Genomic DNA, 72,089 nt, shown 5'->3' with positions numbered 1-72,089 from the left:
ATTTGGCCCAATGTTTGAGTTAATTTCGAATCCAAAACCTAGCCCAATAACCCCAAGCCCAAACCATACAACCCTTTAATGAACCTGGTCATGACCCGTGTAAACGACCTGCCCCGTTTCCCTTTGATCCTTGCCGTTGATCTCAAATGATCAATGGCCCGTAATAAATCTCCACCTTTCCTTATATCCCCTCACCCAAACCCCAATCCCATCTCCCAACTGCAGCCGCCTCTAAATCCTCTCTATTTCATTGATCTCTGAGAAACCCTAGCCGCCACACCCTTCAATCCTCTCCGATTCTGACCTTAATATGGAATTCCTCCATGACTTTCCTTCCTTATGTATTTTGTCTCTGTGTTACTTACACGATTATGGTATCACTTAGTACTTGTCTATTTTTGGCAAGTACTGGGCCTTGAATCATGTGAAATCTTATTCAATCTCCAAGATCTAGATGGTATTTCATCTTTATACATTCATAGAAAGGTGATATGGAACCGATTCACCAAGATCTATGGTCGATTTTTTATTTCTATCGAACTAGGGTTTGTTTGGTTTCTCTTTTAATCTGATTCAAAATTGATTTTTGCATGACAGTCTTTCCTTTAATATGTTTATTGACTGTTTTCCTTGTTCGTTCGTTTGAATTTTACTACTATATAAACCCCTCCCCTAATTCCGCAAGGGAGGGCTTAATCATTGAAATTACTACTATTCTCTTATTCTCACTTGTCTTGTACTACTCTGAGGCTTAATCTCTTAGCCGGCGGAAAGCCAAGGCCACCGAAATTCTATTATCGGACCATTCACAGTGTGAGCACTAACCGGGGTTCATTCGAAACCCTAGGGAACTTTGACGCACTGAGATTCCTGGGTTCTACTGTTTGTTTTGCTATTGACATTGGGGTATTATTGAAATTATTCCTCTTGTTTACTTGTTTATTAATCTATAACTGGTAAGTACCTATGACCCTTGCAATTTCATTCTCCTTTCGTTTGAGTTCCTTCTCTGCATGTCTATGTCTCTGAGATTTTTTTTCTATCTCCCAGCATGTTATTATAGGCTCTGAAGCTATTCTTGAGGCTCTATACCTTCTAGTAATCGAACTTGCCAATTTGTTGCCTTGATTCTGTTTTCTTAAGCTTGTTTGCCTTAATGTATGTGTTTGAATGCTTACCACTGTTGCTTATTCTGAGTTTAGACTTTTCCTTGTTCTGTATTCTTGTGATAAGTCGAGTCATGCCCAAAACATGTTCTAATGCTTGTTGAGTCATTCATGTGCAACTTAATCCTTTTCTAGAGTTAACTCTTGATCGTGTTATTAGCCCGAACATGCTTTTCCTGCTACTTGAAAACTAATACGTTTTCCCTGCCTTGTTTAACCTGGTGTTCTCTAATACTGCCTAAGAATTCTAGGATGAAATTCAATATCTCGCTTCTTCTTCTATATGTGATTAAGCCTAGTGCAGGCAGGTCCTGTTAACCTATATTTGACATATTCTTGTCCATTATGAGTCCTGGTGCTATTTAAACCTTCGTGTATGATTGATAATGTTAAAATTCCTCATGCCCAGTTGAGTTGATTGTTACAGACCATGTTCATCGGCCTGTTTGTTATGTTAATACTTGCACTAGACCCTCATGCTAGAAATTTCCATATGAAAACCGCTATTTTACTTGCTTCTGTCAGTAATTCTGCAAGATTCCTTTGTTGCGATTGTACTTAGGTTGATCTTAGATCATATTTTATCCTGAAACTCTACTTGGGATTGTCTGTTAGTTTATGATGTTCCATCCTGTCTTTAGAACTTCTTGCATCTTATGTATATAACTCTGTGTGATCTCGACTATCTGCTCTGGTTTAAACTATTGTTAGTTACAATCCTAAGAACTAAGTGTGTGGACTTCAAGTGGTCTGATCAATTTATGTACAATTTGTTACTCATATGGTTAAGATTGGCATTGCTGGGTAAGTTAGCTCCCCCTTTAAACTTGGTGTGGGTCTGTGTTCGAGTCATGCAGCCGATACACTCTAATGTCCTGGGGTTTACCTAGACCTGGGTTTGCTTCTTGATTGTGTGTGTTATGGTATATTTAGGGTTTTTAAAGGTCCCGAATTGTAGTAGGTTATTTTCGAGTTGTTGGTTGTATTATGTCCCGCCCCAACCTCGGGAAGTGCGACCGGCGCTCAACCGAGTGGACCCGGTCGAGCAAGCCAGCTAGACACTATCTACCTGACTCACATATGATCGAGAGAAGGCGTGCTCTCATTAGTTAGGCAGTAGAAAGTTCATACATATATACATTACTAAGTTGTTTCATTTTGTTACATCATTGTTAAGTTTCAAAATACATACATCCTTATGACTTAGTGAAACAAGAGCCCAAAATACAACATGATCCGTTGACCTTTCTAACACCCACATACAACCCACATAGTGTCTATGGAATACAAAAGAGAGTAAAGATGGTGTCGGCAACAAGGCCCCGACTATACCTCAAAAAGTGACCACAATATAAATAAAAGGTACAATACATGACCTCGAAATAAAATGGGGCTCACCGAGTCTGCTGAGAAGCGGATGCAGCACTATCTGTGATCAACAGTGTCTGCTATGGAACCACCTGCATCCATTTAAAGATGCAGCGCCAACAGCAAAAGGGACGTTAGTACTGTCGCATAGTACTAATATGTAAAACTAATTACTATCTCAATAGAATGAACAATAATATAGGGGGAAACAGTCAAGAATGCAATGTGAGCTTTAAATAACACTAAAACATCAAGTTAAGGATCACATAGATTTTTTAGTCAATTCCTGCATTATTAGGTTGGATTGTTTTTAGTGCCAATATGCCACAATTCACAATACCATTGTGTTCTTAGACGGAGTCCAATCTCGGCCCAATCGGTTAGGCCATCTCATCTGAGACATCAACCATATTTACAATTTCATCCATAATACCACTGTGTTCTTACATAGAGTCTGATCTCGGCCCGATCGGCTAAGCCATCTCATTCGAGACATCACCCCTTCTCAATCATTCATCTCACTTCATATTTCTTTCCCATCTTTTCAATACAATGGCACGAGTGGCCCCAATTATAAAGTTATTCTTGGCGCTTGGCCGTATTTCATGATTAAGGTTCTTTTCCATATTCCAACATTTTTATTATCATCAACAACAACACGGTTTTTCATTCAAGACTTTTTTGATTTCACATGTGAGTAATTTAGAATCTAAGGCACATAGAGGCTTTTCACACAATTTGGCATAATAGTCTTTAGTCGAATTTGACTTGAAGGCTAGGCATATTTCAAAACAAGCACATTCGGGATAGCGATTTCTAGGACGTTCATTTTGGGACTTGTATCGATTTCATGAATACAATGGGATTCAATTCTAGAAAGAGGGGGGTTAGTCTACATACCTCAATTGAGCTTCTTAAAACTCTAAGATGTTACGGAATATTAGCAACTTCAATCTATTTTAGCAATATAGCAAATATTGAACCAAAAATTAGGAAAAAAATCATGATTCTAGCTCACTTGAGCATTTTATCAAACACTATATGTGTATTAAGGTTTCATGGCCCTTTTATGAAAGACTTCACCATCCCACACCCCATTTTTTTCTACCTTTAACTCACAACCTCCCCACGTACCTTTAGAATACATGCATGCAAGGTAAGCACCCCCATCCCCATGAACTACCTTACTAATTGTCCATTCTAGTTATATTTCGAATTTAAGAGCTTGGTGATAGAATCTTACCTCTTAGGATGAAGACCTAGGGTGCTTCTCTTGATAATCTTCAAAGGTTTAAGCAAATATTGAAGAGAAATATTTGATGAGGATCACTTTCTCCCTCTAGGACTCTCTCTCTCTCTCTCTCTCTCTTACTCCAAAGATATCACAAATAATCTCAAAATGGTCTATGGGATGTGTTTTAACGGAATAAGGTCGTGTTTAAAAACCCCAAAAATGAAGCTCAGGAACAGGTTCTGCGGTCGCATATGCGACCGTATAATGATTATGTGGTCCGCAAAATGACCGCGAAAGGTGGCTCTGGGAACTGGGCTGGCCTGCTTCACTCTGCAGCCATTATGCGGCCCGCAGACCTCTTATGCACTCGCATAATGCGCTACAGAACCTCCCTCCGCAGAAGTCTAAGGATGACTATGCGACCAAAGTGGGGCCCGCAAAATGGTTATGTGGTCGCATAATTGCCCGTGAAATAGACATAAAAAAATGCCCTAGAAAACTACCTCACTCTGCGACCATTCTGCGGTCCGCAGAGTGGTTTTGTGGCCGCCGAACGGGCCGCAGTAATGCCTACTTCTGCCCAACATTTTCCTTCAACTCCCAGGCACTATTCAGTCTAAAGAGTCTGAACTGCCACGAGCTCTACACCTACTTTGGCATCACAGAATTTGGGTTTTTAGGAAAAATTTTACGGGGCCATACATATTGTGTTGTTGTCTCGCCTATAGTAGGCTTGAGGGAGCAGTACAATCAGGGGAAATGATGCCCGTTTTATTTTAGAACTGAGTTATCGTTTGAGATACGTGATATACTAGCGCCATCTAAGTTGTACATGTATTTCTTTGTTATAGTGTTGGCGCGCTAGTTGTCGTAAGCTTTCGTTGAGTTGCATTGATGACTTGATGTATGTTAAGGCTATCCCTTATTTTCTTTTGGCATGATCCATATGATACAACTAAACAAGCAAACACGCAACTTTCACAAGTGACTCTATTCTTAGAAGTACTAGGGTTGCATATGTTCTTGATTCCCCATGAGTCCTATTATTATATCATCTATTCATGGGTCTCAGAAAATACGAATGTTGGTAAAGTTTATTTCATGATATTAATCGAAGGCATAATGATCTTATGACATTCCGAGATATCTTATTGACTTACTTCATTATGCATTGCATTCATTTATACATGTACATTGACCCATGACCAGATGGCCTTATATACGCATATATTATATGTATATGGGGTACGAGGAAAGGTTATGGTGTTATATATGCACCACCACCTTATCAGCTGGTATACGTTGATGATTTCACCCACAGCAGCTGAGATGATATGATGGGATGCCCTCAGAGGCTTGATGATGTTATGTACGCATATACCTATGCATGGTATGGCATTTATACACATATGCATGACATTATAAATGTCTCATGATTCTCAAAGCTATAAAGAATTACAGTTTGAGTCTTTTACTCCATGTTTCTTTTATGTCTATTATATACTGCTTTTGATGCCTTACATACTCGGTACTTTATTTGTACTGACGTCCCTTTTACCTGGGGATGCTGCGTTTCATGCCCGCAGGTCCCGATAGATAGGTTGAGAGTCCTCCTAGTAGGCTATCAGCTCAGCAGAAGGAACGTACACTCCACTTGCTCCGGAGTTACTTATTTGGTCAGTATGCTTTGGACATGTATTTATTGGTATGGCGGGGCCCTGTCCCGGCCTTTATGACGTTTATGTACTCTTAGAGGCTTGTAGACAGATATCCTGTACATGAAAGATTGTATGGCCATGTCGGCGTATGTTCATGTATGAGTGATCATTTTGGTCTTACAGACCCGTATGTCATATGTATAAGTTTGTATTACATGTTGGGTCATCCTATGTCGAGTATTCCCTTTTGTTTTATTCTGGTTATCTCATGACGCCCCTTCTGGCCCATTTACCCATAATGGTATGATAAGAAAGATATGTTACGTTGGTACTCGGTTGAGTAAGGCATCTGATGCCCATCACGGCCCTGCGGATTGGGTCGTGATAGAATATATAGAAATTTGCGAGCAAATCCGCTTTTGTGGCCACTATGTCGCATCTGCGACTGCCACTTCTGTGGTACAAGTCTTGCACCTGCGAGAAAACATCAACTCAGCACCTATCGCTTCTGCGACACCAAATTTTGCCTGTGCAAACATGCTTCTGCGTTCAGGGTACCGCTCTTGCGAACACGCAGATGCGCCCAAGACCCCGCATCTACGACCTTCTCGCCCACTAGTCCATATTTGCTTATGCGATAAATTGTCCACAGCTGCGAACACTGATCCGAAGCCACTCTTCCGTTTCTGCGCCCCCCTGTGCCATTTTTGTGGCTCCGCACCTGCGCCCATAGTTTTGCAGGTGCGATCACACCAGGTATTCAATATCTCGGCAATGCCAACATGATCCGAAATGGTCTGAATCAATCTTAAACACACCCGGGCCCCTCGCGACCAACAATTCCAAAAACATAATGCTTACCTACTTGAGGCCTAAACTTACATACAACATCAAAACCATAAATCACACCTCAAATAAAACTTAATGAACATTTGAATTTCCAACTTCCAAAACTCATGCCGAAACATACCAAATCAACTTGGAATGACTTCAAATTATTCACATAAGTTACAAATTACATAACAAGTCTATTCCAACTCCCATGACAATAATCTAAATCTGATATCATCAAAGTCAACTCCTGGTAAAACCTATGAACTTTCCAAACCTTTAAATTGCCAACTTTTGCCAGTTAGCGCCAAAACCTTGTAGAAACATCCAAATGCTAATCGGGGCATATGCCCAAGTCCAAAATCACCATTCGGACATAACAAAACCATCAAAACTCCGATCCGAGATCAAATATATAAAAGTCAAACTTGGTCAACTCTTTCAATTTTAATATTCTAAAATGAGAATCATTCTTCCAAATCAATCTCGAATCACCCGAAAACCAAAAGCGTCGATTCATGCAAGTCATAAAATATCATACAAAATTACTCAGGACCTCGAACCACCAAACAGAATGCAAATTCTCAAAGAAATCGGTCGGGTCGTTACACAAGGCAGACTAGTAATGAGGACATGAGGCCATGTTTAGGCCGCAACTTGGGCTTAGCAGATTCAGTTGTGTGAGTAGGTGATTTCAAGTTCTTATGCCTTGTAGTTTCCCTAGGGGTGGGACTGATGGCTTAGTGAGTGGCAAGATAGCCATGGGATGAGTAGTATGGGATTGAGGGATATACTTGGATGGTTTGGATGTTATGAGAAGGATTCCATTGGGTTTGAAGGGCTATGGATGCTTGATTATCATCTCGATGTGTTTTATAGTCTTAAGACGTGGACGTGTTGGTAGATCTTTCAGTTATTCATTTGCGGAATGAAGTGAAATCTTATATCTTGCTTATGAGTGTAGGTTTGGGAAGATTAATTGATTGCTTCATGGTTGTGACCCTGGTAGGGTCATAGGAAAATTTCAATTTGAGTCTAAGAAGGTGGGTTATCTCCTGTGAGAAGGCCTAAGGTTGTACGATTCTTATAAGGTTTCTATGAAGAGTTTCCCTTCTATTTTGTGGAATGCATGTGCTACCTTTCAAGTTCGGATCGCTTGAGAAGGTTGGCAAGACCGACACAAGGATGAATGAACATTGGCAGATGATTTAGAATGTGTGTGATTGGGTTTTGTATGAGATTAAGAGAAATTAAGCTAAATAACAATGCGAGACCATGGCAGTTACAAAGGAGGAGTACAATGGGTCATCGAATGATGTGTTCTGTGGCTTCGATCCAGGTGGGGGAGTCTACTATCAACAATTTCACAACATGATCATGTGTTATATTATTTCCTGGACTAAGGGACACTTGTGAATTAGTTATGACTCGAAGATGAGGACTTTGTGGATGATTCGAGCCAGAGATTTGCTTGATACATGATGTAATATGTTTTATTGGTATATGAAGGTTGTGGAATCACATAGGTTTGATATTCGTTGTAGAGTGGGTGTGAAAGGAGAAAAGATTTGCTTGGTTCTTAAGGATGAGGTTGATTCTTAAAGTATTTCTATGCCAATGGAGCACAAGTCGCTCGACGCGTGTTGTCTATGCATTGATATTAGAGTATAGTGGAAGACTCTTGAGTGGGTTTAAGATTCATATGTGGTATCTAAGGATTCATATTTGTGTGTGGCTAAGATCTAAGATTTGCATTGGATGGTGTGGCGACTCGTAGTATTTCTATATCATTATTGATTCAACATTGCAATATTAGAGAGATGAAAGTAGCAGCTTCAGATTAATTGAAGCTCTCTTTAGGCGAGCATTTCGGCTTGAGTTACTTAGGGTTTGCACGGCCTGCAAGACTTGGTTAATTTAGAGTGATTCAGTTCTGATGACTTGGTTATGTGAGAATGGGTTTCGAAGAGTTCATGATGGTTTTGACCATCACTCAAGGCTGATGTTTCCTATGGGTATGAGCAGTTTGTTGTGTATTGTGATTCTCTCATGAATTGATTTATGTGGAATATTTTTGGTTGATAGAGTGATTATGTGGAAGACTATTCTACTTGGGGTTCAGAGTCGACAACATGGTTCTCATATTTTCATATCATTCATGGCATAATCGATGCAGTGAGTCGTGATGCATTAGGATTGAATGGACAAGGTTGTGTTTCAGTTTCGAAAGGAAGGGCAAAAGTTTTGGTCAGCATGAGAGATTTCAGATATTTAAGAGAATGTTGGCATTATCTTCTATTGCCTGAGAAGGGTGTGTGCTACAGAAGACACATTGTATATTGACTTGCGAATATATGAGTGGTAATATATAGATCGTGGGGGTGGTAACCGTTGATGTTTAGGTTTTTCTACTTGATGTAGACTATTTATGGGAGTATTTCTGATGAGGTAATTGTGTATGAGTGACCTATTTGTCATTTAAGTGGGTGAGTAAGAGATCATGTATGGAGTTTCCTGTATCCTCGAGGTTTAGAGATTGGATGTTCTCAAAGGCAGACTATTCTTTTGGTTGCAGATTGTAAAGGTTTGTTGGGGACTGGACAACTGATTGTAGGTGTTATGGGTAGGTCAATGTGGACCTTTGGAAAGATATTTACCTTTTTCGGAATGGTTTAAAAGGGTTTGGAGGCCTCTTGGCAAAAATAATATGAATGTGTAATCTACACCTGATTGGATTTGCTTACTCATGCGCATCATTTACTGTGGGTGTGTCATCGGGCAGAATAGATGTTATTCATGACCCATTACAGTTCATGAGTTTCTCTGGTATGCCATGATAGGTTGTAAGGTTACTTGATTATAAACATACATGTTGTGGTCCTATTTAGGCCTTGTTGTGATATATGAGTGTCATGGTTCATGAGATGTTGATTTTCTTATCGCACCTAGTTATGCTTGCCTTTTTTGTAGTGCATCATGCTATCCGTATTCACATGGTTAAGTGCATGCACTTTGCGTGCTTGAGGTTGATACACGTGTGTTTGCTGAGTATGAGAATTATGTCTCAATGAGTATTCCCATGTGGATAGATATATTGGATTGGGTTGCACGCTGCAATGGTATGATGCAAGATCGAGTTGCATGCTTCAAAAGTGGTATGTTCGATACGACTCCATGTTCTTAGCTCATGTGTTTTGTTTCTCCCTTTTTGGATGGTTTCATAGCGTTATGCTTTTGTGGTTGTATATGCTGAACTTGTTGGATAGTTCTCTTATCTGGTTCTCTTTCCACCTTTGGTTACATTCGAGATGTTGCTTGTTTGGCACACGGATCACATCATATGAGGTTCTAGATGGTATTTAATATGCCTGTCAGTCGAGCATCTTGTAGTGGGCGAGATAAGCTTATTGGAACTGGAATTTGTGCAATGGTATTGGGATAAGGTATTTTTTTAATAAAGGATGTCATTAGTTAGCTTATAATTTGGCAATGGTCCTTGTCAGACGAGAGAACACCACGACTTATTGATTTGATGGTTTGTAATGGATTTCTACATGTTTTTTCATCATTAGCAGTGTTGTGAAGGTTTGGATTAGTTTTTATTTGATATGAGGTATATTATCCATAGCGGGGTTTTGTGATGAGCAGTTGTGAAGTACATTCATGTATTATGCAGGTTGTGGGAATCGATACAGTATATATCTACAAGTACCAGATCTTGGAGTATGTTCCAAATAGTGAAGTTTGGTCCAAGGACTTATGGCCAAGGATGAAGGAAGAATCTGCAATCAAGATTGTGTTAATAGGCTTATTTTTATTAAGGTGACATGAGATCAGCCACGGGTATATATAAGATGAGCTTGTACAAATATTTGATGACTTTGGAACAACTCATGACACATTTGATTAAGTGGGGGAGAATATAGCGACCTGGCCAGTCGTTTTGAGCTCTGGAATTTTGTTATGAGATTCAATTCTTTGAGTAGCTTCATATGATGTATTATGACTTGCGTGATGGTTGGTTTTGATTTTTGAGAGGTTCATGGTTGATTAGGAAGAGTAAATTCTCAATTTAAAAGCTTAAAGTTGGAAGCGTTGACCAATGTTTGACTTATGAGTAAGCGACCTTGGAATCGGAATTTGATAGTTTCAATAGATTGGTATTGTAATTTATGACTTGTGCGTATGTTCAAATTTTGATTTGGAGGTTCCTAGAATGTTTGGGTTATATTTGTCGAAAGATGGCAGTTTAAAGAATTGGACTATTCATTGGTTTTACCGCGGCTAACTTCTGTGTTATCAGACTCTTATGGAGGTTTTATGAACATGGATAGGTCAATTTGGTTGATTGTAACTTGTGTGCAAAGTTTGGTTGTGATCCGGAATGTCCAAGTGTGGTTTGGATGCGTTCGACGAAGTTGGAATATTTGAACGTTAAGAGAATAACTCGATCTTCGATTCTTGGTTTTGATATTATTTGTGATGTTTTGAGTCTTTGGATAAATTCGGTTAATATTTTTACACTTGCTTGTATGATTGGATGGGGTCCCGAGGGTCTCGGGTGTGTTTGGGGTCATAGGTTGAGAGAGTAGTTAAGTTACAGATTTGGAATTTTGCCACTATCAATATTGGATCAAGACGACCTCTTTTCGGTGTTTTGAGTGCGCGAACAAATTTGTGATGCATTGTTTGATTGAAATGCATATATGTTTTGTGTCCAGGAGGTTTAGGATGAGTTTCAGGTGCTAAAACTAAGATTTGCAATTGTTGAATTTTCTGGTGCGACAATTCCTAAAATACCGGTTAATTCCCTACGTTCGTCCATAAATTTCAGACTGCCGTTAAAACTTCAAAACACCATACCTCTCTAATTTTAAAGCATAATCGGGTGATTCAAAAGACTATCTTGGGTGAATGGCACAAGAATTCTATTGGGTTTGTTGGTGAGTTTTGCGATCATTTAGCATCTGATTTGGGATGAGACAATTGTTGTATTTCTTTTTTTTTTTTGGATTTACACACTTTTTCTCGGGAAGAAGTAATTTTTGAGGAAGGTTTCATCGGTATTTTTTGGGTAAGTGATTTGTACACATTTTTTGTATTATTTCAAGAATCTACGTGAATTATTAATACCTAAAATGTGAAATTTTTAGATGAAATTGGGGTTTTTAACCACACTTTAAGAGAGTGTATTTTGGTAATTTAAGGATCGATTTGGACTCGGTTTTGAAATCTAATCAGATATTTGAAGTCGATAGGCTATGGATCATAGAGATTTGGTATTGGTTCTGTATTTCGAGCAAGCGGGTCCAGGTTTACTTTGGTTAACTTTTTGGAGATTCTTCAAAGGTAGAAGCTTTATTGATTAGGATTGCTTCCTATGGTACTGTTTGACCTCCTTAGATGATATTTGGTTAGATTCGATCCGGTTGTCGGTGATTTCTCAAGGAAAAGTGATTTTGGAGCTTAGGACTAGCCCGGATGAGGAAAGTGTCTGCCTAGCTTTGGTTGAGTGGACTTTTTCTAATAATGTATATTGTTTTATACACGTGGGGATGATGTATATATGAGGTTACAAACGTATATACATGTGCCATGGGTATTCGTGATTGGAGAAGATTCTAGACTACTTTATGCATTGTTTGGTTGTGTGTTCTACTTGTTTTATATTTTACTCAATTAATTGACTACGTGAGCACAATAACCCATGATAGAGTTAATGTTGAGGCTAATGGTAGCTTATTTTGAGCACGATAAACTATTCTTGAGAACATTGTTACACTTTTTTCAGACATAGTCACACGTATATTATGAGCAATGTTGATATTCAATTTTGCCCTCATATTTTATAAAGTATTTCGTACACTTTCAAAATATTAGTTTTCACTATTACCTAATTTATAGGAGTCATATAAGTGATTTCTATAGTTTTTAAAGCTTTTAAAATTTGATTTCTTGCATTTTTAATTATTTAAATATTTACTAATTATTCCTTCAAATTATTTTGACTGATTTGAATTAATTATTTATACCCACATGCATATTTATAATATTTTACTGTATTTTATATAATTATATTTTAATTTTTTATACTATTTACCAATTATTTGTAATAGTAGCCTATACTCTACAAATAATTGCATTTACTGTGTTATTTAGGTCAAAATAGCATTTTTATATTTTTACAACCCTAAGCCACTATTTTAAAGTATTAACTTTCATAAATAGCATTTATATATATTTATTAGCTATTTTGTTAATTGTTTGTCTTAATTTTTGCATGTTTTAATTTCAGCCCAAAACTAGGCAAATTTTCAGACCAAACAGGCCCAAAAACACCAGGCCTAGTTGCCAAACGCTTAGCCGAACAACCCTTGGTCCAAATAAAACAACCCCTTAACATAACCCGGTCAACACCCGCTAACTAACCCGCCCCATCTCACTTTTTTAAATCACAGTCGTTGTTCTCTCAAGATCAAGAGCTCACGATAATGCCCCCTTTCTCCTTATATCCCCATAACCCAAACCGTAACCCCATTTCCACCCGTTTGCTGCCCCCTAATCCTCTCGAACCTCCCCCTTTCTCTGTTGAGAAACCTTAGTCGCCTCACTCCAAATCCTAGTCTCCGTCTGAGATTACATGGAAATCTTCCATATTTGCTTTCCTTTTCTTCACACACAACAATTCTTCCCAATTTCTCAACACTATATGTTTGGCTCTGAGTTATTTATGGAAGCTAAGAAATGGATATATAGTTTCAACGCCGATTCGGTATACTCACTTGTTACACCCCATATTTTCGTACGTGAAAGTACGTCATAAGTAAATTGATAGAAGCTCGAAAATGAGATATTACATTCGGCATTTTCGTGTGTTAAAGTTTCGTCGTAAGTTAATTGACGTAAGTTTGGGGATGATATTTTCTTGAGATTATAAGCATTATGTTATTTCAAACACATGGTGAGTAAATTTGTGAAGGAGAGAAGGTAAGCAAATAAAAAAGAATGAGTTTCATTAAAGGTTGTCGATTTGGGATAAAATACGGGCCGAGCGATAATACCTAATATTTATGGACTAGTATCATACAAGGTACCATATGGATATGATAGTAAGGTGTATAAAGTGTATTAAAAGTAAGTAGTATTGTATGTATTTTGAGATAATTGTTAATTATGTGGATAATCGGGTAATTATTAATTTTAGTGGGAGATTAATAATTAGTGAATACTTAATTAGGATCTTAGATTGGATAAGCCTAAGAGGCAAAAATGTGATAGCAAGTAAGGATTAAATAATGACTAAGCAAGTCTTGAAAGCTATTGGATAAGATTATTAAGCCAAGAATGTGGCAGTAAGGAGTTAAGTCATTGTGACTCATTGGTCTTGACAAATAGGTGGACGTGGATGCTTGACAACATAATTGATCTAAAGTATAACACGTGTCAACAAGAGTTACACGTAATCATGGCACTTGGAAACAAGTAAAACTATCTCATTCTCTATACTACTACCAGAATATTAGTATAATTCATTCAATTATCAATAACCTTACATCATACAAAGCAAAAGAACATTAACCGCCTTTGAAAACGTTCTAGCACTATGCTCTAAAGCCTCTAAATAACTTCTGTTACAACGCTTTAACAAAATAGCAGGCATGCTATGTGATTATGATTGAGGCGTGGAAGAGATTGTTCATGGATATAAGTAGAACGTTGGCCTTAAAGGTATGTTAAGTCTGTCCCTTCTTTCTTTTTGGCATGACCCAAATGATACTGAAAGAAACGAGCAAAAATACAGTTTCCATAAACGACTCTATTCATAGAAATATAAGGGGTGTCTATATTCTTGCTTCCCTATCTGAATTATTATTATATTTTCTGTTCATGGGTCTCAAAAAAAAATATATTTGATAAAATTTATCCGACAGGCATATTATATTTATGACATTCCGAGAAAACCTTATTAACGTATTTCTTACGGCATATTATTTTTATGACATTCTGAGAAAATATTATTAACGTATTTCTTATGCATTTCATGCATTTATACATATACATTGACCCATGACCAGATGGCGTTATATACGCATAAATATGTATATTATATGTATATGGGATATGGGAAAAGGTTATGGCGTTATATATACACCACCACCTGATCAACTAGTATACGTTGCTTATTTGCCAATAATGGCCGAAATGATATGATGGGATGCCCTCAGCGGCTTGATGAAGTTATGAAAACATATACCTATGCATGGCATGACATTTATACGCATATGCATGGCATTATAAAGATGAAATGATTCATAGAGCTATACAAACGTACATGTCGAGTCTTTTACTCCATGTTTCTCTCATGTCTATTATTTACTGATTTGCATTACTTACATACTCGGTACATTATTTGTACTGACATCCCTTTTGCCTGGGGACGCGGTGTTTCATGCCCGCAGGTCTCGATAGACAGATCGAGAGTCCTCCAAGGAGGCGATCAACTCAGCAGAAGATATTGGTGCACTCCATTTGCTCCAGAGTTGCTTGTTTGATCAGTATGATTTAGATGTGTATGGTTTGGTATGGCGGGGTTTTTTGCCGACCTTTATAACATTTATGTACTCTTAGAGGCTTGTAGACATATGCCGTGTACGTGAAAGATTGTACTGCCTTGTCGGTCTATGTTTTGAGTTTATAAATGATCATGTTGGCCTATTAGGCCCGTATGTCACGTGTCTATGATGATGTAATAAGAAAGATACGTTACATTGGTACTCGGTTGTGTAAGATACCGGGTGCCCGTCGCGGCCCATCGGTTTGGGTCATGACAAAAGTGGTATCAGAGTTATTCTGTCCTAGGGAGTGTACAAGCCGTGTCTAGTAGAGTCTTGTTTATGGGTGTGTCGTGCACCACACTTATAAGCAGGAGGCTATAGGGCATTTAAAACTATCGCTCTTTCTTCTTACTCTAGATCGAGTGGTAGAACTCAGTTTTAAGAACTCAATTTCCTAAACTCTATCTTATTCATAAACTACGATACCTACATCCAGAAAGATAGTTGGTAAGAGATATAGCTGTGGAAGAGTTGAGTTAGAGGAACTCGAGTTTGCATCATTCCTATGATGGATAAATGTGAGGTCTTCAGCAGAATATGTGTGTACCTTACGAGTAAGCTTCTTGATAAAGAGCCTTAAAGCAAGAATGTCTATCCACCTCTATTGTGAAAGGCAATGAGAGATTCAGACGATAAATACAAGTTTCAAGAAGTAAAAGAAGCAAGATGAAGAAGGGTACGTGGTACCCAGTTAATAAAGATTATCATTATTTACCATTCAGGAAGAGAGATATAAGCATTTTGAGTTACCTTCACTATTGACAAATGTATGTACCATCAACCTCACCAATCTCAGTTATGCCTTATGGGAGCTAACATACATAGTTTAAGAGAAGGACGAGTTATCAGGATCCGGCTAGAGATAGAGTAACCCAAAATACTGGATAGATTGGTAGAGTTGGTTGACATTTCCGATGGATAGTGCAAACATGGTAATGGATCTCCTCGTGAGACACCTTTATGGTGCACCCTAAAATAGTATAGCTAGATATGAGTACTACAAAGATAAGCACTGGAAGCCTGGAAAGGATAACTATTACCTTAGTGTGGCTCCCATCCCTGGTAGAAAGAGAATGTTAGGCAATTCGAGGAGCCAGTGGATGGAGCATGAGCGGCTAAAAGCAAAAGAATGTCTTGTTTGAGTTTTCAGAATAAAGTGATAGACATAAATGTTAGCGGGAAATAAGAAAAGAGTTAATGAAGCATTATGAGTAAGATATGAAACATGGATGACAACGGTGGATCAAAACGATGACAGTATTACAGAGTCTATAGTCAATTGAAGGAAAAGACGAGAGGTGACAGGCCTTGAGACAACAAAAGAATATAGGCCATAAAGTCATATCCTCATTTCAACAAATAAGTTCGTGACTCCAACGCGACTACAGGAAGAAAAAGTTAGACCCCAGAACAATAGAAATCAGTATGGGCTGGTGAACAAGATAAACTAAACATGAATTAGGGACTGAGTGATTGGATAATAGTCAGTGTCATGAGAATTTCAGATCTTGTTCCGGTGATAATAGAGTAGACAATAGAAGAAGATTCATGAAAAATTCATAGAATGGTCATTCAGGAAGATGCTTCCCTAAAGCAAGCGAGGTGAGTAAAGTTAAGCCTAAGGGACTATATGTGCCATTTACACTAAGTGTCACCCTCGCGAGTGAGGAATTTCGTTATCCTTCGTACTAAAGGATTACCGCGAAGCAAGTAAGGATCATCGATGATGTGAATAGATGCCAAAGATGAGAGGGTAAAACATCTATACGTAGATCATCTTAGCACTAAATCTTAGTGCTCCCCTAAAGGGAGGAATATAGTGTGATGTGGAATTAAATCGGAACTAAGTGGTTCTAGTGACTATGGAATGGTAAAGGAAGAATGCGGTAAAAATAAAAGAGGAGTGAGATGGCACTTATCCAAATCCTACAGATATGCTACGATTCTAGAATATTGTGCAAGCACAACGCCAAGGAGAGGAAGTAAGGTTTCCTGCCCGAGTTGTTATTAATAAATAAGGAGCCAGTACGAGACGTAAGTTAAGGCAAAGGAAATAACCCAAGAAAGATTACGCGGAATATTAAGATGAGAATGGGCCAACGAGTAGTTAGTAATTGATCAGGAAGAGCCTAGTTATGGCTAGACAAGAGGTTATAGATGAATCAGCAGATCATGCAAGATAAGCATAGTAAAATCCAATACAGTGAATTCAGCCTCGCATTAATGTAATTGTAATACTTGAGATATATTCAGATAGGAGTCGGGGTATTTAAAGGTACCGTATGAATGTTAAGGGAATAAAAGAGAGTGCCCCTGGGAAGACAGTCAAAATATTAGTTCAGAGACAACATTACAAGAACAAGGGCATAGAGATAAGTAACTACGAATAATTATAGGCAAGGAAGGACATCAAAAGGTCCGTAATAAGATCACAGCTTTACAAGAGTCAGAGGGTCCTCCCTAAATACTACAATGAAAGACTAGCTGAGAAAGTAAGGAAGAAGGCTTCAACTTAAGCTCAGTGACCTAAGGAGGGAATGGTCTTATAACAACAGTCTCACAACAACATTGTATGCACTCCATAAGAAAGTGGCACCTACCATGGCCAATGAGCGGGGAGTAAAACCAAAATTAATATTCGAGACCATATGAGTTGCACAAAAATCTCAACATATGTGAGAACTCAGATAAGCTAAGTATGCACGCAACAAGAGGCAAAGGCCAGGAAAAGCAATTGCTTACATTTGAAGGAAACTGAGATAGAACGAAAGGAATTATTCGATTAATGATCATCCGTAGAAGACTCCGGTATAAGTTAAAACAAGGAATTGGGTCCAGATCATAGACAAAGTATTGAATCATTAGAAGATTGTATCATGGTTTTCCATAGCGTCCATGAAAGGCTAAAAGTAATAACTAAATGCCATGAGTCCTAGATTGGAAGATAGCTTAAGCCTACATAAAGGCTGATCAGAAGGAAGAGGAAACTGAAGAGTTATATCAACCAAGTAAATGGGAAGTCTGATTATTGGCCCCAAACAATTATAGAAAACATGATTGAGAACATTGCAGGATCATCCTTAATATCAGAGGCACAAGAGAGATAGTACAACAACCATATTCTATAACGGCTCTACGATAAAGCCAGTAAGAAGATTACCAACCTCATAAGAAGTCAGCATGAAGCTCTCACCGGATTGTGTATGCACCAGAGGTGCTAGTATTATAATAGAGCTTTAAGTTGTGGATGTGAATTATACCTGTGTTAAAGCAAGGTCATGCAAGAGATATAAGACGTGATGCGAGATTTTAAGGTAAGTAAGGTAAAGGTGAACAACGTATGAGATATTCAAATGCAGAAGGTTGCGAATAATTTATACTACAGGTAGAAGGCTAGAAGCACTGGGATTCAATATGCTGGAATGGTAGCGGCGTCGTCAGTGGCATATCTCCCAACCTATGGTTTCTAAATACCGAAAGATCTAGTCAAGAGATCAAAGAAGAGTTAGAGATGATGTGATGTCTCGCTTGATGTTCCAGAATAACATAACGAAATCTATGGTGCAAGCAAGTTGAAGGAAGGTTGTGAATAGTATAAATAGATATGTATAGGTCGCAAGCTAAAGTATAATAAAACAACAAAGTTTTATGAAAGGAGTAAGGAGGAGAAAGAAGGTGACGAAAATGGATAAGTCCTCGAGATTAAGCCCATGAAAACAAGAGAGCTAACAGTTTCTCTAAGTTATAGAAAGTTCAGCATAGCCTGAATGGACTCAAAGGAATCTAAGACTAATAGCATCTAGAGTAGAATGAGGGTGTTATTGTGATAGATAAAGGATGACATTTGGGCCTTCGATGGAGTAATGACTTGAAGGGGATTTCATGAATTGTACGGGATTAAAATACCCATGTAAGGTGAGTCATATTGGGATGCTATAAAATACGGTTAGTATCACCCCTAACGGTAGTGTTACATAAGAGATCAAGTTATCAGTGGTAAATGATAGATCAACATTAAGGTGAATCAACAATGAATAGATAAAAGTATGAGGTTAGATTAGGCCGTTATTCTTAAGATGAACAAGTGATGACAAAGCATTAAATGGCTTAGATTTATACATATGGGATAAGTAACGAAAGTAACCTGGAGTTTGGTAGTAGACCTCAGTAAAGATAAATCGAAGTAAGAGTTATGGTATAGTATGATCCACCTAGATGCAGTAAAGTCATACGGATGGATAAACAGATCTATGAAATAAGGTATAGCAATATTCATAAGTTCAACAAAGTATCGAGCGAAGAACTTCAGTATACATATAGATGCCCAGAGAGACATTTTATCAAGCTCTGTATATGTGTACAAAGTGAGGCCTGGAGATTGGTTAAAAGCTGGTGGAAAAAGGAGAGAGGTGTCGCATAGGCGCACTTACAAGGTCAGTATCGTACAGGCTGCATGATAGAAGGTAGCAACAATTATGAAATTGGAAGGATTCCGGTCACAAGCCATGGTGTGGGAAGGAGGCCTAAAGGGGGGAATGCCCTGGCCTATGGATTTATTCGCAGAACAGTTACCTAAATGGCAAGAAGAGTATTAAAGTATTCGCAAGAGCTATGGGTTATGAGAATGATAAGTGCATCAATCAACATTCGAGGAAGAATGTTCCAAAGGAGGGAATGATGTTACACCCCACGTTTTCGTACATGAAAGTACGCCATATGTAAATTGATGGAAGCTCCCGCATTTTCGTGTGTTAGAGTTTCGTCCTAAGTTAATCGACGTAAGTGCGGGATGAGATTTTCTTGAGATTATAAGCATTATGCTATTTCAAACACATGGTGAGTAAATTCGTGAAGGAGAGAAGGTAAGCAATTTGAAGAAAATGAATTTAATTAAAGGTTGCCGATTTGGGATAAAACATACAAGGTTAATATGGCTATGATAGTAAGGTGTATAAAGTGTATTAAAAGTGAGTAGTATTTTATGTAATTTGAGATCATTCTTAATTATGTGGATAATCAGGTAATTATTGATTTCAGTGGGAAGTTAATAATTAGTGAATACTTAATTAGGATCTTGGATTGGGTAAGCCTAAGAGGCAAAAACGTGGCAGCAAGTATGGATTAAATAATGACTAAGCAAGTCTTGAAAGCTATTGGATAAGATTATTAAGCCAAGAATATGGCAGTAAGGAGTTATGTCATTGTGACTCATTGGTCTTGACAAATAGGTGGACGTGGATGCTTGACAACATAATGGATCTAAAGTATAACACGTGTCAACAAGAGTTACACGTAATCATGGCACTTGGAAACAAGTAAAACTATCTTATTTTCTATACTACTACCAGAATATTAGTATAATTCATTCAATTATCAATAACCTTACATCATACAAAGCAAAAGAACATTAACCGCCTTTGAAAACGTTCTAGCACTATGCTCTAAAGCCTCTAAATAACTTCTGTTACAACGCTTTAACAAAATAGCAGGCATGCTATGTGATTATGATTGAGGCGTGGAAGAGATTGTTCATGGATATAAGTAGAACGTTGACCTTAAAGGTATGTTAAGTCTATCCCTTCTTTCTTTTTGGCATGACACAAATGATACTGAAAGAAACGAGCAAACACACAGTTTCCATAAACTACTCTATTCATAGAAATATAAGGGGTGTCTATATTCTTGATTCCCTATCTGAATTATTATTATATCTTCTGTTCATGGTTCTCAGAAAAATACGTATTTGATAAAATTTATCCGACAGGCATATTATTGTTATGACATTCCGAGAAAATCTTATTAACGTATTTCGTAAGGCATATTATTTTTATGACATTCCGAGAAAATATTATAAACATATTTCTTATGCATTTCATGAATTTATACATATACATTTACCCATGACCAGATGGCGTTATACACACGTAAATATGTATATTATATGTATATGGGATATGGAAAAAGGTTATGGCGTTATATATGCACCACCACATGATCAGCTGGTATACGTTGATGATTTGCCCAAAATGGCCGAAATGATATGATGGGATGCCCTCAGAGGCTTGATGATGTTATGAACACATATACCTATGCATGGTATGACATTTATACGCATATGCATGGCATTATAAAGATGAAATAATTCATAGAGCTATGCAAACGTACATGTCGAGTCTTTTACTCCATGTTTCTCTCATGTCTATTATTTACTGATTTGCATTACTTACATACTCGGTACATTATTTGTACTGACGTCCCTTTTGCCTGGGGACGTAGCGTTTCATGCCCGTAGGTCTCGATAGATAGGTCGAGAGTCCTCCAAATAGGCGATCAGCTCAGCAGAAGATATTGGTACACTCCATTTGCTCCGGAGTTGCTTGTTTGGTCAGTATGATTTAGATGTGTATGGTTTGGTATGGCGGGGTTTTGTCCCGACCTTTATAACATTTATGTACTCTTAGAGGCTTTTAGACATATGCCGTGTACGTGAAAGATTGTACAGCCTTATCGGTCTATGTTTTGAGTTTATAAATGATCATGTTGGCCTATTAGTCCCGTATGTCACGTGTATATGATAATGTAATAAGAATGATACGTTAAGTTGGTACTCGGTTGAGTAAGGTACCGGGTGCCCATCGCGGCCCATCGGTTTGGGTCATGACATCACTATGTAATTGACTTGGTACACTCATCAACCAGGTTATATGGGTCCGATTCATCAAGATCTTTGGCTAATATTTTGACTTTTTGTCAAATTAGGGTTTGTCCGTATTTTACCTACTCCCATTTGGAATAGGTTCTACATGCAATTCATTCCTTATATATGTGATTCGATTCATGTTTTCATTTTATAATTTTTGTTAATTCAACACTATATAAACCCATCCCCCAATTTCCCTAAAACGATCTTTAATCATCTATAACTCCCTCACTTGCTTACTCGTTCTATCTTGAAACTTTTGTTCTTGGCCGGCTGAAAGCCAAGGCCACCAGAAGTCGCTCTATCGACCTTCCAAGTGTGAAGACTGCTCGGGCTCGTCTGAAGCCCTTCTGAACTTTGACGCGCTGGGCTTGGGGTCATGCAGCTCTCTTTTGCCTTTGACAATTGAAGTACTGCTAAAACTATTCTTCTTATTTACTTGTTCGTTAATTTGCAACTGGTATGTATCTTTAGCCCTCGCAATTTCGTTCTCTTTTGTTTGTGTTCATGTTTTGAATTTGTATGTCTTTTATTTGCTTCAAAGTTATTCTGTAGCTCTAAACATTTTCTAGCATTTGAACTTGCCTAAATTCCAACTCTGATGTATGTCTATTACATGTGTTCAATATGAATGATTTTTGGCTCTCTTAAGTTTGTTTAGCCTAGTGTATTTGTGCCTGATTGCTTATATCTACTGTTTGCCATGAGTTTACTTCTCTGCCTTGTTCTAGATTCTTGTGATAAACCAATTTATGCCCAGAATGTGCAACTTAATACTTTCCTAAAGTTGATTCTTCACCATGTTGTCATGCCAAACATGCTTTCCTTCTACTTAATGTGTGCTATAAGATTTTCTGTTTACAATCTTGTGTTCTCTAATACTGCCTAAGACTTTTAGGATGAAATTGTCACGACTCAAACCGATAGGCCGCGACGGGCACCCAGTACCTTACTCAATCGAGTACCAACGTAACGTATCTTTCGTATCATACTATCATAGGTAAATGAACCAGAAAGGCTGTCATGAGATTAGTAGAATAAAACATGAGGGAATACTCAACATTAGATGACCCCACATGTAATACAAACTTATACATATGACATACGGGCCTATAAGGCCGGCATGATCCTTTATATACCCAAAACATAGGCCGACAAGGCCATGCAATATTTCACGTACATGACATATGTCTCTAAGAGTAGATAAACACCATAAAGGTCGGGACAGGGCCCCGCCATACTAATCAATACATGACCAAATCATACTGACAAAATAAACAACTCCGGAGCAAATGGAGCACACCAACACCTTCCGCTGAGCTGATAGCCTACTTGGAGGAGTCTCAATATGTCTATCAGGACCTGCGGGCATGAAACGCAGTGTCCCCAGGCAAATGGGATGTCAGTACAAATAATGCACCGAGTATGTAAGGAATGAAAATCAGTAAATAATAGACATGAGAGGAACATGGAGTAACAGACTCTGCATGTATGTCTGAATAACTCTATGAATCATTTCATATGTATTATGTCATGCATATGAATATAAATATCATACCATGCATAGGTATATGCGTTCATAACATCATCAAGCCTCTGAGGGCATCCCATCATATCATCTCGGCCACTGTGGGAAAATCAACAATGTATACCAGCTGATCAGGTGGTGGTGCGTATATAATGCCATAGCCTTTCCCCATACTCCATATACAGATAATATACATGTATATAACGCCATCTGGTCATGGGTCAATGTGCATAAATGCATGAAATGCATAAGAAATACGTTAGTAAGATTTCTCAGAATGTCGTAAGATCAATATGCCTTTGATTAATATCAGGAAATAAAGTTTATCAACTTACGTATTTTCTGAGACCCGTGAACAGATGATAGAATAATAGGACACATGGGAAATAAAGAACATAGGCACTTCTAGTACTTCTATGAATAGAGTCATTTATGAAAGTTCTGCATTTACTCGTTTTGTTTGTATCGTATGGATCATGCTAAAAGGAAAGAAGGGATAGCCTTAACATACCTGAGCCGATTCTCTTGACAATCTCACTAATACACGTCAATTGCGACAAAACATGTAACGACTGATCGAAGTAGGGAAAGATCCATATGATATTCTTGAGAAAGATTGTTTCGCGTTCTCTTAGAATTTTAAAATTCACGTTGCTAAGATGCTAAGAGATCTTTTTGAATTTTTGTTTCATGAAATCACGTCACAACCATATGAATCCTTGTATGAATTGACTGAAGCTGTAATCCCTCATATTGTAGAGATATCTATCTCCTATAGTGATTTAGAGACATTTTTATTAAACCTTGGTGGGTGTGGGCCCCACTAGGTGATGACCTAGCCACCAAACTCTCTCAAATGTGCCACCTTACAATTTAATTGAAGAGTCATTAATTGGAATGGTGGGCTGCCATGTTGGGGGAGGGGGCATTTAAACTTATCCAAAATCTTGATTTATTAATCACTAATTCCTTAATTAACTAATTAATCTACCATTAACCAATTACCCACATAATTAAGAATTATCCCAAATTACTTAAAATACTAATCAGTTTTAACACACTTCATACACCTTACTATCATGGTCATGTGGTACCTTGTATGGCATTAGTCCACAAAATACCGGGTATTATAACTCGGAACATATTTTATCCCAAAATGTCAAACTTCGACGAAACACATTTTCTTCGATATGTTACCCTCTCACCTTCACAAATTTACTTATCACTTGTTTGAAATAGCATAATACTTATAGCCTCAAAATAATTTTATTCTCGAGCTTACATCGATTAACGTACGACAAAACTTTAACGTACGAAAATGCGGGATGTAACATCTCATTTCCGAACTTTCATCAATTTATTTATGGCTTACTTTCACGTATAAAAACATGGGGTGTAACATCATTCCCCCCTTTGGAAAATTCGTCCTCGAATGTTGACTGATGCACTTATCATTTTCATAACTTATATCTTCCGAATACTTTAGTACTCTCCTTGCCATCTAGGCAACTATTCTGTGAATAAATCCAAAGACCATGTCATTCCCCCCTTTAGGCCTCTTTCTCACACCATGACTTGTGTTCAGAATCTTCCCAATCTCATGCCTGTTGCTACCTCCTATCATGCAGCTTGTACGACTCTGACTTTGTATGTGCGCCTATGCGTCTCTTCTCTCCTCTTTCCTCTAGCTTTTAGCCAATCTCTAGGCCTTACTTGGTGAACATATACAGAAATATGACAAGCTGTCCCTCTGAGTGACATTAGCTTGACTACATCGAAGTAGGCCATACTGTACCATAACTCTTACTTCGATTTATCGTTACTGAGGTCTGCTTCCAAACTCCAGGTTACTCTCATTGCTTATCACATATGTATAAATCTAAGTCCTTTAATGCTTCCTCATTACTGTTCATCTTAAGAATGACGGTCTAATGTCATCTTATACTTTCTAACTTTTATCTATCCATTGTTCATTCACCTTAATGTTGATCTATAATCTACAACTGATAACTTGACCTCTTATGTAACACTGATGTTGGGCTCATGTCTCATCAGGGAACATCTGAAATGATTAGACTGATCCACCTGGGGGCGATACCATGCTTCCATAACCATATTTCATAAATGTGATTCACCTTGCGTGGGTATTTTAATCCTGTACAATACATGAAATCTCCCTTGGTTACATGGGTATACCCATATTTCATACAATTCATTACTCAATCAAAGACTCGAACATCATCCTCCATTTATCACAATTACACCCTTATTCTACCACCAAGGCAGCATTCCATCTCTTTTAAATTTCACTAGTATTAGACTTATTTAAGTTTATTTACTGAGCTTTCTATAACTTAGAGAAACCATCAGCTCTCTTGTTCTCATGGGCTTAATCCTGAGGACTTATCCATTCTCGTCACCTTCTCACTGGCCTTTTCTTATCCTTACTCTTGTCTTCTTAAAATCTTGTCGCTCTACCATACATTAGCTTGTTACCTACACATATCTATTTATACTATTCGCAACCTTCCTTCGACTTGCTTGCATCATAGATTTCCTTATGTCATTCTGGAGTATCAAGCGAGACATCATATTGTCTCTAACTCTTCTTTACTCTCTTAATTATACTTGTCGATGCCTAGAAACCATAGACTGGAAAACATGCCATTGACGGCACTGCTAACATTCCTGGATACTGAATCCCCGCACTTCTAGCCTTTTATCCGAAGTATAGACTATTCACAACCTTCTGCATTTGAGTATCTCGTACGTTGTCCACCTTTATCTTACTTAGCTTAAAATCTCGCATCACATCTTCTATGTCTTTCATGACCTCCCTTCCATATAGGTATAATTCGCATCCATAACTTGAAACTCTATTATAATACTTACACCTCTAGTGCATACACAATCCGGTGGGAACTTCATACTGACCCCGTTATAGAATATGGTTGATGTACTATCTCTCTTGTACCTATGATATTAAAAGGTGATCCTGCAATGTTTTCAATCACGAGGTCTATAATTTTCTTGGTCCAATAATCAGACTCCTGATTTACTTAGTTGATGTGACTCTTTAGTTTCCTCTTCCCTCTGATCAACATTTATGTAGGCTTAAGCTATCTTCTGATCTGCAGCTCATGGTATTAGTTATTACTTTAGCCTTTAATGGGTGCTATGGAATATCCATGATACAATCTTCTAACGATTCAATCCTTTGTCTATGACCTGGACTCAATTCTTTCTTTTAACTTATATCGGAGTTTTCTACGGCTGTACGATTGTCAACATATATGCTGCATAGATAATACTCTGAAATCTTAAGTGCGTTCATAACGTAACTAACTCTTGATCATTGATCAAATAATTACTTTCGTTCCTTCTCATCTTTCTTTAAACGTAAGCTATTACGTTTCCTAGTCTTTCTGCCCCTTGTCGCGTGCATAATTAGCTTATCTTAGTTCCCATGCATGCCTGAATTTTTTTGTGCAACTCATATGATCTTGAATCCTACTTTTGATTTTACTTCCCGTTCATTAGCCATGGTAGGTGTCGCTTTCTTATCGAGTGCATACAATATTGTAGTGAGACTGTTTTTACATGACCATTTCTTCTTCAAGTTATTATGCTTAGGTTGAAGCCTTCTTCCTTTTTTCCTCAGCTAGCCTTTCATTGTAGTATTTAGGGAGGACCCTCTGACTCTTGTAAAGCTGCAAGCTTATTACATCGTATACTCAACGGAATTTTTGATGTCTTTCCTCGCCTATAACTATCTATAGTTACTTATTTCCATGCCCTTGTGCTTGTAGGGTTGCTTCTGAACTAATATTTTGACTGTCTTCCTATTGGGATTCTCTTTTATTTCCATAACACTCATACGGTACCTTTAACTTACTTAACTCCTATCTGAATATATCTCAAGTATTACAATGTCATAACTGCGAGGCTGAATTTACTATGTTGAGGTTCACTATGTTTATCTTGCACGATCTGCTGATTTGTCTGTAACCTCTTGTCTAGCCATAACTAGGCTCTTCCTAAATCAACTACTAACTACTCGTTGGCCCATTCTCATATCAATATTCTGCGTAATCTTTCTTGGGTTATTTCCCTTGTCTTAACTTACCTCTCGCACTGGCTCCTTATTTATCCATAACAACCCGGGAAGGAACCCTTACTTCCTTTCCTTGACGTCGTGTTTGCATAATATTCTGGAATCATTGCATATCTATAGGATTTGAATGAGTGCAACCTCATCCCTTTCTCATTTTTATCGCATTCTCCCTTTAACATTTCATAGCATCACTCCATATTCCCCCCTTTTGGGAGTACTAAGATTTAGTTCTACGATGATCTACACATAGATGTTTTACCTCTTCATCTTTGGCATCATTTCACATCATCGATGACCCTTACTTGCCTTGCGAAAATCTTTTTGTACCAAGGATAACAAAATTCCTTACTCGCGAGGGAGACACCTAGTGTAACTGGCACATACAGTCCCTTAAGCTTAACTTTGCTCACATTGCTTGCTTTAGGGAAGCGTGTTCCTGAATGACCTTTAAAGGTTATTCTTCTGTCGCCCATTCTATTATCACCGGAATGCAATCTCTGAAATTCTCATGATGCCGACTATTATCAAATCACTCAGTCCCTAATTCATGTTTAGTTTACCTTATTCACCAATCCATACTGATTTTTATTATTCTGGGGTTTAACTTTTCCTTCTGGTAGTCGCGTTGGAGTCACAAACTTATTTCTCGAAATGAGGATATGACTATATGGCCTATTTCTTTCGTGGTCTCGAGGCCTATCGCCTCTCATATTTTCCTTCACTTGAATATAAACTTTGTAATACTGTCATCATTTGTTTTTGATCTACCGTTGTCATACATGTATCACATCTTACTCATAATGCTTCCTTAACTCTCTTCTTATATTTCTGCTAACATTTCTATCTATCACTTTATTCTGAAAACTTCAACAAGACATTCTTCTACTTCTAGCTCCCCTTGCTCCATCCACTGGCTCTTCGGGTTGCCTAACATTCTCTCTCTACTAGGGACGGGAGCCATACTAAGGTAATATTTATTCATTCCAGGATTCCAGTAATTGTCTTTGTAAAAACAAAATTAACACTCTAGTATTCATATCTAGTTGTACTATTCTAGAATGCACAATCTGGGTGTCTCACAAGGAGATCTATTAGCACATTTATAATATCCTTCGGAAATGTCAATTAACTCAAACAATCCATTCACCATTTTGGGTTTCTCTAACCCCAGACGAATCCTGATATCCCGTCCTTCTCTCAAACCATATCTGTTAGTTCCCATAGGGCATAACTGAGATGAGTGTGGCCGATTGTACATACATTTGTTATTATTGAAGGTAACTCAAAATGCTTATATTTCTCTTCCTGAATTGTAAATACTGATAATCTTCATTAACTGGGCTCCTCGTACCCTTCTTCACCTTGCTTCTTTTACTTGTTGAAACTTGTATCTATCTTCTAAATCTCTCATTGATTTTCACAATATGGGTGGATAGATATTCTTGCCTTAAGGCTCCTTATCAAGAAGATTACATATTTTAGTACACACATGATCTGCTGAAGACCTTACATTTACTCATCATAAGCATCATGAAAAATCGAGTTCCTCTGACTCAACTCTTCCACTGCCACATGCAATCTCTTACCAACTGTCTTTCTGGATGTAGACATTGTTTATTACGAATAAGATAGAGTTTAGGAAATTGAGTTCTTACAACTGAGCTCTACCACACGATCTAGAGTAAGAAGAAAGAGTTACAGTCCTAAATGCCCTGTAGCCTCCTGCTTACAAGTGTGGTGCACAACACACCCATAAACAAGACTCTACTAGACACGACTTGTAGACTCCCTAGGATAGAACTGCTCTGATACCACTTTTGTCACGACCCAAACCAATAGGCCGTGACGGGCACGCGATACCTTATTCAACCGAGTACCAACGTAATGTATCTTTCGTATTATACTATCTTAGATAAATGAACCAGAAAGGTTGTCGTGAGATAAGTAGAATAAAACATGAGGGAATACTCAACATTGGATGACCCCACATGTAATACAAACTTATACATATGACATACGGGCCTATAAGGCCGGCATGATCCTTTATATACTCAAAACATTGGCCAACAAGGCAATACAGTCTTTCACGTACATGACATATGTCTATAAGCCTCTAAGAGTAGATTAATACCATAAAGGTCGGGACAGGTCCACGCTATACTAATCAATACATGACCAAATCATACTGACCAAATAAATAACTCCGGAGCAAATGGAGCGCACCAACACCTTCTGCTGAGCTGATGCCTACTTGGAGGACTCTCAACCTATCTATCGGGGCCTACTGGCATGAAATATAGAGTCCCCAGGTAAAAGGGACGTCAGTACAAATAATGTACCGAGTATGTAAGGAATGAAAATCAGTAAATAATAGACATGAGAGGAACATGGAGTAACAAACTCGACATGTATGTATGAATAGCTTTGTGAATCATTTCATATTTATAATGTTATGCATATGCATATAAATGTCATACCATGCATAGGTATATAAGTTCATAACATCATCAAGCCTCTAAGGGCATCCCATCATATCATCTCGGCCACTGTGGGCAAGTCATCAACGTATACCAGCTGATCAGGTGGTGGTGCGTATATAACGTCGTAACCTTTTTTCATATCCCATATACATATAATATATGTATATATAACGCTATCTGGTCATGGGTCAATGTGCATGCATAAATGCATAAAATGTATAAGAAATACGTCACTAAGATTCCTTAGAATGTCATAAGATCAATATGCCTTTGATTAATATCGAGAAATAAACTTTATCAACTTACGTATTTTTTGAGACCCATGAACAGATGATAGAATAATAGGAAACATGGGAAATCAAGAACATAGGCACTTCTAGTACTTATATGAGTAGAGTCATTTATGAAAGTTGTGCATTTACTAGTTTCGTTTGTATCGTATAGGTCAGGCCAAAAGGAAAGAAGGGATAGCCTTAACATACCTAAGTTGATTCTCTTGACAATCCCTCTAATACACGTCAATTGCGACAAAACACGTAACGACGGATCGAAGTAGGGAAAGATCCGTATGATATTCTTGAGAAAGATTGTACTGTGTTCTCTTAGAATTATAAAATCTCACGTTGCTAAGATGCTAAGAAATCTGTTTGAATTTTTGTTTCAATAAATCATGTCAAAACCATATGAATCCTTGTATGAATTGACTGAAACTTTAATCCCTCGTATTGTAGAGATATCCATCTCCTAAAGTGATTTAGTGACATTTTTATTAAACCTTGGTGGGTGTGGGCCTCACTAGGTGATGACCAAGCCACCAAACTCTCTCAAATGTCCACCTTGCAATTAAATTAAAGATTCACTAATTGGAATGATGGGCTTCCACGTTTGGGGGGGGGGGATTTAGACTTATCCAAAATTTTGATTTATTAATCATTAATTCCTTAAATAACTAATTAATCTCCCATTAACCAATTACCCACATAATTAAGAATTATCCCAAATTACTTAAAATACTAATCACTTTTAACACACTTCATACACCTTACTATCATGGTCATGTGGTACCTTATATGACATTAGTCCATAAATACCGGGTATTATAGCTCGGATCGTATTTTATCTTAAAATATCAAACTTTGACGAAACTCATTTTTTTCGATACGCTTACCCTCTCACCTTCACGAATTTACTTATCACTTGTTTGAAATAGCATAATACTTATAGCCTCAAAATAATTTCTTTCCCGAGCTTACATCGATTATCTTACGATGAAACTTTAACGTACGAAAATGCGGGATGTAACATCTCATTTCCGAGCTTTCATCAATTTACTTATGGCGTACTTTCACGTACGAAAACATGGGGTGTAACAAAAATATCTAACCTCTCTCATGTATGTGGTGAAGACCTAGTACCCGCATGTCTTGTTAATCTATGAGTTGATATATCATGAGTTCTGGTATTGTTTTGAACACTTTGTACCGCAACTGATACTCTGCATGTTAAGTTTCCCATGTTCAACTAAGTTATTTCTTGTCAACTATTGTACACCATGCTACCAGCCTGTTTGTTATACTAATTGTGATCATACTTTTACTAGGCTCTCATGCTAGAAACTCCCATGTGAAGACTGATATTTCACTTGCCCATGTCTGTTATTCTGTTTAGATCCTCATGCTAAAATCTTATGTTGAAAATCCTTAAGGCTAATTCTGGACTATGCGTTGCTTTGGAACTTTACTTGAAGTAGTTTATTACCCTATGATAGCTACTCTTATTAATTTAACTTTACCTCTAAAAATACAAGCATGAACCCATCTTGTGTATTCCATGTGAATGCCTTATGTGATCTTGCCCATATGCCTTGTTGAGAGTTGCTATTAGTTACAATTTTAAGAATTATGTATGTAGACTTCAAGTTTGCTTAATTAATTTCATGTGTAGTTTGTCATTTGTGTGGTTAAAATTGGCATCCAGTTGGGTAAGTGAGTCACCCATTTTGGGGCTGGTATTGGGTTATTATGTTATTGGGCTTGAGCATTGAATTCAGATTACCTTGGTAAGCCAGGGGTTTTGGGTCTGATGTTGTACGAATATTAAGACCATTGAAGGCATGGCGATATCCCTGGGTTATTTGGGTATTGGGCCTATAAATGCTTTAGTGGGCTTGTATTTGTTCAGGTTGTAATTCGTGCCTCCGAGTTTGTAATATTTCATTTTTTGGTCAAATCCAATAGGCCTTGTGCCTAGAGGTTGTTTTTATAAATAAATTGCAACTAGTACAACAAAGGAGGGGGACATGGACCTTACCTCTAAATCTATGGTGGATAAACAATTAATTGCCCAAAAAATGACAATCAATTGAATCATGTACAGTGAGTGAAGTTAGACCTATAATGAAGAGCTAATTGCCTATCCATAGTTGGCAGACAATTCGGTATACAAAAATATTGTGAAATGAACCTATGTCAACTATACAAAGAATTGATTTTAAGGCAATTATGTAAGCAGTTTGGGAATACATCTTCCAGAAATAAATTAGCCTACATCTAGAAGATAAGTGTATTCTCCCTTTGAAATATGACAAAAACCAGATGTGTATGGTACAAGCTGTCTTTAATTTAGCTTTGACAATGAGATCAAAGAAAGCCAATTTGAAGACTAATCTTGCTGCCTCTGAATAGTGCAGCTGACATAAGCGATTGAGCTTATCGTTGATGTCTTTATCCTGGAAACTGTGGAGAGGAGGTGGACTTGTAGTAGCTGATAATTGGTGTAGAAACCAGACACTTCATTTTTCAATGTAAGGTTGATACAGTGTGTAGACTTTTGGAGTTGAACTCTGGTAACAGTAGTGATATGATGGCCAAGGTTTGGGCCCCTAGTTGTGTGAGGCTCTATTATTTGAAACCTTAGAGTGGACCTGTTGTACCCAAACAAGTGTGTGACATTGGAAGGATTATTAAGACAGACCCTGGAAGACTGATGTATTTCCAACAGATTGAGTATCCGGGATGCTAATACCATACCTTGGAAATGCACCAGTGATCTAGACCTGTCAATTATACCTACAAAAATCAGCAAACGGATTAGTAGTAAAGGGGCACCATTGTCTTGCTTCCAATGAATGGTTGTGACATTTCTGACATTAGAGCAACATTGTTGTATATTATGACCATTGTTGCTATTGTTCTTGTGTGTATGAATATGGATTGTTGCTCTCAGGTTCTTGTGGCATCTAAAAGCTTGTTTGGTAGAGTTATAGTTGGTGGGATGAAATAGTTGCTTCTTCAAAGAGATGCTACAGAATCTTTTCTTCCATATTGCATAAGGTTTATGGGATACTGTGAACCTTTGACTAACACTCAGTAGGATGAGCCTTGAGATTGCTAATATCACACACTGTGTATAAGTCAAATGATTGAGTATAGCATAGTGAATTGTACCTGCAAAAAAGGAAGCTAAGTTATTGAAAAGATTGTTTTTGTGGTGGTGGCTATATTCTTGCATTTTTCTTTGGATTCTGGAATGGGTGTTTAAAAATAAGGGAAGGGGGGAGTCTGTAAGAAGAAAATGGTCTCTACTACATTTGTGTACTAGTGGCTGTAGATATGGTAGTTTAAAATATATGGGTTGGGTGACTATTGGGTGAGAGAGGATCAGAGTACAACACTTCTTATAACATTGGATTGTTAGAAGTGTGCTTAGAGAACCTGCACAAAAGAACAAACATGTCAGTGAAAAACTGGACCGAGTGTCCATTTCCAAAAGTGCTGGATTTTGGTCTTTCGTGGATTTGGATATATGGGGACTATAAAGATATTGTTTTAAGAATCCTATTTTAGCCATAACCATAAGAAGAAGTAGAAGTAATGTGAGGTGGCGGTATAATTCTGTGTGTTTTCTTTTGCCTAAAGGCAGGGGTTTCAGGAAGTTCAGTTGAATTTGACCCATAATATGAGTAGGCAAAGTGTTGACACTGGAGAAGTAAGTTACTGCAGGCAATTCATGGCTAAGCTTGGACAAAGAGTCTGCAGGATAGTTGGCTTCTCTCTATATATGTGAGTACTGAACTTCCTCACATTGTAGATATAGGTTTCTCAGTTTTTGCAGATTCATTTTTAAGGTCCATAGAGGATCAGAGTTGGTTGTCAACCATTTGATCAACAGAGTTGATTCTGTTTTAGGGTGAATTTTGTTATACCCATTGATAATACACCACTGGATACCAATGAAAGCAGCTTATGTTTCTGTAAGGTTGTTGGTACCATCACCCAATTGACAAGCAATTGCTTGAAGAAACTCCCCTAAGTGATTCTTAATGATAGCCCCACCGCCAATCTTTCCTGGATTAGTTAGTGCACTACCATCAGAATTGACTTTAACAAAATTGGCATTTGGTTTAGTCCAAACAACTTGTTGAGTGGTAGTGCAATGCTTGGTATCCTCAATGATAGAGTAAAGATCCACCCATATTTGAGTCTATCTGATAGCAGGGTAAGTTGCATGAAGAAGAAGGTGAATATCAGAGTTAATGGAAAAAAAGATTCTAGTTATAGAAGACTTCTTTCCTCCATACTTTTCAGAGCATCTATTCATCTATAAATTCCAACAAATGATGATAGGAACTGTATCCCGGATTAACTTTTGAACCTCATTGTTTCTTTTCTGTAACCACCAGTTCATAAGAAGAAGTCTTAGTGGCATATTTTCAGTTTCGATTCCAGTTGGCCCTCCATATTTCTTCCAGACAAATGTTGCAAAGTGGCCTCTACTGAAAATGTGATTAACTATTTCAACTGCAGGTCTGGTACAACAGACACATCTGGTAACAGTGGGGTTACCAAATGATATTACCCTGTTATCCGTTGGCCACTTGTTTCTGAGGGCCCTTCACAAGTAAAGGGACAACTTGAATGGGATCCTTTTGTGCCAGGTCATTTTGTTGGTGAAGTTGGGTTGCTTATTATTCCTTATCACGTCCCATGCAGAAGCACATGTGAATGGCCCAGTGATTGTGGGTGTCCAAATGGGTTGGTCTTAAGGTTATGGCATATAATGGATGGGAATTTGCATGATGAGATGAATCATATGAGCTGAAGCAATTCTATTCAACCTCTGAAGGTTCCACTGTCCATTTTCCCAGAAGTGGGAAACTATAATTTTACCCGGTCTACCCCTTCACTTCTGTAATTAGCAAGTGCACCTGTACCCAACCAGTTATCCCACCAAAAACTACAATTGCCAGAGTGCATCCTCTATTGAATATATTTCTCTGCTTCTTTTTTTTTTGGTCATCATCTTCTTCCAAGCTTGTGATTGTCCTGTGTCCCGTTTCTTAGAAATTGGATGTGATCTTTGGAAGTATTTAGCTCTAATAAAGTTTCTACAGAGAGAGGTATTAGTTCTAAATGTCCACTATTATTTGAATCTCATTGATTGACAGACATCTTCCATTGTTCTAAAACCAGTTGCTCCTTCAATCATAGGAAATGTTAGCTTATGCCAAGATGACCAATGATCTTTGTTTCTGTCTTTTTCCATGCCCTAGAATAAATTAGTATCCAGTTTTTCAATCTGCTTCAAGACAGTTTTTGGAGGGTAGAGTGCTGAAAGAAGATGAAGGGGAATAGGCTGTAGTACATGTTTAATCAATGTGGATTTTCTTCCATATAAGAGGACTCTGCTTGGCCATCATTTGATCCTACCTACAACTTTGGCTACAATGGAATTGGAGTACACAATTCTCATTCTGCCAGTTAAGAAAGGACAACCTAGATACGTGATTGGAGACTCTTTCTTGCTGAAACTTATTACTTGCTATATTCTTCTGACAGTAGAATTGAAGGCAGATGGGGAGGTCATGAAGTTACTCTTTTGTTTATTGATTCGTTGACCAGATGTTTCCTTATATTTACTGAGGTTGTGCATGATATAGAGAACTCCTGGGGCCAGATGTGAAGATGACGATATCATCGACAAAGCTCAAATGGTTGATTTATGGACCTCTTTTCTCCATATAGAAACCATTGAAAAACTGATCATGTGATAGGTTGTTGAGCATTCTTGATAGTAATTTAGCTCGAATGATAAAAAAAGATGAGGCCAGTGGGTCACCTTGTTTCAATCCCCTGGTAGAGTGAAAGAATCCACATTTAGTACCATTTATGATGACAAAGTGCCAGTTGTTTGACATTGTTCTCCATATCATGTCAATGATCATCTCATTAAAACCCATTCGTCTCAGCATTATGCATGTAAATCCCTAGGAAACTCTATCATAAGCTTTGCCCATGTCAAGCTTGATGACTACATTAGAGCCAATGTTAGGTTTTTAATTCCTTGAACAATTTCCTATGCCAACATTATGTTTTCAAATATGCTTCTTCCTTTCACTAAGACAGACTGATTTGCAAAAATTATTTTAAGAAGGATAGGAGCCAGTCTAGAACCAATAACTTTTGATATGATCTTGTTCAGGAAGTTGTTGAGGCTAATTGGTCTGTATTCTTCAAAGGAGTTAGGAAATTTCACTTTTGGTAAAAGGACCAAGCAAGCACTGGTAATGAACTTTGGTGTAGTAGCACTTCAAAAGAAGTCCAGAACCACATTCGGTAAGTCAGATTTTATAATGTGCCAGTATGATTGGAAGAACTTTCCTTTCATTCCATCTGGTCCTGCAACACTTGATGGAATCATTGAGAAGACCACTTCTTTGAGTTTTGCCAAAGTTGGATCTTTAGTAAGGAACTCATTGTCCTTTAGTGTGATTAAGGATGGGATATAGGATAATAGGTCTTCTCTGATAGCATCTCCTGTTTCAATGAAGATGTTCTGGAAATATGTGCATGCTGCTTCACCAATAGCCTCATCGCCCTGAACCCATTATCCTCCATCATCTTTGATTTTATGTATGAACAACTTCCTTCTTCTCCCTCTAATCAGGTTGTGAAAATTCTGTAATTGGAATCCACTTCTTTAAACCATTACAACTGTGTTTTTTGCTTTAGGATGGACTCTTCTAGCTTCATATATCTCACATAATTAGCTTGAAGCTCATGAAAGTTCTATCTGTCATTGCCATCATTGGTTTGAGCCCAGGACATCACAGCTTGCTTCAACTTGTGTTCATATTCTTTGGATTTCAGAAAGATATCTCCATATTGTTGTCTAGACCATTTGCTTAAGGTATTGGACAAATCTTTAAGCTATAGATGAAAAATCCACATGGCATTGCCATTGACTTCTTTGTTCCAGACCTCCTGAACTAGAGGAAGGAAGTTCTCATTTTTCAACCCAGTAATTGAGAAACATGAAGTATCTTTTGCTTGTGTCCTGTCTCACATTTATTTCCAAGAGAAGAGGATTGTGATCAGATTCTACAGAGGAGATGTTAGTGATAGATGTTGTAGGATATGATATTAGCCAATTATCATTGACCAATCTCCTATCCAGTCTTTTCCAGACAATTGAGCCTTGGCCTCTCCCATTTGACCAAGTGTATCTAGGATCATAAAAGCCTAGATCCACAAATCCATAATCTTCAATCATCCTCAAGAAGTCCATGCTTTTATTCAATTGGTAAGGAAGACCCCCAATCTTTTCTTCAATAGATGTAATCATATTGAAGTCTCTAATGACACACCAGGGAATTAAACATATCATAGACTTTTGACTGAGGCTTTCCCAAAGAGGTCTTCTCAAATTTATTTGCATTTGGCATAGATGACAGTGATTTGGAAAGGTTCTGCATCTTTAGTATGCTGCAATGCGATAGTCAATTACTGCTCATCATGATCAATGACTGTGCCTGTGAAATGCTGATCCCAGAAAATCTAGATTTTATCATTAACATTAGAGGCAGAGTGTTGCATGGATAGTTGAATTCTATAGTGGTTGATGTGGGTACTATCAAGGAAAGGTTCAAGTACTACAATGAAGGAAAGTTTATGGAGTTGTTTCAGGGTTCTGAGTCTCTCAATGGCACCAGCAGTTCTGATGCCTCTTGCATTCCATATGTTTTTACTAATAATAGAAACACTTTGGGAGTGGTTGACTTTGGTGGTGTTTTAATACTGGAAGCCTCACGTCTGGTGAGGTAGTGGGGAGGGGGGGTTATTTCTAGGTGACAAGCCATGTGATTCAATCATTTAATCAAAATCTGTGGCACCATTGATAGTAGTAAGAAGCTGATTGCATGTATACTCTTCTTCCAAATCTATATTGTGTTCATCATCTGCCTCAGCTCCAATGTTAACCTCATCTTCTGATTGCATATGATTGTATTCATTTTCCCCAAGCCCATTTGAGATATCTTGTACTTGGGAGGAAACATGCTCCCTAAAATTTGAGTGGATAACCATAGTTGTAGTTGCGTTTGGTACTGCTTCAGACCTATTTCTTGAATCCTCCACCTTTTGTGCTATATCAGATAAGTTGCTCTTGGGAGTATCTATAGGAAATACATCAGTTCTTTGGTGAGCTAGGAGCTCAGAATTGGTTTCAAGATTCTGTGATCCATCAGCACTTGTAGAACTGAGAAGTTTCTGTGCATTTTTTTGTTTCCTCATCTGCCTTCTCTTTTTCTGACTAGGGTTATTTTTTTGTTTTGTTGTGATAATATCTGAGGTACCAATAGTCTTTCCGTTATCAACCTTGTTTCTATGATCTCCATTAGTAGAAATAGGAATCACACATGTTTCTGCTTGTATTTATGATGTCTCCTGAATGCTTGGATATTGAGAAATGGTAGCAGAGGGGTATTTGGTCCATCCTATGGTCCCCAGGTGCCTCAGCACACACATGCAAAACACGAGGAACAACCACCTCCTTAGGATCCCCATCCTGAACCACTATAGGTTTCTCCTGAACATCTTTCCTTCCTCCAATAACTTCAACATTAACAGTAAGGGGAGAAGAGGAATTAGCATGATTCTGAGCCACAGAATCTACACTCCTCTCCAGTGGAGCTGGAGAATTAATAGAGGTTATACCTGTGCTTTGGGTGGCTGGATGCTCTTGTGATGGTAATTCTGTTTGTTTGTTGGTATTTTGCTTTGGGATGTAAACGACTTGTGTCTTTTTGGTCTTATTCTGCTGAATTCCTTTTAAATTTCTTTTCTTTTGAGTCTGCCAATCTTTAGTTGAAGGTTGATTCCCTATGATTTGGTGCATCTTTTCTTGTTGGTATCCTATGTCTTGATTAGTGTTAATATGATCCTGCTCCACTTGTTGTTGCCGCTTACCTTGATTGGGATGTTGTGATGGTTGTTTAGCTCTAATTTATCCTGTAGTTATATCTGGGTTGTCCGTGCCAAGGAAGAGGAACTAGCTAGCCTTTTCTGCATCTCTTCCTCTTTCAGTCTTTTGGGGCAGGCGTGAGATAGGTGATCAAGGTGTTTGCAGTAAGAACAGTACTCGGGCAAGCTCTCATATTGGACCTTGGAAAAGAACTTGAATTATGAAATACGGCCTAGCGCCAAGAATAACTTTATAATTGGGGCCACTCGTGCCATTATATTGAAAGTATGGGAAAGAAATATGAATTGAGATGACTAATTGAATATGGGTGATGTCTCAAATGAGATTGCCTAGCCGATCGGGCCGAGATCGAACTCTGTGTAAGAACGCGGTGGTATTGTGGATGAAATTGTGAAAATGGTTGATGTCTCAAATGAGATGGCCTAGCCGATCGGGCCGTGATCGGATGCCATGCCGCACACATGGTGGCACTATGCTAGAAAATATAATGAAATTGTGGTAATGTCTAAATTGATATGGCCTAGCAGATCGGGCCGAGATCAGACTCCGTGTAAGAATACGGAGGTATTGTGATTTGAGAAATATCGGTACTAAAAACCACCCAACCTAATAATATGGAAATTAACTTGAAAATGTATATGATCCTTAACTTGTTGTTTTAATATTATTTGAAGCCCTTATTGAATTCTTGATTGTTCCTCTTGTATTATTATTCATTCTATTGAGTTGGTGTTTAGCTTTACATACTAGTGCTATTCGACGTAACTAACATCCCTTTTGTCGGGGGTGCTGTATCTTTAAATGGATGCAGGTGGTTACATAGCAGACAGTGTTGATCACAGATAGTGTTGCATCCTTTTCTTAGCGGACTCGGTGAGCCCCATTTCATTCTGTGGTCATGTATTGTACCTTTTGTTTATATTATGGTCACTTTTTGAGGTATAGCCGGGGCCTTGTTGCCGGCACCATCTTTACTCTCTTTTGTATCTTTAGAGGCTCTGTAGACACTATGTGGGATATACATGGGTGTTGGGAATGTTAAACAAGTTATGTTGTGGATGATCACTTATTCCCCTTGAACTATAAGAAATGTGTATTTTGAGACTTAAAGGCGCAATTACTAATGAAACGATTTAGGATTGTATGAATGAGATTCCTACTGTATAATTAATGAAATCATGTCTTTTCTTGATCATGGGTTAATTGGGTAGAAAGTATCTAACAGGCTTGCTCGGCCGGGTTCACTCGGTTGAGCACCGGTCGTGCTTCCCGAGGTTGGGCATGACACAAGCCCAATCCCAGCCTTGTTATATTTTTTTGGAGAGTCCAACATAAGTCGTAGCCGCGTCTCTTTATTGCTGGGCCTGCCTTTTTGAGGCCCAATTACCAGAGTCTAGTCCTCTTTCCCTCAATTATATTTATTATTGTCTATTGCTCCTTAATCTAGTTTACTACTTCATTACCTTTTATCGGCTGTCTTGTTGCTTTGTCGTATTTTTGTTGTCATGTATTTAACACTCATATATTAGATCACACGCTTTATTTTATGCTTTAATATTATATAAAACATAGGCAAGCCTTAAACAATATAGGATTTAAAAGGATTAGTTAAATAATTAATCCTCATTTCGCTAATTATAATTTAATTATATCATTACTATGTTCTCGCTCACTTTTATAAACACCTTTTAGTGTTACATGAACACCCATTCCCTAAACCAAGTGTTTTCATGAGTTGACCTCTTTCTACAAGCCCTTTTAAAATATAAGCCATTTACAAACACATTTCAAAACTCTTTCAACATATCATTAAACTCCTTTATAAATTCACACTCCTCTTAAGTCTCACATCCCTTTTTATACTCTCCCTTAGATATATAGTAAGTCATACTCGTTAATAGTAATTAAGCATAGTACAAATAACTTATCCCATAAAATTGGTCTAAGATCTATGGAGCTACCTCAGGTAGATTTTAAGGGGTGCCTAACACCTTCCCCTTAGAAGAACAAGAACCCTTACCCATAATCTCACCGGTTAGATGACCTATAAAGGATACGACTTAGTAATTAAAATGTACCCTAGTATACCTTTAAATATTAGGTGGCGGCGCTCATTTATCAACAATAGAGAAACCACAAGTTGAATCTTATTTTGACTAGTGCAAAATATGGTGCAACATCTTGGCGACTCTGCTGGGGAATTCATGCTTAGGTTCTGATCTTAGCAGAATTAGACTAATTTGGCATCTAGATTTATTTGTACATTGCTTTAATTACAGATAAAATTGCAATTATGTACTTACCTGCTTTATTTGCTCTTTATGCTTATAATCATGCTTAGTGCTGCTACACGCTTGCCTCTTACTGCTTTATATACAATGTCATCACACTTCTTCCTATCGAGTCTTGGCCGTACACTATCACACATAATGGAACGCGAAGGCTGTCTTTTACACCCCTCCGAACCTTCTTTTCAAAACTCTCTAGTTTAGAGAATTGCTTTGTTAGGTCAACTAACATAACATCTCGTAGCCTTCAATCCAATTCAAAAGTAGAAAACACTCTACTCTAGTAAAATAGGTCATACTACATAAACTTTAGGTGAGTTGGTCCTTGGCACCGGCGCACAATTAGGAAAGCCTCCCTAATGTCAACGAGTCATGCACCCAAACGATATGACTTTTATGGACAGACAAACAAACATGGCAAGACACTTAAAGATCCGAAGCAAATACTTACACAAACATCTTTCTTTTACCCATCTCAGAAGATGGAAATCAACCAAAACATCCCTGAGATTAGCATGGTCAAGGGAGCACCACATAAATTGAAATAGTGGTGGAAGAATATTCGTCGAGAGAACGAAGATGAGGTTCTGACACACCTGGGAGAATTAACTGCATTGCTGAATATCCAAGCAGATAGGATGCTCACTCGCCTGTTGATTGAAATTTGGGATCCGGCCAAGGTGGTGTTCATATTTGCCGACTATGAGTTAGTACCAACATTGGAAGAAGTCACAAGTTTCACGGTGCTTCCATTCAATGGAAAGAAGCCAATACTGCCTGTTACTATGCCTGGTTATCGGTTATTGGATACCTTAGGCCTGGCAAATAGTAGGAGTCATATAAGTATCGAGGACGGATGGGTGAGCCTCGACTAGCTGTTTGACAGATTTGGGCACCGTGAAAGCTACGAATGGTATTCAGGAGAGTTTTAGTGTGACCAAGCAACATGGGAGAGTCTCAGGCCTATCAGTTTCTCAATGGCATTATTGGGACTATTGGTCTTCCCTCAGCGAAGGGATCGGATCAACATCAACCTATTACCTATGGTTCTGGCGACCTTCCGTGGCAATCTTCAAGCTACATTGGTGCTGATGGTATTAGCTGAGATGCTGAGGGCTTTGTACGCATGTGCACAAGGGTATTATTTCTTTAAAGGTTGTAACTTGCTGCTTCAGATCTGGGTTACTGAACATTTCTTCCAGCGGGAGGCCACCATCGACTACTTCGTGGGCGTCAGCAATATGATCCGCAGCCGTAATGAAAGAATGAGACATTGGGTCTCCCCACATGGGCAAGAAGAGTGAAGGGAAATGCTGACCAACCTGAGCGGGGAATGGATCAATTGGAAGCTACCCTGGTTAGGTGGAAGGGCAATCTTGAGGACTCCTCAGAAATACTTTATTGAGCTGATCGGACTAGAAGGTATTCAACCATACTTACCCCTACAGGTCCCCAGATCGTTTGGGAGGATCCAAGATGTGCATCTATGGAGAAGGACAACACTACACGAGGATGAATACAACGGGCAAATTCCAATCCTCAGGATAAGAAGGCTCCAAGAAGAGTGGAACGACCTGGTCACAATGCCTATGGGTCATAACTCGTGGTGTACTCTTAAGTATTATGTCTGCATCAACGAGGAAAAGGAGCTGGCCCAGCCAAGCAGAGAGGGTATAGCATGTTTAGAGGACGTGGTGGCTGCTTTGAAAATTTACCATGAGATCCTGCCACATTACCTTGTGACCATTTCAATGCACCGTCAAGTAGTCCCAAGATCCATTAACCACATCATTCCACCTGCTAAAGATGATGATCGGGTAGTCGAGTGCATCCTAATAGAGTCTAGAACAGAGCCAGAAGAAGATCTAGAGGAGGAGTCAGAGTTCAACAATGATGAGAAGGATTTTGAGGAAGACCCGAAGGAGGATCTGGAAGAGGAGCCGGAAGAAGAGGATATGGGAAACAACTCAGGGGATGGTTATTAGAGTTGGTTGATTTCCCCGTCTTTCCCACTTTGTACCCTTATCGCCAGTTCCCTCTTGTACTTTCCAAAAGGGCGAGTTGTCCAAACCCATGCACTTCTATGAAACGGTGATGTAATCTTTATTACCGCTTGTATCTGTCCAAATTATCAATGAAAACAAATTGCTTCGGATCTAAATTTGTCAAGTCTAAATGTTTGTCAAAATTCTGCGATTTAGGCCTACCTCCGGCAATGAGAGGTCCTTGCAAATTCTAGGAAATGCGTTAGCCTTAATACACGAATTATTTGCTCTGTGTGACTTCCTGCTTATATAAATGAAGAAACTGACTCCTGTTCCTTTTTCTTTTCTTTCTTCTTATTTTTCTTTTGCTTTATTATTATCCCCGAAACGAAAAGAAAGTTTGTTTGTGTAGACCGAAACTGGCAGAATCACCATACAATCTAAGGTCAAAGGGAAAGATGTCAGCCGCAAAAAATCCAACTGAACATGATCTGGTCATAGCCGACAAGCCGGGGGGATTGGGGTAAAATACGACACCAGGAATGATGCACACGTGGCCAGGATGGCCCAGAAATTGGAGTTTTTCAGGGAAGAGGTACAACATATTAGGGAACTAGCGCACCTGGCCATGAAAACACTTCGATTCCCTTCTTTGGATCACCCCCTGACCACTTTCCTTCCACATCACTCAAAAATAACACCCCAACATCAGCTCCTACCACTCAAGTCATACCTCCAGTGACTCCCACAATCCCACCAAATCCCCCTATCCACACTCCCTACGTACCATAGTGCGTTCAGACATCACAAAACCTGCCTATTACTACCAATGAGATTACTACCAACCACCACATATATGTGGTACATGCCACCGCCCATGAGTGGTACATTTCCCCTGTATATGCCATTTCTGAACCTTCCTTTACAGCACCTGTCACGGTCAGGGTCCCCTATGAGATTGATCAATACGCCGAGATGGAGAGGGAGGCTAGACGTAAGGAAGAATAGTTACTATCCAAGCAGTTGCAAATGTTGAGAAGGCAAATGAAGAGCCTCCAAGTTGCCCGGGGAAGTGAAAGTTTAGACTACGAGGATCTGTGTATTCATCCGGATGTGGATATGCCAGTAGGGTATAAATCACAAAAGTTTGATATCTTTGATGGGACGAGTGATCCCCACACACATGTGAGGGCATATTGTGACAAGTTAGTTGCAGTGGGGAGGATTGAGAAGCTAAGGATGAAGTTGTTTACCCGAAAAATCGGATAACGTTAAATTTATGTATGGTTCTAAGGGTACGTAATATCCTTTGATACAAAAATAACAATACAAGTATTTTGACTGTGAAGATAGAAAATGATGAACAGAGAAATTGAATAAGATGCAATAAAACAAGCATAAAGATGTGTCTTTTTGTATGAAAGAAAATTTGTCTATTACAATCTTGTGTTGTCTATAGCTTACAAGGATCCTCCCTTTTATAATAGAGGGTCATTGCTTTGCCTATAACAAAATAATAAAACAATGCATGTAGTGGAGGACCCATGATGATTTGTCTCTTCCTTGATTTCTGCCAAGATTCTCTCTAGTGGGATTAAAACGGCTTTTGTCTGCGAGCTCGATCTTGCTTCGAACCCTGGATTTTAGTTTGAGCTTGATTTCGACTCGAGCTCGTGATCTTGGTTCGAGCCCGATCCTATCTCGAGCCCTCGAATTGATTCAAGGTCAATGTTGGTAGGTCTCTGGATTATTAGCATGATAGATCTACTCTACATCATGGTTCGATTTCGATTCGAGCTTGATAACGATATCGAACTCGACACGGATCGACCTTCCCGGGTTCGAGGTTAGTTTGTTCCACCTTCGGGATCTTACTTCGATAGATCATCATTCGAACTCGATCGGACGTGCTAAGGCCGAAATCTATTTTGACCGTATACAGATTGTCCCCTCGTTTCTCAGAAAGAATGTGATGTTAAATGACATGATTTTTTAACGGCTCGATCGGATTATAACTTGACGTTTCCATCGGGTTCGACAATGACACATCTGGTAGTTGCCGCGTCGGTTTAGTTTTTCAAGGCATTTAATGCATGTCAGGCGGTGGTCAGCCACCGTTGATACTGAACCGTCATCGCTTGAACCTATAAATAACCCTTTCTTTTATCTTTTACCGCTTTTACATCTTCTATCTTCCAAATTTCTCAAGTTCTTCTTCGTACTCTCCAACTTACCAGTAAATATGTGATTTCTTTATGCAAAAGCCCCTCTTCAATTCTACCAAATCTTTGTCACTTTCTTCTATTCCTCACCTTTGAATTCAAAAATGGCGAAAACATCACAAACCATTCCTCAGAAAGAGAAGGCTCCGTCTTCACAGTGTGCCGCCGATGAGACACCGGCAAAACCACAGCCTGAGGAGTGTGTTCCCGGGCGTGTGTTCTTATTTCAGATTTTAAGGTCAATAAAGGTTCATCGGTCCCTGGCTTGTGTGAGCCGGTATCGAGGTACATGTGTTCGATAATCGAGAAGCACCTCAAACAACTAAAGAAGGATTGCAATTGGGGTGAAAAAGAAATAATAATCCCTACCCCTGACGAAGATATCACTTCTTACGTGAAAGGGTTTTTGAATGTGTATACTTACCCTTTCACTTTAGGTCCTCTCGATTCCGTTATTATTGACTTCTGTTGTCAATACCAGGTAACCTTAGTCCAGGTCCATCCTTTGTTGTGGCGGATCATTATCCTGATCCGATATTTTGTGAGCAAAATAAAGAGGATGACGTTCACCCTCGACCATCTTATCCGATTGTACCATCCTCGAATTTTTGGAGGAGGGTTAATAAAACTTTAGCGTCGGGCTACCAAGGCTCTGTTCTTGAGTATTGACGAGGACAGGGACCGGGGTTGGATGGGCAGGTTCATTCGAGTAAGGACTTCGGACCTGATTTCGACTGAAAAGATGCCCTTTCCCAAGGAGTGGAATATGAAATGTAAGTGTGATCTTACAGTTCCTTCTACTTTGTTCTTTCATTTATTCTCTCATCGACACTTCTCTTTCTGTGATGTAGCAGTTCCCTGGATGCTCGGAGCAGTTCCCGATCTCAAAAACTAGGTACGAGCCCTTGTTTCCACCTCCACATATGCCGAGCGCTCATGGCGTGATTTGTCAAAGGGTCGGTGGGAGGCCAAAAATCATGGTAAGCTCATTTCTCGTACTCTTTGACGATCCAAACGAGGTGGTTTTCAAAATATTTTATTAAGGTTTTCCATATGCAGGTTTGGGTAAAGCCGGTGAAACGCGGTTTTGAGGCCCTCGTCCAATGAGGAGGAAATTTCAGCCTCTGTCCCAAAGCCGGTGAAGGAAAATAAAAGGAAAAAAGCCTCCGTTCCCAAAGATCCAAAACCAAAGAAGAGGATGGCTCGTAAGCCGAACAAGAATGTCATTCCTTTGACCGTGGAATCCATTCTGCGCCTAAGGGATGAAGAAGAAGAAGAAAAAGAAGAAGAAGAAAACGATAAGTCCACGCTGGCAGTCCAAATGAAGAGAACCACCGATGCCTCATCGGTGGCTAGATCGATGATGCTCCATGAGGCTCCGCCTAGAACTGAGGATATACCGGAGAGATATTCAGGTAGAGTCCCCGAACTATCAGATATTGAAAATGCATCTCATCGGAGTCAACCGGCAGGGGATATAACCGAAGAGGCCCTCGAACCCCTTCGAACCGAGGAAAATGCACCAGGTGATTCATTTGGGGCAGCAGCAGTCGATGATTCGCCTACCTTTCCCACTTTTTCCGCAGGGGTGATTGGGGAAGCTCAAGCTCTGGGAGCCCTCGATCTAGATAGGCCTCACGATGAAGAAGATCCCTTTAGTGACTTGTTTACCAGCATTGAGGACGTTGCCAGTGCTGGTGATGAATCAGATCTTTTTCACAGATTGCGGCAAGCTTTGAATCAAGTGACCTTTTAAAATTATTTTGTCGGTACTATCTTTATGTTCATTTTCCGTTAACTTCGCTTCTTGTTTCTTTGTAGGCAGCGACAGTTCATCGAGAACAATGTTCTCAATCCCAAAATAAGCTGCATCGATATGAGGCCGACCTATAACAGGCTACAGACGAGAGGAACTCCCTTAGACTTTCCTTAGGGCAGAGAGAAGAGGAAATAAAAAACCTCCGAGCTGAGCTAGCCAAGGCTTATCGAGATCAGACCGATTTTCTGAGCAGGTAATGATGCTTTTGAAATCCTATGGGCTTGATACCGAAACGATAGCTAACATTTCGGTCTCACAGCTGCAGCAAAAAATCAAGATGATCGGGAAGCTTTGTGAGAAGGTCGACGTGATAAGAACAGAGTCTTTGTGGTGGAGAGAAGGTATGGACCGCTTTGCTGCAGAAAAAGAGACTGCTCGAGCCCAGTTATCATCATCCGAAACCAATTTCAGAAAATGAAGGAAAAAGGCTTGGTTCAAGCAAGAAGAATTGAGGGGCTTGAGGCTCGGTTGGCCTCTGTACTTGCCAAGTCCGAATCTGATGCCGAAAAGGCAATGGCCGATGCGGATGCGCTCGTGGCCATCTATCGGGCCGATGCTGAAGCTGCCTAAGTCCAGGCAAGAGAGGCAGCTGAGTCCGCCGATACTCAAGCACATTGGGTCGCCAAACTTGCTATGTGCCGATCTAGAAGGGAAACTCTCGAGGAGATCCATGCTCGTGGTTTCGATCTCGCTGAAGAGGTAAAAAGGGCCAAAGAACTCGAAGCCGATGCTGAAGCTCTAGTTTTTGATGGCAATGATGATGACGATGATGATGATGATGGGAGCAGGAGCGGATCCGAAAACAGGGGGAGCCTGATAAAGAAGAGGCCACTCCTGACCGAGAAGTTTAGTTCTTAGTTTTTACATTGTAATCGCCCATGCAGATAAATTTGTATATAGATATATCTCCTTTTTTGCCGACTTGCCTCTGTTTTTGTTTCCTGTCTTGTGAGGACTTTATTCACGCCTTATGAATGTTTTCACAATGATTTAAACAACTTAATCAAATTTGGATTTTATAGCCTCTGTAATCAAGCGAGTGCTTACTCAAACTTTGAGCGATGTAGCCCTTAGGCTTATTAGTTGAGTCAATGATTTGATCTTGAAGAAATATAGCCCATAGGTATAAGGGTTGAGTGAGTGCTTGCTCGAACTCGAAGTAAAAGTATCCCGTAGGCTTAGCCGAGTGAATGATTCAAACTCGAAGTAATGTAGCCCGTAGGCGTAATGGTCGAGTGAGTGTTTGCTTTGCACTCAAAATAAAAGTAGCCCATAGGCTTAGTCGAGTGAATGATTCGAACTCGAAGTAATGTAGCCCGTAGGCTTAATGGTTGAGTGTGTTTGCTCGAACTTGAAATAAAGGTACCACGTAGGCTTAGTCGAGTGAATGATTCAAACTTGAAGCAATGTAGCCCGTAGGCATAATAATTGAATTAGCCCGTGGTCTTTAATGGTCGAGTGAGTGATTTTTCGAACTCGAAATAAAGGTAGCCCATAGGCTTGATAGTCTAGCGAATGATTCAAACTCGATGCTATGTAGCTCGTAGGCGTAATAGTTGAATTAGCCCGTGGGCTTTAATGGTCGAGTGAGTGATTGCTCGAACTCGAAATAAAGGTAGCCCGTAGGCTCGGCAGTCGAGCGAATGATTCGAACTCGATCCTGTTTGCATAATAAATCTTGAACATAGAACGTGGGATTTAATGATCGAGTGAGTGATTGCTCGAACTCGAAATAAAGGTAGCCCGTAGGCTCGGTAGTTGAGCGAATGATTCGAACTTGATCCTATTTGCATAATAAATTTTGAACATAGAATATTGGTAAAGAAGAGAGCTTTCTTTGCAAGTCATTATACATGGGTTCAGTTTTTGCATCTGGGCTCGGGCCAACTACATAAGCATGGTTCGTTTTGATTATTTGGCCCTTACAACGTTTCCTGTCGAGACACTATTTGTCATGAAATAACGAAGTAACTTCCTTTGCACCGAACTTGATAATCATCACAGGTGCGTTAAATGACAAAGCCCCCTGGTATACGAGGTTTATTTTAAAGAGGCCTTGAATACTCAGCAGTAGTATCGTTTAGGCTATATGGATGGTATCGATCCCTGGTCGACTTTTGCTTTTTCGTAACGGACCTAAAAAATCAACTGGTCATCTTCGACTCTTATTTTGGATTGATATCGATTCTGCACATCGGTCCAAGTAATAGCTGGGTACTCGATCAGATTTTGCTTCAGCCGCCGTGAAGCCATCGAGCTCCACTCATTTAGGCCTTGAGTGAAAGCTTGAACTGCCCAATTGTCTGTGACTAGTGGCAGATCCATTCGTTCCATTTGAAAACGAGCTACGAACTCCCTTAGCATCTTGTTATCCTTTTGTATTACCTTGAACAAGTCCGACTTTCTGGTTTCGATCTTTAACGCATCGGCATGTGCTTTTACGAAGCAATCTGCAAGCATAGCAAAAGAATCAATAGAGTTAGATGGTAAATTATGATACCATACCATTTCCCCCTTTGACAGGGTTTCACCGAATTTTTTCAATAATACAGATTCGATCTCATCATCTTCCAAATCATTACATTTGATGGCGCACGTGTAAGAAATGACGTGCTCGTTAGGGTCGGTCGGTCCGTTATATTTGGGTATTTTGGGCATACGGAATATTTTGGGGATTGGTTTTGGGGCTGCACTCGAGGGGAAAGGCTTTTGAATCAATTTCTTCGAATCTAGCCCTTTTATCATTGGTGGAGCTCCCGAGATCTGATCGACCCTGGAGTTATAAGTTTCTACTTTTTTATCGTTGGCTTCGACTCGTTTTGTGAGTTCCTCGAGCAATTTTGTAATTTCGGGAGTAGTCCCCGATTCCGGCTCATTTGACTTCACTATGGCTGGTTCTGTTCTGTGGGTGATTTCTCGAATCGGATTAGGCTCCGGTCTGCTTTGTTCATGAGTTGGGCTCTACAACTGAGCTATCGCTGCTTGTTGGGCTTGTAGCATTTCGAAGATCATACGCAAGCTGACCCTGATTTCTCCCTTGTTGTGGGTGTCTCGGGCTATGGGTCGAGCACCGCCCTGAATGCTTTTTTCCGGTTCGGAACGCTGATTCGCCCCCAGAGCTATTTGTGAATTGACATCCAATGGTAGTTCGACTCAAATTTTGGGTTCTTCGACTCGACACTCGTTGCCATCGTCAGGTAACATTCCGGCCTCGGGTGCCAAGTTGTTGGTTTCATCTTGAAGGCCGGCTTCGAGGTCGATAGGTAAAGCCATTGCTGACTTGAAGTTGCAAGCTGGAGTGTACTGTAGATTTATACCAAACAATCACTGTTACCCTTAGCCCCACGGTGGGCGCCAAACTGTTTACCCGAAAATCGGATAACATTAAATTTATGTATGGTTCTAAGGGTACGTAATATCCTTTGATACAAAAATAACAACACAAGTATTTTGACTATGAAGATAGAAAATGATGAACAAAGAAATTGAATAAGATGCAATAAAGCAAGCACAAAGAGGTGTCTTTTTGTATGAAAGAAAATCTGTCTATTACAATCTTCTGTTGTCTATAGCTTACAAGGATCCTCCCTTTTTTAATAGAGGGTCATTGCTTTGTCTATAACAAAAATAATAAAATAATGCATGTAGTGGAGGACCCATGATGATTTGTCTCTTCCTTGATTTCTGCCAAGATTCTCTCTAGTGGGATTGTAACGGCTTTTGTCTGCGAGCTCGATCTTGCTTCGAACCCTCGATTTTGGTTTGAGCTTGATTTTGACTCGAGCTCGTGATCTTGGTTCGACCCCGATCCTATCTCGAGCCCTCGAATTGATTCGAGGTCAATGTTGGTAGGTCTCTGGATTATCAGCATGATAGATCTACTCTGCATCATGGTCGATTTCGATTCGAGCTTGATAACGATATCGAACTCGACACGGATCGGCCTTCCCGGGTTCGAGGTTAGTTTGTTCCACCTTCGGGATCTTACTTCGATAGATCATCGTTCGAACTCAATTGGACATGCTAAGGCCAAAATCTATTTCGACCGTATACAGAAGTTATTTATAAGAAGTTTGACGGGAGAAGCACTCACCTGGTATACTCGACAGAATCCAAAAAATTAGAGATATTGGCAAGATATGGCAGAGGGCTTCATGAATCTCTTTTGATTCAATACAGAGATCACTCCCGATCGATTTGTAACGGTGAAACTGTAGAAAAAACCATCCGAGTCATTCCAAGAATATGCACGTCGGTGGAGGTCAAAGGCCGCCATGGCGCAACCTCCGCTTGACGACAATGAATTAACCAAGTATTTCATCAGAGCCTAGGTAGGGATATACTTTGAAAAGATGATGGGAATGATGGGACAGAAATTTTCCGAGCTGGTCAAGATGGGAGATATCTTAGAATAGGGCATAAAATCTAGTAAAGTAAAATCCATGGCAGCACTGCAAGCGGCCAGCAAGGCCATCCAATCAGGATTAATCAATATAGGAAAGAAGAAGAAAGAGGAGGTCTCAGCAGTCGTCCCTTACTACCGACCCAACTCATATCACGGAAGCACTTCCTATTCCCCAAACAACCATTCATCACCACCCACTTACGCTCCAGTCTAGAACACCCAGCCATGTTACCACCCTTAACAACAATACAACCCTCCTCGATCCAACAACAACCAAAACTTACAACGACCATATGTTCATGTCCAAACCACTACCCACCATAACCGACCTGTTTATGCACCACGCCCTCGTCCCCACTTTGAAGAAAGGGGTCCTAGAACTTATATCCTGATTGGTGAGCCTCTGGCCTAATTGTTTGAGAGATTAAGAAGAGCAGGATTGATACAATTGAGGGAAGGGTTCCTGGATACCCCTCCAAGTATTTTGATTCCACTAAAAGATGCGTGTACCATTCTAATATACCTGGGCATGATACTGAAGATTGAAACACTTATCAAGAGCGGACCAATCCAGTACACTCCAGCACCGCCCAATGTGAATTGAAATCTGCTGCCAAATCACCGAAACCAGGGAGTTAACATGATCACATTGGACGAATAGTATGTCCTAAAGGGAACGATTGTCACTATAGGAAATGCAGAAGCTGCCAGGATCCCTCCTCAAAGGGCTCCAATGATTACAAGACAAGTGAGACCTATAGTGACTGTTCAAACTTATCAGCAACAACCTGCCATTGCTACAGGGGACGAAGAAAGTTGGGAGTACAAAAACATCCCATTGACATACCAGTAGAAAGGAAAGGCCAAAATGACAGACTCTGCTGCATCCCATGGTATGACTAGATCTGAGAGATGCTACGCTCCTGAAGAGGTCAATCGAGGGAACTCGGAAAGAGAGAAAATTCAAAGAAGGAACATAACAAACCCATAATCCGCCGAGTTCTATAAGAGAATGTCAAACAAAGAGTATTTTGTGGAGGAGAAGCTGAAGAAAACTCCAGCACAGATATCAATCAAGGATATATTAATGAGTTCCGACAGTGATACAGATGCCCTATTGAAAGTACTAATTGGGGTAAGTATACCAAGTAACACCACTAGTGAAGTGCTGACCACGATAATTAGGAAAATGGTCGAAGCAAACATGATCACTTTCAGAAGAGACGAACTTCCTATCAAACATGCAAGTCATAACAAGGCTCTTCATATCACTATCAAATATGGGGACAAAGTAGTGTCACTAGTGTTGGTCGATGGAGGGACAGGAGTCAATATTTGTCCGCTCTGCACCCTGTGAGAGTTAGGGATTCATTTGAGGGAAGTCAAGGAAAGCCACGTTAGGGTGAGAGCCTTTTATGGTTCGCAAAAGGATTTTATTGGAGAAATTTATCTGGCCTTGCAGATCGGGCCGGTCGAATTTCCCATATTGTTTCAAGTAATGGATATCTCTTCTTCTTACAACTTGCTGCTGGGAAGGCCCTAGATACATATGGTAGGGGCCGTCCTATCCACTTTGCACCAATGCATGAAATTTGAGTGGGGATATTAGGAGATCGTGGTTCATGGTGAGTGGGGTCACTCCGCTTGTTTGGAGTATGTTGTTCCGTTCAATGAAGGGCTAGATGTAGTTTCTTTCCATGCAGTGGAAATCATGTAGGCTACTGAGATGGAAAAGACTGAACAAAACTTGGGAATGCAGTTGCCGTATGGAACCAAAATGGATGTGAGGGAGATGATAAAATATGGATATAGGCCCGGAATAGGTCTGGGATCCAAGTCGGACGGAATCACATAGCCAAATGAACATAATGGGTAGAAAGGAAGGGCTGGCATAGGATATCAGCCTCCGGAAGGAAAATCTCCTATCGTTAGCTCTGGTAAAAAGGTTTTTGTGCCAGAGCATGTTGCAGGTCTGAGACAGAGTTCAATACCCGAAGATGATATCATCGACGGCATAGGAAAGTTGTTCGTGAATATGATTGAAGGATGTTGTGAAGGGACTGACATCAAGACACGGACTATCAGGGATGCCGAACCAGGGTAAGAGCTGTGGAATTTGTCCGCCAGTCCATCTTTGGTTGGTCGGGAGTGTTGGTAGTATGGAACTGTAAAAGTTTTCTTTTGAAGAGTGCACGGTCAATTGAGTTTTGCACCGTATCTGTACCTTTTTGTCATTTGCCTCTTTTGAACGCCTAAGACATTCCCCTTTTGATGAAACAAAAGAATCATTTTCTCAAATATTGCAACTTTATTTACAGCTTTATTTATACTTAAATTTTTTTTTCAGTAATCAAACTGCTAAAAACCCGCGTTCCGCGATTATGACATTTAACGAAACTGATGAGTGCAACAGCCCAAATTTTCAGGAGTATGAAGAGAGTATGAATCCCAACAATCTCCCGCATGAGATCGAGCAGTTGGAGAGTCAGAAAAAGCCCAACCTCGAATAAACAAAAGTGGTCAATCTTGGAAGTGAAGAATATGTAAAAGAAACCAGAATCAGCATTTACCTAGAAGTCTAGCAGAAGGAAAAACTAGTAGAGCTCCCTCCAATAGTACATCAACATGTTCGTGTGGTCATATGTTGACATGTCTGGATTAAGTACTAACATTTTCTCGCATCGACTGCCCACCGATCCTACCAGACTGCCGGTCAAGCAGAAACCTAGAAAATTCAAACCTGGTTTAAGTTTAAAGATGAAGGAAGAAGTGACCAAACAGATAGAAGTGAATGTGGTGAGGTCACCAATTATCCAAGCTGGTTGGAGAATATTGTCCCAGTACCCAAGAAAGACGGAAATATAAGAATATGCATAGATTACCGAGATGTCAACAAAGCTAGTCCAAAGGATGATTTCCCTCTGCCAAATATCCACATCCTCATCGACAATTGCGCGAATCATAAACTACAGTCGTTTGTGGATTGTTTCACTGGGTACCACCAAATCTTAATGCACGAGGAAAATGCAGAGAAGACGACCTTCACCACACCTTGGGGAGTTTATTATTATAGAGTCATGTTGTTTGGTCTTAAGAACACTGGCGCCACCTACATGAGGGATATGATGACCCTCTTTCATGGCATGATTCATGAGGAGATTGAAGTGTATGTGGATGACGTCATAAAAAAGCCTCTAAAGATTTCAGAGCTCTTGGACGATTTGAAAAAAAATTTCAAACACCTACGAAGGTACAATTTAAAGTTGAACCGAGCAAAGTGCACGTTCGGAGTCCCCACTGGAAAACTGTTGGGCTTCATTGTAAGCAGGAAGGGAATAGAAATGCACCCATCAAAAATCAAGGCTATTAAGGAATTACCACCACCAAAGAACAAGAAAGATGTAATGAGTTTCTTAGGTAGATTATATTACACCACTCGCTTCATAGCCCCGTCCACGGTAATCTGTGAACCCATTTTCAAGTTGCTGAAGAAAGATGCTACCACAAAATGGACAGAAGAGTGCCAGAAAGCCTTCAACAGAATCAAGGAGTATCTGTTAAATCTGCCAGTACTGGTTCCCCCGAACCCGACAAGCCATTATTGCTCAACTTGTCAGTCTCGGATAACGCCTTGGACTGTGTGTTGTGACAGCATGACGAAACTGGGAGAAAAGGGCAGGGCATCTACTACTTAAGCAAGAAGTTCACGCCATGCGAGGCCAAGTATACCTTGATAGAACGCATTTGTGCTCTGACTTGGATTGCTCAGAAGCTAAGGCATTACATGTCGGCATACACTACGCATCTGATATCTCGGCTCGACCCAAGCAGGAAAGGGATAGAACTGGACCCATCGAAAGCTAGCTAAATGGAAAAATCTCCTTAGCAAAATTGACATTGTGTAGACAACTCAGAAGGCTATCAAAGGACAAGCTTTAGCCGACTACCTCATAGAGAATCCTGTGGATGGGGATTACGAACCGCTTACTACATATTTTTTCGACGATGAAGTGTTATTTGCTGGAGCAGATATTGTAGAATCATACCTTGGATGGATAATGTTTTTTGATGGAGCAGCAAACTTCAAAGGAGTCGGAATTGGGGCAGTCCTGATTTCAGAATCTAGACAGCATGTCCAGTATAGCAGTCGACGTGAATGTCAAAGAACTTCTGGTCATAGGGGAGTCCAATATATTGATACACAAAGTCAAAGGGGAATGGTCCACCAAGAATGTAAAGATACTTCCGTACCTGTACTACGTGAAGGAGTTGTGCAAGAAGTTCTTAAAGATTGAGTTCAAGCACGTCCCTAGGATTCGGAACGAGTTCGTCGAGGCCCTTGCAACCCTATCATCTATGATTCAGCATCCAGATAATAATTACATCGACCCTATCGAGGTAGAGATCAGGGTTTGACATGCCTATTTCTTCCATGTAGATGAAGAACCAGATGGTAAACCATGGTATCACGACATCAAGAAGTTCCTTGCAACCAGAGAATACCCGAATGATGCTACTAATGGTCAAAAGCGAGCCCTCAGGAGGCTAGCAAACAACTTTTTCCTCAACGGGGAAGTCCTGTACAGGAGGACCCCAGACTTAGGCTTTTTGAGATGTGTAAACGTCGCCGAGGTAACCAGACTATTGGAGGAGATACATGCAAGAACGTGCGGACCCCACCTGAATGGGTTCACATTAGCCAAGAAGATCCTAAGAGCTAGATATTTTTGGATGACTATGGAAAGCAAAAATATCCACTACGTGCAGAAGTATCACCGCTGCCAGATTCACGAGGATTTCATCCGGGTTCCACTAAATGAGTTAAACACAATAGGTTCACCTGGACGTTCGCCACTTGGGGCATGGACGTGATTGGACCTATAGAGCCCACAACATCAAATGGGCATCGCTTTATCTTGGTAGCTATCAACTATTTGACCGAAACAACATCGTCTGCAGATTTGAGATACCGGAGTCTATCATTACTGACAATGCCGCTAACCTCAACAACGACCTCTTGAGAGTAATCTGCGAGAAGTTCAGGATCGTCCACCACAATTCCTTAGCCTACAGACCAAAAATCAATAGGGCAATCGAGGTAGTCAATAAGAATATCAAGAGAATTCTACAGAAGATAGTGGATAATAACAGATAATGGAACGAGAAACTACCTTTTGCTTTACTGGGTTATCAGACTACCATAAGAACATCCATTGGAGCAACGTCGTACATGTTGGTATATGGCACTAAAGGCGTGATACCCGTAGAGGTTGAAATACCGTCTTTAAGGGTCATTCAAGAGGCAAAATTAGACGACGCAGAGTGGGTACGGGTCAAACAGGAGCATTCCATGCTCATTGACGAGAAAAGAATAGAATCAAGATGTCATGGTCAACTATATCAGAACAGGATAGCCAATGCATTTAACAAGAGGGTGAAGCCTCGCCAGTTCGCACCGGGGCAGTTGGTCTTGAATAAAATCTTTCCTCACCAAGATGAAGCCAAAGGAAAGTTCGCACCAAACTGGTAAGGTCCTTACATGGTTCATCGGGCACTGTCAGGTGGAGCTTTAATCTTGGCAAAAATGGATGAAAGAGTTAATATGAAGCATGTCAACTCAAACACAATCAAGAGATACTATGTTTGAAGACAAATAGAGTTAGGTTTAAATGTAACAGAACAACGTTCAACCTGACTTCCCACGGAGGGATACATAGGCAACCCACGTAGGGTTCAGTGTCTCTCCCCCTTTCTCTTGTAATAGAAAAAATCAAATATCACTTTTGTATGTTGCTCAGGAACTACGCCGGCTTGATTTCCTCATAAAGGAATACGTAGGCAATCCTCATCAGATTTAGTCATCTTTTGTAATTGAACTACGTTCTGGCCTGATTCCACTTGAATACGTAGGTTGTCATAGTCACACTCGGCCATTTTTATTCTTAATCTCATCATCTTGCATCTATTGTAATTGAACTACACGTTGACCTGATTTCATTTAGATACGTAGGCTGCCTGAGTCAGGCTCGGTCATCTTCATCATATTTTATCATTATGCACGAACTATGTTCAGACCTGATTTTATTTTGGATACGTAGGCAACCTAATAGAGTTCGGTCATAACCTTAGGAAAAAACTTGTAATGCATTAGTTTGAATTAGGACGCAATCGCGACGGCATGCACCCGAGTTGTCAGGAGCATCACGGAAGATCGACATCAATAGGACAAGGTTTTCAAGAGGATATGCTCGCGTGTGGAGAATATTTCGTAACATGTCATAATCCGGAACGACGACATTTGACTTAAAAAACAAAGTAGTTTCAAAATGTTTTCTAAAAAATAAAATATGCACAGTAATTTGTTCTATCTACCGAACTTTACGGCGCAATCATGTCAAAGGCCGGGGCAAACCAACACTATGGTCGACACAAACCAACTTCCCGTTCCTACTAAGAATTTTTCTTGGAGTGCAGGGTCAACAGGGAGTACCTCAGAATCAGCTAGCTGATAAGAAAAACTTGTACGTAGAAAATCGGTTGCTCAACCAATCAGAGCACCCTGTACAAAATGAGTCGTCAACTTCACCAATTGAAGTCCTATATATAGTAAATCATCAGCTCAATCAATCGGAGCTCCCTGTACAAATCGAACATCGGCTTCGCCAATCGAAGTCATGTATATAGCAAACCGTCAGCTCAATCAATCGGAGCGCCCTGTATAAATCGAACGTCAGCTTCGCCAATCAGAGCCTTGTATATACCAAATTGCAAAACTTCTCTAACAAAATAATTCACATCAACACTCCGTCGCAACGGATGCCAGAATAGACAGTCACAAACCTCGTCACCGATGATCTGCCAATCGATGGCTGCAACGTAGCTTCGCAGTCAAGAGTATCTGTTGGGCATGCTTTTATTTCCTTGCTATTACTTTGAATGTTTTAACGTTTTGCTTATGCAGCTTCAGGCATGATTACAATTTAGTCAATCACTCACAAGCGGAGACTACTTTACATTTCAGTGCAAACCTCTCCCAACAAGCGGAGACGCATTTGACAAATTAATCTCTCCCAACAAGCGGAGGCATTTATTAGTGCAAAGCTCTCCCAACAAGCAGAGATGCACACTACCAATCAAGCTCTCCCAACAAGCGGAGGTAATTTTCAAATGCTCTGACAGGTGCGGAACGGTACACAGCACGACTAATAGATTGAGTCAAGATCAAGTATCCCATTATCCCAACCCCAAATAACAGCTCGCCGGTAGCCAGGCATCATCATTCCTGCATCATTTACATTGCATCTTAATATATTCTCCATTGCAATATATTGTATGCGTGTAATTCATTTGTTTTGCAGGAACAAACACCACAACGTGGAGCTTTTCTTAGCAGCAAACAAACCACAATGCTATGGGGACAGCAAACCCATTAGCGAGCCAAGGATCCAAGTTCAAGACGATCAGTGAAATTCAAATAAATCCTTCAAATCAAGCTACAAAATTCAAGCTATCATAAGTGTCCAATCCTCCGTCTCACCGTATTATCATAATACGATACTGGGGCAATTCTTGCGAGTGGTGTTTCACTAAAAAACTTCACTCTGGAACTACATGAGGCCTGATCCTCATTAAGCCCTAGGTATGTAAGCAATTCAAAGCCAAAATTCGACCTCAAATATTCCTAAAATCTTCCCAGATTTTCCCTTAACTCAATCCTGCAACTCATAATCTTCCCACCACTCCTGCAATGCATGCCTAAAGTCGGAACAAAATCTGTTTTGGTTCAATTTCTTTGCCCAAAACTCTTTCATCGTCTTCGGTCTAAGAGGAAAAGCTGTTGACGGCCAATTTTGACCCTCCTTTTTAAAATTAATTTACATATACTTAATAATTTACAAAGTGTTTTCTAGTAACAAATACTTATTTTTTACAAATTAATTAAGTATTAGTTTTTAAAATTTATCGCGTAGTATTAACATTATGTAATTATAAATATATTTACTATTTTAAGATTATTAAAATAATTCTTATATATACATTACATAGATTCTATAATTAATTTAATGAATTACTCTTTAATTTTTAGTTAATTAATTACTCTTTAATCTCAAGTTAATTAGACTATTATGTGAAATTCGAAATTAGTGTTGCAATTTAGAAAATAAAGTATTTTTATAAATAATTAGTAGTATATATAATAAGTATAATTTTACCACATTTTATTGAAAATTGTTAAGTCTATTTAAATTAATTTCAAAAGAGGGATTAAAAGTCAAAGGCTACAATTGCAATTCTCAAATCAAAGACAAAGTGGCCATTCTTAAATTATTTCTGACCCAACAATCAAGCGCAAACAGAAATACCCAATCAAAACACCCCATATCCATTCCAACGTGGTGATCTAGGACACTCTCTTTGCACCAATCAGCTCGTGCCACGTCACCTATCTGTAACACTCACAAGAGAAACACAATGAATCTGAGTAGTCTGTCCCTCATATCAATGACTCACATTTGTTCTCCAATTTTATCTTGATTTTAAATACCCGCCCCAGAGATCTCATCCCCACCGTCCAAAGTCTCTTAATCCAACAGCTACCAAAATTCCGCCCTAAAAATCCATAAGACCGACCTCCCATTACCCCAAAACCCTAATTATTTCTCTTTGACACAGCCGCCCTCATTTCCTTTTCCTCTCTCCTTTCTCTCATCCCTTCCAACCCACCAGTCATCAAAACCTTACAAGAATCAGTGCAAGGTCACAAGACCTTCACCAAATTGTCATTCCCTGTTTCTCCATCCTCGAATCTCGCTAATTTTCCCTTTTTGGTCTTCAAATCTGAGAGATTAGACGCGGTCAGTAAGGTTGAAACCCCATTCTTTTCATTCTTTCGAATCAGACTTACAGATTCGTCTCCTTTGTCTCTAGATTATGAAGCCAGTGAGTCCAGTTTTCATTTTAGTTGATTAAATTCAAAACCCCCAAGTTGAAATCCTAGACCTAAATGATGAAACTTCATTTCATCCGTTTTCTCCACTCATTCTTCCAAATCGGAGCATGCATGTGCACGTTTCCGAGTTTCATCATGAATATTCTATTCCCAGAGGTCAAACGTAGTGACCTATAGGTTTTTGGGCTTTGTCCTATGGGTTTTCCTTTAACGGTCAATTGCTCTCCACTCAGGTAAAAGTTTCATTCATTTTCCCTCTATTTCGTTCTAATTTCACTCAATCTTGTTGTCATCATCGATCTTTCGTCACTTCCCACTATTGTTTTGAATCTGTGAAACCCTAAGATCCATAACGACACTATAAAAAGGACCTTTGATGTGCTTATCTACAACCACCTAACACTGAAAAAACAGCCTAACATCATCTACTACAACCTAGAATCACCAACTAGATGACCATCTAAGAGCAATTATCAGATTTTTAAGAAAACATAGGGTTTCTTACTGATTTCCTTTTCTTTTGTTTCCCGAGTGCTTTCACTGCTTCGAGCTTGAAATCTTCAGCCTAGGCGATTAAGAAGGATCCCTAATTGGTCTGTTGTCCTCGAAAAGGTTAGTATACCTTTAACTTTTCTTTTCTGTTCGTCTTATCTGAATATTATGAATATGCTTGTTGTCTTTGTAAACTATAGTCATTTATCGTGCTTATAACTAGTATAGAAATGTTATTCTTTGTTCATGCTAAGATGTTGTCTTCTTATGATCACTTGTCATGCCTCTTAAGTCTTCAATTAATGTTGGTTAAGTTACTATGTGACTCCTGATGACTTTTTCTTAGTTTTAACTGTCTGCATGATTAAGCTATAATGTGCCTTGAATGACTGCTCATATTTAACTAAACTTCATAATCTCTCACTGATGATTCTGGCGTGATATTTACTTCTAAATATTGTTTCCATGCATTCTGTTTGTCTTGTGGTCGAGTTTATTATTTAATATTTCTGACTGAGATGAATCTGAAAGTTCATAAGTTCATATCATTTAACTGAAGCATGAAAATCTAAGTGTTTATATGCTTTCCTTTTATATACCTATATCTGCCAACTCTGAAGGCAACTTCTGGGCTATCACCATTGCATTCTCATGATTATACCTAACTGTTGGTTGCATTTGAATTAAACAATCTTGTTTGAGTTGAACTTTCTTGTTTCCATAAATACCAATAGTTCTACTATGTATATTCTGTTAAGATTAATTTATCCATTTCTTTATGGGACAAGTCATGATCATATTTTATTATAGTTAACTGGTAATTGTTGTTAAGCTGAACTTAGTTGTCTAATATTTAGATAAAGCCTCAAGTTACATGTTTAAATCAAAACCTATTTGGTGTATTACTTTCCTGTCTTTGATCTCTTTTAAGCTACTGTTGACTTTTTGAGTCTTACATGTAGTTACCATTAAGTTATCTTCCATAAAAGTAGGACCTAGTTATTCTTGTTATAATCAAGTGATGATTGTTAAACTAAGTGTGATTTCTTCATATGTAGATACTAACATTCCCCTTATATGCAATCCCTCTCCCTTCATGACATGTTTAGCTTGACTATGTAACATGTAAAACTCCCCTGTCTGTATAAGATTACAGCCTCACTTGAAGTATTTATGTATAACTGACTGAATATTGCGTGATCCCCTGTTTGGCTTCCTGATCCCATGCTTTCTTTTGAACTACCCTCAATCCTCTCCTTATTGTTAATTTGAAGCTGAATCTGATCCTTAAACCTTAAGAGAAATCCTTGTTTGATACTGTCTTAACATAGTGGCTTGTTTAAGGTTAATACTGTTAGGAATATGATCATGTTGATCCCTTAGGGGATTCCATGTTCAAATCTGTGAACCTATAGCCATATTGAGAGTTTAGATCATGTTTCTAATATCTCTTGTAACTTCTGCAAAAGGTGTTAGTTATAACTGTTTTCCTGAACCTTTATCAACTCCTTTTAAATTTCTAAGCAGTGTAATTAATCCATGCATATGCTAGTAGCAAGCTAATCAATTCATAGTAGGTCTTTCAGGACAAGGGTGTCTATATTTCTTGTGTTGCTACATATATGAACTTTGTATCCTTTACTGTATTTCTCCAGTGTTAGATATATAACAGTAGGTTATAGTGTTGCTGCTTCTTTCCTATATGTGCTCGAAGATTTACCTAATATATGTATTGTTCATTTGGTATCAAAATGTAATATGTGTGCCTTTATGTTATTCTGGGAAAGTGTACTTTTGTGGTAAGGGATACTATAGCATTTAGTTTACAATGAAAAGGCCTCATTGGCACTTAAACCCATAGGGAAAAATACGTCGTTAGTGGTTAGGGGTATATAGGAGTGGAGTTCGACTCTAGGCTGGGCTTCTCTCCCTGGCACAAGCATTGCTCTGGGCCTTGAGTCCCTTGGGAACTTTGGAGTGTCGGGGGATTTAAAGGGAGCATCGACCTTGAGTAAAACTCCCTCCTTAGACCTTACTTTATTGACTCTTTTTGTTCTTTAGGGGTTTAGTATAACTACCACATTAGTATAATTTTTCATAGTATTTGAGTATTGATGTTTTAATATATTTTTGTTCTAGTCGTCTGCTTATATAATTCATACATGGTTGAATATGCTGAATATATGGAGCATGTGTCTAATGACTTTCTTTCTACTTTGGACATTTATATCTACTTGGGCCCACTGAGTTCCTAAGGAACTCAGGCCCAATCCCAGCCTTTTTGTATTTTTCTGGAGAGTCCAACGTCAGTCGTAGCCGTATCGCTTTACTACTGGACCTGCCTTCTTGAGGCCCAATCACTAGATTCTAGTCCTCTTTCCCTCAATTCCATTTGTTATTGCCTATTACTCGTTTAATCTAGTTTATTGCTTCATTACCTTTTATCGGTTGCCTTGTTGCTTTGTCGTATTTAAGTTGTCATGTATTTTAACTCATATATTAGATCACATGCTTTGTTTTATGCTTTAATATCATATGAAGTATAGGCAAACCTTAAACGATATAGGATTTGAAAGGATTAGTTAAATAATTAATCTTTATTTCGCTAATTATAATTTACTCATATCATTACTATGTTATCGCTCACTTTCCTTTTCTCAAAAGATCTTGAAGCCCTGGATTTAGTAAAAACAACAGCCCATTTTAAAATTAGAACTGAATCACAAGCGTTACTATCACGAGGCAAATCAAAATTTTGCAATAAATGAAGAATTGTCGCCTTAAATGATTTTCAACAAATGAACTTTCTTTAAATCTTCAAATCAAGGTATATCTTAGGCTCACTTTTACAAACACCTTTTAGAGTTACATGAACACCCATTCCCTAAACCAAGTGTTTTCATGACTTGGCCTCTTTCTACAAGCCCTTTTAAAATGTAAGCCATTTACATACATATTTCAAAACTCTTTCAACATATCTTTAAACTCCTTTATAAATTCACACTTCTCTAAAGTCGCATATCCCTTTTGATACTCTCTCTTAGATATATAGTAAGCCATACTCTTTAATAGTAATTAAACATAGTAAAAATAATTGATCCCTTAAAATTAGTCTAAGTCCTATGGTGCTACTTTAGGTAGATTGCCTAACACCTTCCCCTTAGAAAAAGAAGAACCCTTACCCATAATCTCACTGGTTAGCCAACCTATAAAGAATATGACTTAGTAATTAAATAGGTACCCTAGTATACCTTAAAATATTAGGTGGCGACTCTCTTTTATCAACAACAGAGAAACCACAAGTTGAATCTTGTTTTGACTAGTGCAAAATAGGGTGCAACAAAGTGTATTTTCAAAAACAAAACAATGCACTTTGAACCTTTATTGCATGAGACCATTTTTCCTACTAAATTATTATAAATGTCTTTTTAGATTATTGTCTTATGAATGTTATAAGTAGTAAATTAGCTTTGTTTCGTAAGTAGCACCCTCGCAAAGGGAGTTGCTACAAGTTTTGGTATCAGAGCATTAGGTTTGTGATTATAGAACTTTTGTTGTGACTTGTTAGTTTACTTATTTCTTTTTAACATGCTTCATTGCATGTATTGTGCATATGCATCATGTACATGTGTCACGACCCAAAATCCAAATAGTCGTGATGGCACCTAACTCAACCCGCTAGGTAACTCAATTAACTGTAAACACACTTTAATAGTAAAATTGAGAGTCAAAAGTGAAATAACTGAATCTTTATACAACTCCCCAAGGACTGGTAGTACAAGTCATGAGCCACTATGACGTAGATTTACAAACCTGAATTGAAATAGTTACAACATCCGTTTGGAATGTAAATGAACATAATCCAAATCTAAAGCTACCAAGGACAAGTGATAGCCATAACTGAAATGCGGGTACATCTTCAAATTCATCTCCTGCCACACACAGCAACGTCATCTCCATGATATGCACGCAACGTGCAGAAGTGTAGTATAAGTACTACCGACCCCATGTACTCAATAAGTATCCTAACTAACCTCGGCGAGGTTCAAGAAGCAAGAACTATAAATGATACTCACCAACGCCTGTACAGTTTGTAAGTTCAACAAGTATAGAACAAATATATGAATAAATCAGGAAAATATCAGTTATAACCTCTTTGATGCTCAAAATTCATTGTTTTAAAGTGCTATACTCACTTAACATTCAGCATATAAAAAAGATATGCAAGTAAATAAGGTAAACAGTCAAGAAGATTGCAAGTAAAGATGAAATGCAATAACCAGCTATCAGTCTATTGCGCTGCGCAACCCGACCCAATAACACTAAGCAAATAAGCCATGTTGCGGCGTGCAACCCAATCCAATAACAATTACCAGCTCTCCCAAAGCTCATATCAACTAGAAACACGTCGGTTTCTCACAATCCGCGCGTACACACGCAAGAGAGAAACATGAGAGGGTGACCTTAGGGGGATGGATCCTTATCTACACGCAAGCACCACCAATTCAACGTGCAACCAGCCCGGCGTGGTCAAAGGCTCAATATCATACTCCACCCGGCGAGGTCACAGGCTCAATGTGATGGATCTGACCAGCATGGTCACAAGTGTGGTTACATGAATAACAACACAATACACCCGGCGTGGTCACAGGCATAACAACACAATCTGCCCGACGTGGTCACAGGCATCAAGTCCAATCATATCACACGAGAGAAAATAAATAAGAATACAGGTATGTGATGAATGAATAACAAATCTCATGCTCATGGATTGGTATAAATGACATGCTAAAGTGTACGCATGGGCAAAGTGTGCTATCATAGCCCATATCGGCAATTTCATCAAAGAATAACATTTATCAAATTCATTCAGGGGTTAAACCTCTATGTAGCCTCAAACATGGCTCAAATAGTTCACAACAATATTATAAATATGAGAAAAATCATAACTTAGAGCTTAACAGTCTATTCTAGGCTTATCATAGCCTAAGCACAACCCGAGCATGGATAAATACCCCAGTGTCAACACATGGGCTCAAACCCCACACATGTACACACCCATAGCACGTAGCTATCACAAATTATTCAGGCAACTAGTGCCTCACCCAAGTTTAGATAAGATACATAACTCAAGCAAGTCAAATCAACTATCGGGCAAGCCAAACAATACTCTATAAGCTCCATCCGGCACAAATCGACCTCTGAACAGCTCGAAACTAGCCAAAAGCAACTCAAAAACATCACATAATGCCCAATGAAATAAACCCAATCGATAAAGGTTGAATTTTTAATCAAATACTCAAAGTCGACTAAAAAGTCAAGCCCAGGCCGCACCCCGAAACCCGCAAAACACACAAATTCTGACAACCAATTCAATTATGAGTCCAACCCTACTAATTTCACTCAAATCTAATTCTAAATCGATGTTCAAACTTCAAAATTTTATTTTAGAAAAGTTTACACAAAACCCCCCCAATTTCACTTTCAAAACATCAATCAAATGCCAAAAATGAAGATCGAATTATGGAAAATAATCAAAACCAAGCAGAAAATACTTACCCCAATCAATGTGGTGGAAATCCTCTCTAAAATCACCCAAAACCGAGCTCCGAATCTCAAATTGTGATAAAAGAATCAAAACCTCGAATAAAATAGAATCTGCCCAGGTACTTTTGCATCTGCGAACCAAAAGGCCACTTCTGCGGCACCGTTTCTCCCACAACTTGCCCGCTTCGGCGGAAACCACTAAAAGCCCACCATTTCGCACCTATGGATCAAGTCCCGCTTCAGCGCACTCGCAGGTGTGACACCACACATCGCTTTTGCGCTCATCCTCGCTTCTGTGCTCCAGACCACCGCTCATGTGCTTCCGCAGATGCGCTCTAAATTCTGCTTTTACGATCTTTCCTCCCCAGCCTTTTGACGCTTCTGCGACCACCTCTCATGTGCTTCCGCAGACTTGCATCTACGTCCATTCTTCCACAGATGCGGAAACACCAGCTCCAGACCCTCTTTAGCTATGCAAAAAGAGGCAAAATGAACCGAACTAAGTCTGAAAATCACTTGAGACCCTCGGGACCCTGTATGAACATACCAATAAGTCCCAAAACATAACACAGACCTACTCGAGGCCTCAAATCACCCATAACAACATCAAATCTACAAATCGCACCTCAAATAAAGCTTTATGAACTTTTAAACTTCCAACTTCCAAAACTCGTGTTGAACTATATCAAATAAACTCGGAATGACCTCAAATTGTGCACACAAGTCCCAAATGACATAACGAAGCTATTCAAATTCTAGGACCCACAATCCGGACCCGATACCATAAAAGTCAACTCCCGGTCAAACATCTGAACATTCCAAACCTTCAAATTTTCAAGTTTTGCCATATTGTGCCGAAACCTTCTAGAAACATCCAAGAGCAAATCTGGCCATACTCCCAAGTCCAAAATCACCTTCCGGACCTAACAAAACCATCAAAACTCCGATCTGGGCTCAAATACACACAAGTCAAAGTTGGTCAATTCTTCCAATTTAAAGCTTCTAACATGAGATTCATTCTTCCAAATCAATTCTGAATCACCTGAAAACCAAAACCGATGATTCACACAAGTCATAATACATCAAATGAAGCTACTCAAGACTTCAAACAATTAAACATAATGCAAATACTCAAAACGACAGGTTGGGTCGTTACATTCTGTCCTACTTAAACATATGTTCGTCCTTGAATGTGATAAGAGTCGTTCCAAAGCCATCAAATCACTGTGTAAACTCATCATGCACATATCTGTGGTTGATATCACGTCACTCCAATCAATATAAGCCTGACAACTCAACAATACCGAAGATTCTTCCCTCAACCTTAGTCTATAAATCTTGGAAAAAAATTTCCAATATCTAGAATCCATTACACTTTATAAGTCCGAACAAGTTGTATCAAGCCATAATAATAAGCCAAGATGTAATCACATGATATACCACCTAACTCGCATGCTCATAGCAATAATTTCCAATCACAGTAGCTGCTCAAAAGCAAACTCGGTACCGTGATAAACCTCATATCAAACAAAATATCGTTCAAAAACTTCATACACTGCCGGTGATGAAAGAAACATGCAGAAACTCATAACTACTCGTTAGATCAACAAGCCATGGGGCTCCCTCTTGCCCCAAAAGAACCAATCCAAATTCTAAGCCGATCAATTACATTATCCTTCCAAATATACCGTAATCAAATCCGATAGTACCCATTCTAGATCCAATGACCCAATCCCATCAATTATAGCTTCTCTACTAACATGCTATACTAGTACAACCTAAAGCCACAAACCGTGTAATCTGTGCACCAGTAAGCAACAATTCAAATGTACTCCAACATGGAAAATGACCCGAATGAGAGAACTGTCCCATAAGCTCAATAAGTACCACCACAAGCGCAAAGCTATGAACCCATCACACATAGTAGAACCAAGACACCCGATTCTAACACGAAGGATCATATCTCAACATGAATCCGCCGCAGAGCGTGACCTAGTCCAAATACTGGTCCACATGAAATACCTTGAGCCATATTGCTCAAAATCAACAACCATACACAGATCAACAACAAATACACGAAGTGCATGACCATGACCATGACCATGGAGAAGCGAGTAACACGATGTACCACAACCCAAAAAGACCATAATCTAGGCACAATCAACCATTTAACACCCAATATCCATCTCGCTAGAATTGCGCAACAAGGCCCAAACAGAACTGCATCATGTGTGCAACTAACCAACAGATCACAACCCATCGTAGCATAGAAGAGTAACACATAGAACATATCGGAACACGAACATGTTCAACTCCAACTGAATGAAACACCCCTCAACAATAATAGTGTTGAGTCAATAAATCTGACCCGGTGTAGAATACACTTCCTTATTGGGCCTATCAATGGGCCCCCAATTCAACTCTAGTTATCCACATATGGAAAAATAACCCTCCAAAGTCCACATGACCTAACCATAACACATACTATTAGCTGTCTAGCTTTGGCCATACCTTCGCAGTCCACAACCAAGGAATGATCTACTTATGAGAACTCCCTATCTCCAAATCCCTAGAATACAAGAATAACCATATCTGATCCCAACTCAACCACTCAAGTGACTAACACGTCCTTCATACACAATCATTCGATGAGAACTACTTCCATGATTCTTGCATGCCACAAAGCAAAATCTGAACATAAGCAGTCGATCAACCAGGCGACTATCGCAGTACCAATGAAGCACCCGAAGTCAAAACACAATGCGACTTCTGAAATATGCTCCCTTCTCAGGTAATACCAAATAATGCCAACACTTTTCTCACCATCTGAAGTCGTCTGTGCTGTAGAGAACTCATGACCCTTCTTTCGAAACTGAACTGCAACCTTGTACATGTAAATCTCAATCTCATACGATGCACCGCATCTATCATGCCATCATATGAAAACACGAGAACCTCATTGTTAACTCCGAGTCACAAGTAGAATACATACTCAGTTTGTTAGAAACCTTCCACTTGGTCTCGTCCTAGAGAAAATCACCATAAGAAACATACTTCTCATGCCGGTCGAAATTATCCATCTTAAGCTGTGATAGAAATCATCGAGAACTCTTAAAAATCCATTTTCACATAACTAAACCATCAGCACTGAATCCCTCTAACTCAACCGAGTCACACATGTTGTTAAAACTCAAGAATATTTCCACAGAACACCAGTAAAGCCTCACTAGATCTTAAGAACCAAAAGGAACTGATTATATCCATTACCATGCTGATCCGATCCACCACCAAGTTGTTCTATGTCTCCAAGTTTCTTCTAAATTGCCTTCAAGTTAACACCTCTCCTTGCCAGAACACTACAAACCTTAACCAAAGATCACCACAAGAAATCATAGCATGAAACCACATCGTCCTAAGGCCCATAAGCAACTTTATTCCCTCTTAAGCACCTAAAATGTTGCATCCGAGTTACACACTCTAAGAACTTATGTGAATTTAAAGCCATTTCCTTAATCTCTTTGATACTGAAATATAGAATCCATATTGATACCGAAATACTGCGAGTACCGACACCGTCCAATACAAACCTTAGCCATATACAAATTTAGAAAATTCTCAAATGCCACATATGAAGCTTGAACTCTTTAAAACCTTCTCGGGGGTTATCCACCCCATTCAGATCTCAAATACACCACCAAAAATGTGCCGAACTACGTATGCCCCGTTAGCAAACCAACGCCCAAAGGATTAATCCACACTCTAAGACACAGAGTGAATCCCTTTCTTAGTAAATTACATCCACCACAAAGAGAAAACCTAAATCATTCCAAGACTGCCATATTTCCATAAGGTATAATACATCATGCATCCGAAAATTTCCTTGCTTAAGTCATCCTCGAAACCGACCTCCGCAAGTCATAACCGATCCACAAGTATGCCTCAGATCGAAACCAGTACAACACATACCCATGCAATCAAATCGCCGATAGCAGACTCCCCCACTTGGCTCAAAACCATAGAACAAAATATCTGATAACTCACAATACCCATATTCTATTACTGCCATAATCCCTCATTGAGATTCAAGTAAATCCTTCGTAAACTCATGCAACAAAAAACATAAAATACCTCAAATCATCTGCTAAGCTCGCATTCATCCTTGTGACAACCAAGTCAACTTCCTCAAGTGATCCAAACTCAATTTGCAACACATATAACTCACTGGTAGAAAGAAACTCGCCACATAATCATCTTAAGAATCACCCAACTTTAGGACATTCCACATGAGATAACCCACCTGCTTACCCTCAATCTGGCATCTCTCTAGGCCCCTTCACGGCCACAACTACTACGCAATCACTTAATCTTCTCGGGTCTGAACTCGTCAACAAGACATGAGAATTTACTTCGTTCAACAAATGAACAACATGAAAGAATCCCTCAAAACACTCATAACTCAAGAATGTATAACACATCCACAAAAATCGAGCATCCAAAATCCCTTCACATCCCAACCAAAGTTTTCTCGTCATATCAAACCATCGGAACACATCCCACAGTCACGACTTAATCATCATATAGCCATCCAACCACTCACTGAGCCATCAATCCCGCTCATGGGGACACAATCGGACATATAAGTCTAAACACACATGCTCGCACAACTGGAACCATCGAACCCAAGCTACGGTCAAAACATGGACTCAAGTCCTCTAGACTGGCCCATCACCAAAACATAGCAACACATCTTGCATCTCATCCATTGACTCCACAAGCTGTCGACGCATAGCCGATACTGAGCACTCACATAAAGTACGAGTGAGTGCAAGAAATGCAAAGCAATACGCTTCAAGCTAAATCAATGTCGCACGATAAGGAATGAATTCCTAGATGCCATGTAGCCTCTCAAAGATAGGTATGGACGTCATCATACCGATCCGCTAAACTCTACTAGATATTTGCTCATGACTCGTAGAACCTATGAACCTAGTACTCTGATACCAACTTGTCACGATCCAAAATCCAACTAGTTGTGATGGCACCTAACCTAACCCGCTAGATAAGCCAATTAACGGTAAACACAATTTAATAATAAAATTAAGAGAAAGAAGTGGAATAACTGAATCTTTATACAACTCTAAAGGACTGGTAGTACAAGTCATGAGCCACTAAGACTTAGATTCTAAATTGAAATAATTACAATATCTATTTGGAATGTAAATGAACAGAATGCAAATCTAAAGCTACCAAGGACAAATGATAGCCATAACTGGAATGCGGGTAGATCTTCAATGCCAACTCCCGCCATACATAGTAGCATCATCTCCAAGATCTGCACGGAAGGTGCAAGTGTAGTACGAGAACAACCGATCCCATGTACTTAATAAGTATTCTAACTAACCTCGGCGAGGTACAAGAAGCAGGAA

General features: G+C 39.2%; 2 protein-coding genes across 2 annotated transcripts; one reads left to right on the top strand and one right to left on the bottom strand.

Moving 5' to 3' along the window:
- Positions 1-36,761: 36,761 nt before the first annotated feature.
- LOC107822026 (uncharacterized) lies at positions 36,762-37,317 on the bottom strand. Its single transcript, XM_075230181.1, has 2 exons — positions 36,991-37,317; positions 36,762-36,902 (listed from the first exon to the last, which is right to left on the bottom strand). The coding sequence occupies exons 1-2, from the start codon at positions 37,315-37,317 to the stop codon at positions 36,762-36,764; spliced, it is 468 nt and encodes a 155-aa protein (XP_075086282.1).
- A 15,369-nt stretch (positions 37,318-52,686) lies between these two features.
- Positions 52,687-59,141, top strand: LOC142168992 (uncharacterized). Its single transcript, XM_075230180.1, has 9 exons — positions 52,687-52,809; positions 53,392-53,497; positions 53,645-53,774; positions 54,022-54,113; positions 54,456-55,075; positions 55,580-55,907; positions 56,113-56,306; positions 56,869-57,200; positions 59,033-59,141. Exons 1-9 carry the CDS (start codon positions 52,687-52,689, stop codon positions 59,139-59,141), a joined length of 2,034 nt encoding a protein of 677 aa, XP_075086281.1.
- The last annotated feature ends 12,948 nt before the right edge of the window (positions 59,142-72,089 follow it).

This window comes from Nicotiana tabacum, chromosome 14 (assembly GCF_000715075.1).
Source record: "Nicotiana tabacum cultivar K326 chromosome 14, ASM71507v2, whole genome shotgun sequence".
NCBI lineage: Eukaryota > Viridiplantae > Streptophyta > Magnoliopsida > Solanales > Solanaceae > Nicotiana > Nicotiana tabacum.
The sequence above is the reverse complement of the archived record's forward strand: the minus strand, read 5'-3'. Positions and strand labels throughout refer to the sequence as shown.

What these genes read in the sequence shown, in the direction of transcription:
- LOC107822026 (XM_075230181.1), bottom strand. Translation starts at nt 37,317, where the DNA reads ATGATTACATCTATTGAAGAAAAGATTGGGGGTCTTCCTTACCAATTG. An exon ending in TCATGTTTCTCAATTACTGG is followed by an intron (nt 36,903 to 36,990) that starts GTTGAAAAATGA and finishes TTTCATCTATAG; the next exon opens with CTTAAAGATTTGTCCAATAC.
- LOC142168992 (XM_075230180.1), top strand. Translation starts at nt 52,687, where the DNA reads ATGTCAAACAAAGAGTATTTTGTGGAGGAGAAGCTGAAGAAAACTCCA. An exon ending in ATCAGGGATGCCGAACCAGG is followed by an intron (nt 53,775 to 54,021) that starts GTAAGAGCTGTG and finishes TTTTTTTTTCAG; the next exon opens with TAATCAAACTGCTAAAAACC. An exon ending in TTTTCAGGAGTATGAAGAGA is followed by an intron (nt 54,114 to 54,455) that starts GTATGAATCCCA and finishes GTGACCAAACAG; the next exon opens with ATAGAAGTGAATGTGGTGAG.